This window comes from Borostomias antarcticus, assembly GCF_949987555.1.
Source record: "Borostomias antarcticus genome assembly, chromosome: 2".
NCBI classification, from domain to species: Eukaryota; Metazoa; Chordata; class Actinopteri; order Stomiiformes; family Stomiidae; genus Borostomias; species Borostomias antarcticus.
Window position 1 is genome coordinate 16721518 of NC_140235.1, and position 72089 is coordinate 16793606.

The window sequence follows — 72089 nt, forward strand, 5'->3', positions numbered from 1 at the left end:
ATTTTTACACAGAACAAAATGAACATATCCACGTTCTATGGGAAGCGAACAGGTGGACTTCAAACCAGGGTTCCACCCGGTGAAAGTGATGACAGCTGTCTCAGTGACAGTGGGGGGAGCGATGAAGACTACACTCCTAATATACCAGGTGATGAAAACAGCAGTAATAATGCTATAATGTTGTGTAGTTTAAACTTTTTGTTGTTTACCTATGGCCATATATTTGTAAATGTAACCATGTGTACAAATCAAATCAAGCTTGGAGGGACATAGCTCCTACCCCTATATATATTTTCCTGAGGGAAGCAAAAAACAAGTACAAGTATGTATATAATGTAAATAGTGATTTCTTTCTGGTGATCAAAGCAACAGTAGTGAGAGTACAGACAACAACAGCAGCAGCAGTGATGAAGACTCCGATGGAAATCATCAGGATGCACTTCCTAGCACCAGTGCTACTACTGCAAGAGGGAGATCAGCTGCTAGTACAATAAGAAAAACACAAAAGGTAGCATGGAAACTGAAGCAACAGAACTCTACAAAAGAAATTCCAATATGGGAATCTGCTCTTTCGGATGCTGATGAGATCAGACTGCCCATTCAATACTTCCGGGACTTTTTTGATGTTGATCTTTTGGGTAGGAATGTGGAACAAAGCAATCTGTATTGCACACAGCAAAATCCAAATCCTGCCCTCAAATTGGATCAGAAGGAATTTGAGCAGTTTATTGGCACTGTAGTGTACATGAGTGTCATCCGTTTACTTAGGTCAAGAATGTACTGGTCCAGTGCATGTCGAATAGCTCAAGTGGCTGATGTGATGTCCCGAGACAGATGGGAAGAAATAAAACATTTCATTCATTTCAATGACAACATTGCACCCGTCAACGGTGATAGACTTTTCAAAATCAGGACACTTGTTGATTCACTTCTCCCCAAATTTCAGGCTCTCCCTCAAGATCAAATGTTGTCTCTTGCTGAGCAAATGGTGCCATTCAAAGGCAGATCAAGTCTGAAGCAATATCTCCCCAAGAAGCCATACAAATGGGGATACAGAATCTTTGTGCTTTGCGACACAAAAGGAATGGTGCATGCATTTGACATTTTTGCAGGGAAAATTGATCCTGCACTAGGAGAACCAGATATTGGGGCAAGTGGAAACATTGTGCTCATTGTGGTTGAAGGTGGGAGGCAACGCTGCAAACTCCCAAAATGTAAGGGCCAGACCATATTCAAATGTGCAAAGTGCAATGTTCATCTGTGCCTCAACAAAAACAACAACTGCTTTCGTGAATTCCACGTGTAAGACTCAGCAGTTACTGCATGCTCACTCTCTACATCACAACAAGGACAGTGAAGCAGACAGAGAATGAGTAAAGATGTATCAAGGACAGTCAAACAATATGATTAAACATGTAACAAGAACAGAGTATTAGTACCCGTACCAATACTCTGTAGTACCCCCTTCCCCTCACCCTACCCCGGGTCTGTATCCTCTTCCTACCCCCATCCTACCCCTGACCCCTGCCTCTACCTGGACCCAGGCACAGTCACACTCACTCACACACACACTGACAGACACCAGTCCTGGGCTCAGATCCCCTTCCCCTCACCCTAACCCGGGTCCGTATCCTTTTCCTACCCCCCACCCTACCCCAACCCCTGCCTCTATCTGGGCCCAGGCACGCACACACACACACACACACACACACACACACACACACACACACACACACACACACACACACACACCTCTCCCATGATGCTCTTAGCCTTTCTTGCTCTGAAAATGTAGTTTGACGTAATGTATTGCTCTATATATGGCTCCGTGTGCTACTAACCCTGTTCTGCCTCCCCTCTCCCTAGTGCGTCTCTCTCTCCCTCCTATCTTCTAACCAGGTCCAGTGGATGCCCCACTGTCACCAGTAGACCACCCTGAGTCCGATAGATACCCCTGTGTCTGCTGCAGATGTCGTAGCAAATTAGTTAACACACACACACGCACACACAGACATACAACAGTCCACTTCCGGCCTTAGGCCTGGGTCCAGTACCCCCTTCCCCTCACCCTACCCCGGGTCCGTATCCTCTTCCTACCCCCACCCTACCCCTGACCCCTGCCTCTACCTGGACCCAGGCACACTCACATACACACTGACAGACACCAGTCCTGGGCTCAGATCCCCTTCCCCTCAACCTAACCCGGGTCCGTATCCTTTTCCTACCCCCCACCCTACCCGAACCCCTGCCTCTATCTGGGCCCAGGCACATTTATGCACACACAGGCATACACCAATGTTTGCCATGTCTCTCCTATGATGTTATTAGCCTCTCTTACCTTGAAACTGTAATTGAATGTTATTTATTGCTCTATAAATGTTCTTAGCCGGTAGACAAACATACTCCAGGAGCTTGCTCGATGGCCTCGCTGAGAGGGGTCAGGGAAGAATTTTTACAGCTCACTTATCTGGCCCCCGGGTGATTACTGTTTTTTTGCTTCTCTCTGGAATATGTAGGGGTGGGATGTCTGCCCACCTCCCTTGTTCTCTGTAAAGCGCATTGTGTTGCCTCTGGGTATGAAATGCGTTATATAAATAAAACTTTGATTGATTGATTGATTAGTAAACATGTAGGCCTACAGTAATAAGGACAGTGAAACAGTATGAGTAAACATGTAACATGTCAAGTGTATGAGTAAATAATAAAATAATATTTTTAATCTTTATAAATTATGCCTGTTGTTGCTAATTTGCATCAGACCCAAATGCTTATTTTATGCCTGTTGTCGCTAATTTGAATCATAGCCAAATGTATATCTATTCTATGTGCTATTGTGAAATTAATCATCTCCACTTAATTAAGCATCAGCTTGAAGGCAAAAACACACACAAAATAATGTAATATAATTATTAATAAATTCAGGCATCAAGGGGATATACATAGTAGTATTAGCCTAGTAGTAGTATAATTATTAAGTATATGTGTATTATTAATATTATTATCATTATTATTATTGTAGTGGTGTGAATAAAATGATTGTTCGGCTGTCACTCCTGATTGGTTCATTTGAATTTTGAAAATAGCGCCTCTGAGCGTAGCCTATAAATACCTTCGACTTCCTCTCAACGGGCGTCACTGAGTTTTCGAACTTCTGTGATAACCGAGCGAGATAGCGACTGTATCTGCTTTTGCATTACACAGCTTTCAAGCACAAACCCCCGATCTCCAGCAGCTCTCTTTCTTTCTTTCTTTCTTCTTTTCTTTCTTTACATCGATTTTTGAGGACTACGTGGACTTGATAGAACGCAGTAAGTAATAATGAGTGTCGTTATAGTGTGTAGCTAAGGTAGCTTGTTAGCCTAGCCTAGCTATTGTTGGATAGCTAATGTGTAACTTAGCTAGGCATTTTCCGACATTTTGTCTTTATATTTGTAAACGAGTGAGGGTTACTTTGTGTTAAAAGTGTGTTGTGTAGCTCATTTATTATATTTTTTGCTATTAGCTTTAGAGCTATTGGGCTTCATATAGTTAGCATTGAGATCTTGCTAGCATCATTTGAATTCGCCTGCCAACGGCTTTTAGCCTTGTCTACTATGTAGGAATTACATGACAAAAAGAGGGCCGGTTTAAATACATATTCGGAGACATTACCAATTGCGAGTATATTCGTCCTCATTATGGTTTGGTATCGGCTATAAAAGCAACAGTAGTAGGGCCCTATTAACGCCGACCCTCGAGTACCCTATTAACAGCCAAAAACGGCGACAATTATTAATTTCTGCATTGTACTAGCCGCATTTTAAACTGCAACGGAAAAGTAACCGACTGTCCTACAATTGGATATCATATAAAGTATACGTTCATTATGTTCAGCTTTGTATGAAGGTGGCCATATATATACATTGTGACGGTGAGAGAATTGGCATGCCCGGAGGAACGTTGGCATGGCCCTCTATGAACGAATAGCGGAACGCTCCCTGACATACTGTAATGTCTGTAGCCTACATTTCCACGCACCATCTGCCAAATGTTTACTTCAGCTGTTATCAGCCAACTACAGATATCATTTGGTTGAGTCTGTGAAACATTTGGTGCGCCTCTGTACATTTCCAAATGCCTGCGCTGCTGCGGCAATAGGCCTAACTTGAGGCTCACAATCTCATCTTTTTTGTATACGGAAGCCTAGGCTTAATGATGTGTAGATTTTTACTTCATAAAAAGAGTGTGCAGTGGCATCATAACCGGGAGATAATGTCTGCAAATTCAAGTAAAACGCAGACTTTGCTTATCCAGTGCGAATGTGCCATAACGAAATGCAGACGACAGGGGATCATTTCTAAATCACCGAGGTCCCCAGATAATACTTGTCCCGTGCGAATAGGGCTTTAAGTTTGTATTTTATATATTCTGTCAGTTCTAATTCTGCATAGGCTATATATATAAGCTAACAACTATAACACATTTTTGGACAAAAGTGACTTCTCAGTTTTCCTTTCTTGTAATCATGTGTAGGCTAATAGCCTACTTAGAATTCGGACTTGGAATGTTGTTACTTGAATCTAAAATGTAGCTGAGGAATCTCGGTTGGAGCCATCAAATTTCCCCTTTGCAAAAGGTATTGTTGTTGTTCATAGATTGGATTATATTAGGCTAAGGATAGTCCCTATATTTTATTTGGCTCAATAAAATTGTAAAACACAACATTCCCATGATGCGTTATATAGGCTTCAAATAACATTCATTTTCATAAACTTTATTGTGCACTCGTGATGTAATTCGCTAATGTACGGTAGATAGATGTGCGCAATGTTGCAACTGTCCTTTTTAAAAGTATAATTTTACTGTAATCGGTAAACTACTGGGTGAGCGGAGCGCACGCCAAGAGACGGTTTAGACCGCGCTTCGCCAAGTGTCTCTTTGCTACTACGACCAGGCCAGGTCCAGCCTGGGTTATGGGCGGGCGACTAAGTCAGGTCCAGCCTGGTTTATGTGCTTGGCTGTTTTTTTTTCTGTCTGATAAATTAAGATAGTTGAAGCAGGGCTCAGACAATAGGAAGCCATGCTGCTCAATTCAATATCTTAACTTCAATGGCCCAATTGCGCATTAATATTCACAACCCCACTAATAGTCACTGTTACTGTAGATGTAAATAAAGTAGGCTAATGTGGCTTTTGATGAAGTAGGCTAAAGTAGACTAATGTAACAGTCAGTCAACAGCAAGTGAAGAATGTAGACTATTTCTTTCACCACCATCACTGCATCCATGTATCTATAAATATAAGCACACTTATGCTGTGTTCCGACTGGGCGTGGTGGGCCGCCCAGTTCGCCCGACCGAAGGGCTCACCGCGCAGCGAATTTTCCAAAATGTCATTTTTTTTTTACTTTTTGCGAATTCGCCGCGCGGCCAATCCTGGCCACCATGCGGCAGTTCGCATGATTGACGCCGCCAGGTTTGCCTGATTCGCGCCGCCCAGTTTGCGTGAATTGTATTGACTTTCTATGTAAACTTGCCGTGCGGCCGAAAAAATTTGCGCCCGGTCTGAACACATTATTGTGTCATCTGAAGATCTTTCTGATCAAAAGCTATCAAAAGAATTTAACTTTCACCAAACAATGTTGCCGCCAATGTTTCACCATAAAACAGGAAGTCCTCATAACTCTTACATACGTTATTCGATTTACCCCAAATTGCTCACGCTGGATGAAGGTCGTGTCCTCAACACATCTATGCGTCGGTATTGAGTCACACTTAGAGCGCCACCTACTGGTGACAGGAAGTTTCTCTCAGAAATAGCAGAAATAGTTTCTCAGAAATAGCACACCCTTTAACAGCGCCACACCAAGACATGCGTGGGGTGCAAGGGCCTGCTCAATGCTGCTCGCAGTGCTAGTTGTGTGTTGAAAGCTGTCTGGTGATTTCTTTCTAAACATTTGTTTTGCATTCTTTAAGATGCCTCGTACCAAGTCCTCCCGCCTTTCGGATGCAGCCAGGCAGAGAATGGCGGCCCAACGCATCGTCATGGTTGGACCTCAGAATCTTCCTGGCCCTGTTGAACGTATGTTCCCAATTGTTTATGCATTACATATTGATTAAAGGTGGGGTAGGTAGTTTGATGTCAACAAGGCCTCCCATTGGTCATCTTTTTCAAAAGAACCTGCCCCTCCTTCCTGTCAATCATGATGTAGTCCCTCCCTCCAAACATGACTGGTAGGTGTGGCGAGATAGAGAGCCTGATTGGTCAATACATTCGGGCGCGATGCATTTTTTAAATTGAAAATACAGAGGCAGCGGTAAACACGGAGATCCAAGTTTATTCTCCAAGCACCTCTGTTACTGAAAGGATATTATGCCAATTTTACCAAATAAAGCCAAAAGCAAACTACATATCCCACCTTTAACTGCATAATATTGTTTTTCAATTATTTTAATGTTTGTTGACATGTTTTTCTGTGTGTGTTTTTAACTCTTCTGTGTATGTTTATAAATAGGTCATGGTGCAGGTTACCGTCACCGAGTGAGACAATGGCCAATTTCTAGCTTGACTGGGCGCAGTCACAAATTGGTCATTCCACCTGAGGATCCAGACAACGAGGTAAATACTATTTTCATAATGTATTCACAAATACTTGATTTGAGGAATTATATATGATTTTTATTTATTTACAAATAAATAACCTTTCTGTTACAGTTTGTTCTTGTTGTGGGAGCCTCCCATCTACGTGCCATTGTAGATGGTTTTGTGAAGATGCCAGAGGGACGCATCTCCTTTGGCTTCATGTCAACGCCGGGGGCCTGTGCGTCGGAGTTGAGGACCGAGTTGTTGCATGCCGCAATAACTCCGAGACCCGATGCAGTTTGCGTCATGGCCCCGAGCAACAATCTTACCGCCAGCCGTACTGTTGAGGAGGCAGGAGCTGACTTCCGGAAGCTCCTGCGCAGTGCCCTTAGTCTCTCGACTCAGGTATGCTTTGTAGTAGTTTAAAATAATAACATTGTTTTAATGATTTTGAAATTATGAGGGAATAAAATGCTAACAACAAGTATTGTTTATAAGGTCTTTGTCCAGGACTTCATACCCCGATTGAATGTTGACGCGGGTTTGCAGCAACTTACGCGTCAAGAGTTTCATCGTGTGGCAGCCAGCATGAGTAAGTTGGAAAAAAAAAGTTTTCAGTGTTAGTTCAGTTATGTATATGTCTTTTTAGCCAAACTGATTGAATAAATATGTAAATTCAGGTCTTTGCTATGATTTCGAATTCAGAATTAATATATGTAGATATTTAAATTCTTCATGTGTTCTTTTTTCAAAGACATCAAGTACTTCTCCACTGCTGAGCACTTCCCGTTCAACCACCTTGAGCTGTGGAGCAGGGATGGTGTAAGTACAACATGCCAGTTGAAAAATTTGATGTATACTTACACTTTGTATTGATCTTAGTAGTGTAGTTCATTGCAGATTCATATAGACTTGAAAAGTTCTGTTGTTAAAGTATATTCATTACTTAATTCACAGGTCCATCTCAGTGACGATGGCGGCATGGAGATTCTGGTTCAGTTGCTGTGGCAGTCTGCCTACCTGCAGCTGAACCCACCATCGCCAGCTCCACAGGTTCCTCCCAGGACATCGCCCCCTGTGAGAGGTTTTGTGCCAAAGGAGGTCGTCACGGGAGAGGTCAGTGTGCCACGTCCGTCAAACCCTTTTGAGTGGAAACTCGTTGGCAAGCGCAAGAAGGTGAGTCTCTTTCTCTTTGAAACTTTTTCAAGTAGATGATTTTTTCTGAGCAGTTTAAGATGGTAATGATTAAGTGATACCTATTTGTTCCAATACATGCTGAGTATAATTGACTTTTGAACAAGACAAATCAATTACAGGTTGTTAAAAACTATAGCCTTTATTTTTTTTCACAGGTGGATGCAACATCTGTGGTGTTGGAGGAGATCATCCCTGTGAACCCCGTTTGGTTCAGCAGTGCCACGCTCGATGCAATGGAGAGAGCTTCTCCATCTCATCTGTCTAGCCCTGTGGGCCCACCTGTTCCACAAGGCAAACGGGTAATTTGTAATATGCAAATTGTATGTTTGAGGCATTTCAATGTACGTTATTTGTCCTGACACAGAACAAGTTAACACCATTTAAGACTGTTATATAATATAGAACACTATATAGTTTGTTCCAAATACTTCTTGAAAAAGTGTTCTTTGTTTCCCATTAGATCAAGCCTAAAGTGGACTGTCGGCAGAAAGCAGTTGCCTCGAAAAGGAAACGTCCGCAGCGGCAGGTTTGTAATTTATTTCAATGTAATATTTTAGTATTCTAATTGTTTTTACAGTCTGAGTAAATAGGTAGTTGGTTAAAATGTTTGAAATATTCACTAATTGTGAAACAATGATAAGTGTACAGTTTTTTTTTAATGTATTTTTCTTCCCACTAGGTTGAGGCTGAATCAAGTGTTGTACCAGTGTCTTGTGAGGCCTCACCTGGCTGTCCTCTGACAGACGTTCTGCCGACAGAGGTTGGAGGACCTATTGAGTTTTTTACTTGAGCGTGCAAAGTGTTTTCATTGTTCCTGCAGTATAAAGCTATACCTCATTATTATGTTAGATCATTAAGAGACAGTATTAATTGGTAGCTTCAAGGCCTTCATTATATGCACAGATGTAAATGATAATGTAGTTCCTGTCACAAGAGACTTGTAACACAGTATTTTGTTAAGGCAGTTCAATCAATTGTTTTTGTCTGCTGTTTTATTCCTAGGTTGAGGCAACACCAATGATTGTGGAGGTGTCTTCCCAGGACTCACCTACCAGTGTCGTGCATGTGGTTGCCATGGAGGAGGTTAGTACTTAGGTCCAGTGCCAATATCCCACTTAGTCCTATTCTTTTTATCTTACTCCTAGATTTTGTGCATGTCTGTTGTGTAAAAGGTTGGTGCACCTATTGGGTTTTTTACTTGGCAATGCAAAGTTTTTTCATGGTTCTTGCAGTAAAAAGCTAAACATCATTATTATGTTATATAATTAACAGACTATTAATTGGTAGCTTCAAGACCTTTGTTATATGCACAGATTGAACTAATAATGTAGTTGCTGCCACAAGAGACTTGTAACGCAGTACTTTGTTAATGCAGTTCATTCAGTTTTTTTGTCTGCTGTGTTATTCCTAGGTTGAGGCAACACCAAGGGTTGTGGGGGTGTCTTCCCAGGATTCACCTACCAGTGTACTTGAAGCGGTTGCAAGGGAGGAGGTTGGGTCTTTGCTCCAGTCCCAATGTTCCACTCAGCCCTACCCCTTTTATCTTACGCCTAGATTTTGTGAATGTCTGGTGTAGGTCATATAACTAGGACCTGGGATGTTCAACCAGTCTGCAAAATGAGTGATTTCCAATGTTGCTTTCAAATGTAAAGCTATCACAAGCTTTCATAGTACAATTTGACTTGTGAGCAGAATTATTTTGCCAAACATAGTTGCCGTTAACACAGAAAAAAGGGATATAACACACATTTTAAGTTGAAAGATGTAACCATTCAATTGCTTTAACCATTTAATTGACATATCCTTTAAATTACCAACAGCCAAATGTATACTAAAAGAGTTCTGTCAAAATATTATAGTACAATGAATTATTTTAGGTTGTGGCAACGTCTGTGTCTTCTTGAGGTATCTTCATATGCAGCACCTACAGTACCAGGAGGTTGGTGTAGGTAAACTTGTGGATGTGGTTTCTGGCAGATTGGCAGGTAACATCTTTTTTTGTAGGTGGAGGCAACCCCGTTTGCTGTGGACGTGCCTATCCAGGCAGCACGTACCAGGCCCGTGGAAGTGGTGGGAATGGAGGAGGTCGATGCAGGTAAGGTTGTGGATGTTTCTGCCAGAGGTAAGAGTGTTGTGAAAAATGTCCTTCCAAATAGTGTTATAGGTTCATTTCATCAGGGTGATTCTCGCTTTGAAAATGCAGGAGTTCAGTGTATGGCAATAGGTTTGACAGCTTTAGCAAAACATGCAGTTGAAAGTGTTTTTTCATGGCAGACAGAGGATCTTGACACAGTTTTAGTTTTAGGTGATGAGTTGTACAAGTCTGTGAGAGGCAATATGATTTGTGGAAAATCAGGACCATTTAGTGTTTCAAATGTGCCCAAGCAGTCAGTTATTGATGAATATGGTGATGTTTATGGAGTATCAAGACTATTGAGTGTTCCTGATTTGCCCAAGCAGTCAGTTATTGGTGGACATAATTTCAAGTTTGAGTATGGTGATGTTGTATCTGGTGATGTAAATATTGTTGATGGAGAATTTATCCAGGCTGGTGTATTGAAGTCTGCTAAATGGTTTGGATGACATGTTTGCAAAATATGACACATGTCTTCTAACATTGTGTAGTAACACGTGTGCAATAATTTGTGAAAGTAGACGCTATGCAATTGTTGATTCTCATGCGCGTTGTGCTGCTGGAATGGTAGATCCCCCTGGTAAAAGCCTTATTGTGTATTTTAGTTGTCTTAAAGATGTTTTTAGTTACATACACAAATTGTCTTTGTCACTCAGTAGTGGAGATAGGCCTTTTGAGATTTCTGGGGTTCGAGTCATTTACGCAGACCCAAATACAAGCAGTTTGAAATCACAGTTTGCAGGAGTGAAGTCTATAGAATCTGCTGAGACTTTTGAAATGGTAGAATTGGGTTTAGGTTCATCATCATTGGAACATGGTATTGCATCAGCAGGCAGGATCGGTACTAAGTGTAAGATTACAGGGCAAACTTGTGGATCTAAGAAAAGGAAAATAGATATTAGTGCAGATGTTAGTGCAGATGTCATGTTTATTAGTGATGTGGCTTCTAAAAAGCTACAGTTTGATCCTCTTGGTAATGAAGTTGCACAGCCTTTATGTACACAGTTGAATATAGAGTATGAAAAATCTGATGCACAAGTGTTAAGAGCAGTTGGTTTGTTGGGATCTCCGTGTAAGAATGAGAAAATAGTGGCTGATGGCAATTGTTTCTTTCGAGCAATCTCCCTAGCTGTGAGCGGCACACAGAAGAACCACAGGAAAATCAGACTGGCTGTTGTTAAACAACTGAAAAATAAGGCAGTGGATTATAAACATATTTTGAGAAGTGGATTTTCATCAGTGGCAGAGTACATTCAGATTTCCAAGATGCAATATGTTGGCAGTTGGGCAACCGAAGTGGAAATTGAAGCAGCAGCAGATTGTCTAGGAGTTAATATTTTTACTTATTATGATAACCGGTGGCTAGAATATAGCTGCAAATATAGGTGTTTGTCAAAACAGGGCATCTACTTGCAAAATTGCAATGACAACCATTATGAAACTGTTGTGTGTGTTCATCAGCCTCAGTTGCAAAGCTGTTATGGTTATTGTAAAGTGAATACATCCTTCTCCAAAGTGTACAATACCAGACAAAGTGCAGAGAGTGGTTTATGTAAAGTCACAGAGCATGAGAACATGAAAACAGTTGTGTGTACAGGTGGTTTGAGTCCAGTTGGAATTTCAAGTTCTGGGAGTGAAGACGTAGTGTATATTGAGGATGATGTAAATCAGCAAAGAGATTGTGATGTTGTGGATGAGTCAAGTAAGCTTGCATTCAAATTTAGTCCTATTTGCACTGAATTTGCAAAAACATTATGTAGCAAATTGAATGTGGAGTTTGAAAGACAGGATTTACAAGTGCATACAGAATATGGGTCTGTAGGTGTTGTGTGTAAAACAAAGGGAATTCTAGAGGATGGAAATAGTTTTTTTAGATCAGTATCTCAAGTTATTTGTGGCTCTCAAAAAGGTCATCTGAAAATTAGACATGCTGTTGTAAAGTACATGGAAATACATAGTGCAGAACACATGGAGTATTTGGATAAGGAATATGTTTCAGTGGCAGAGTATATTAACAAGTCGCAAATGAGGTATGTTGGTAGTAGTGCAACCAATATAGAAATTCAAGCAACAGCAAATGCTTTTGGAGTAGACATATTTATATATAGTGGTAAAACATGGTTGAAATACAGTAGCTTTTGTTCAATGGTTACAAATGAAGGCATTTACTTAAAACATTATGAGAATAATCATTTTGAACCAGTATTGTGTGTTTATGGTGATAAGCATATTTGTATAAATTTGTGTGAGGTAGCTAATTCATTAGAGACACCATACACAGGAACAAGGAATCCAAAAGTCCAGACGCAGAGCACTGCAAATATCAATGTTATTTTTTCCAAGTATTTTGAAAAGAAGAAGAAATTCCAAAAGAAAATGAAATATCAGAATAGTGTTCTGTACAGGGAAATGGTAAAGGAAATGTTTAGAAATAAATATCAAGGAGATGATTTTCATAGGGAGAAAATTAGACATATGAGAAGAGTCAAACATCAGGAAGACGAGTTGCATAGGGACAAAATTAGAGTTAGGAGAAGAGTCAAATATCAGGAAGATGAGTTGCATAGAGACAAAATTAGAGGTAGGAAGAGAGTCAAATATCAGGAAGATGAGTTTCATAGGGACAAAATTAGAGGTAGGAAGAGAGTCAAATATCAGGGAGATGAGTTGCATAGGGACATAGTTAAACAAAAGAGTATAAAGAAGTATCAGGAAGATGTGTTCTTTAAAGAAAATGTGAAATCCATGAGTATAAAGAAGTATCAGGACGATGTGTTCTTTAAAGAGAGTGTGAAATCCATGAGTATTAAGAAGTATCAGGACGATGTGTTCTTTAAAGAGAGTGTGAAATCCATGAGTATTAAGAAGTATCAGGACGATGTGTTCTTTAAAGAGAGTGTGAAATCCATGAGTATTAAGAAGTATCAGGAAAATATTCAGCATAAGATTCATGTTGCAGCTTTTAACAAATTGAAGAGGAAAGAATTTAAATGTAAGCAGAAGGAGTTTGATTTTGTTAAGGAAAGGTTTTTAGATAAGGTGAAAGATGGCCCTGATTTTGTGTGTTGTGTTTGTCATAGACTGTTGTTTAAAAATCAGGTTACAATGTGTCAACGGGCTGATTACAGTAAGAATAAAGCAATGGCTTCATTTGCTGATAAATGTTTAACTGAAGACTATTTACACAAATGTAATGAGGACTGCGCAACGCTTTGTCAGTTGGATATAGCTAGAGGTCAGCTGTGGATTTGCCACTCGTGTCATAGTAAGATTAAAAGAGGTGTACTGCCACCTGAATGTGCAATGAACAGTTTGAGACCTGATCCCATTCCACCAGAGTTGGCATGTTTGAATAGCTTAGAACAGCATTTGATAGCTTTACATATACCATTTTTGAAAATGTTAGCCTTACCTAAAGGAGGACAAAATGGAGTACATGGACCAGTGACATGTGTTCCAGCAAATATTCTGCAGACTAGCAATTTGCTGCCTCGTTCTAATATGGAAGGATCTTTGTGTCGTATAAAATTGAAACGTAAGCTAACTTATAAAGGGCATTATGAATATAAGTTTGTTGACACTATGCGTGTGAGGCGAGCATTGCAATATTTAAAACAAACAAATGTGCATTATAGAGATGTAGAGTTTAATGAAGAGTGGCTGAATGAGTTTTGTAGGGAGCAAGATGAGGTTTCAGGGAAGGAGCCTGATAGTACTATAGATGAAGCATCTTCAGATGTTGGTGAAGATGAGCTTTTGCATGATAGACAACAACATTGTATGTTTCAAGACACGTGTCTTATGCCTGTTGACATTGGTCAAGAAGTGCTCGATCAATATTTTGATGGTGTATTGAATCTGGCACCAGCAGAAGGGAATAATCCTGTTAAATTGCTTTCTGATCATACAAATGAAGCCAAATGTTTTCCAGTGTTGTTTCCACAGGGATGTAATACATATCATCAAGACAGAGCAAATCGTTTGACATTATCGCGATATTTTAATAACAGAATTCAACATGCTGATGGTAGGTTTGCACAAAATGTGGAATATATATTTTTTGCTCAGTATATGTCAGAGATAGAACAGGTTATGTCAAGTGTGTCTGTAGCATTACGGAAAGGAAAATGCCATAGTTCTCGAGGAGTACATGCTCAGGAAAAAGTTATGTTAAACCATGAAGAATCTTTGAAAAAGTTGTTGGAGTTTGATGATGGGTATCGTTTTCTTAAACCAATTCGAGGTACACCAGCTTTTTGGCAAGGAGCACCGAAAGACCTTCTTGCTTGTGTCCGTCAGCTCGGCGTGCCAACTTGGTTTTGTTCATTTTCTTCAGCTGATGTACGTTGGAAAAATCTTCTTAATAGTATTTTGAAACAGGAAGGTAGAACACAGACAGTAGAAGATTTAGAGTGGGCAGAGAGGTGTGACCTATTGCGTCGGAATTCTGTGACTGCAGCTAGGATGTTTGATTTTCGCTGGCATTGTTTCTTGAGGGAGGTACTTATGTCGCCATTGCATCCAATTGGTAAAATTGTTGATTACTTTTATCGAGTAGAATTTCAGCAGCGCGGATCACCTCATGTCCATTGCCTGTTTTGGATTGAGAATGCACCATTGATTGATAAAAACACAGATGAAGAGGTAGTTGAATTTATTGATAAATATGTAACATGCGAGTTACCAGCAGAAGATGACATATTACACGAAATTGTCACATCTGTGCAGCAACATTCAAAGCGACATTCAAAAACGTGTAAAAAGAAAAAGACGGTTTGTCGTTTCAATTTTCCAAGGCCTGCATCTAGTCGTACATTTATATGTCGGAAAACAGAAGATGAAGAAAAAGTATGTATTTGTCAGGGAGAGGAGACAGGGAGTTCTGCAGTGTGCGCAGCATGTGGAAAACCACGTCAGAAAGATTCAAGTAAAATGAAAAGAGATCACGCATCAAATGTAATGTCAAAAATAAAGGAGGCTTTGTCGGATGAGAATAATACCTATGATAGTGTTGAAGATTTGTTTCAAAGTGTAGGGATTAATCAAGCAACTTTTGAGGCTGCATATAAAAGTTTAGCAAGAAATACACATATTGTGTTAAAGAGGCAGGTTAATGAAGTTTGGGTAAATCAGTATAGTAAGCCTCTATTAAAATGTTGGTCGGCCAATCTAGACATTCAGTATGTAGTCGATGCATATGCATGTGTTGTTTACATAATTTCGTACATTTCAAAGGCAGAAAGGGAGATGGGACTTTTGTTAGCTAACGCCCAAAGAGAAGCATCAAAGGAGAAAAATGTTGAGGCAAGAGATGCACTGAGAAATCTAGGCAGTGTCTATCTCCATAACAGAGATGTGTGTGCACAAGAAGCTGTGTATAGGTTAACAAATATGCATCTGAAGGAATGTTCAAGGAAAGTATTTTTTGTACCCACAGGCGAGAACAGAGTACGAATGAGTTTGCCATTAAGTGTGTTGAAGCAAAAGGCAGCATCAGAAGACATAAACACAGACGATATTTGGATGACTAGTTTTGTTGATCGTTACAAGAATAGGCCAAACGATAGTGTTTTTAATGACATGTGTATGGCAACATTTGCATCTGAATATCGTGTTTTGAGTAAAAATGAAAAATGTAAGACACAGATTCAATTAAACAAAGGTTTTGGAACTGTTGCTAAAAGAACACGGACAAAACCTGCAGTTATTCGTTATGCGCGCTTTTCTGAAACCAAAAGTCCGGAATTATTTCATCAAAGTATCATGCAGTTGTTCTTGCCATATCGTTTAGATAAGCAGCTTAAACCTCCAAGCGTTGAAACATTTCAACAGTTTTACAAGAATGGGCATGTTAGGTTTAGTGATGGAATAAGACATTCAGTGAAGTCAGTTGTTGATTTAAACAGAAAGAAGTTTGAAATTGAAGCAGATGAATTGGATAATATCCAGAGTAGTATTGATACAGATGGTGTTTTAGAAGATGCCTGGTGTGAACTGTGCCCAGAGCAAGAGTTGGAGCGTTTTCAGTGTGAGCAGGAACAGAAAGACAAAGAACAGATAGTTGAAGAACACGAGGAAAATATTCCAGATTTAGCATTAAATAGACAAAAAGTAGCACATTTGGAAAAGCAAAATAATATTATGTGTAGAAATGATGGTTTGGCTTTAATTAGATCTTTAAATAAGTCTCAGCTGTCTATTTTTTATCAGATTCGACAATGGTGCTTAGCAAAAGTAATGGGGAAAAACCCAGATCCATTCCATTTATTTATTACAGGGGGTGCAGGAACGGGAAAAAGCCATTTAATAAAAGCCATTCAGTATGAAGCCATGAGATTATTGTCAACAGTCTGTCGTCATCCTGACAATATTTGTGTTTTGTTAACGGCTCCTACGGGGATAGCTGCTTACAATTTGCGTGCCGCAACCATTCACCACACATTTAGCATAGGAAAAGATGTTCGTTTACCGTACACACCTTTGGGTGAAGAAAAGGTGAATTCTTTGCGTGTTAAATTTAGTGATCTTCAAATTTTGATAATAGATGAAATATCGATGGTTGATCACAGGCTGTTGTCTTATATTAATGGAAGATTAAGACAGAGTAAACAAAGTCTCTCCCCATTTGGAAACGTTAGTGTAGTTGCTGTTGGAGATTTTTACCAGTTACCTCCAGTAAAAGGGAAACCCCTGTATGAAGACAATCTAGGTATAAACTTGTGGTCTACTCTATTTAAGGTTGTGGAATTAAAAGAAATAGTTAGACAAAAAGATAATGTGTTTGCAGAGTTGTTAAACAGAGTAAGAACCCGTGTAAAGAAGACCCCGATGTTAAAAAGCGACATAGAAATATTAAAACGTTGTGAGACTGGTGAAGAGAGTTCAGCTTTGCACATATTTCCGACAAATAAACAGGTTAATGAGCATAATGTAGAACAACTGTTTAAAACATGTCCTGAATATGTCCAGATAGATGCTCAGGATTATGTCAATAATACAAAAACAGGGAAACTAGAATTGAAAACTGGACATCATAGCAAAACCTATGACACATGTTTGGCTGAACAACTTTTGTTAGGTAAGGATGCTCGTGTAATGTTGTGCAAAAACGTGGATGTTATGGACGGTCTTGTTAATGGGGTATGCGGTACTGTGACACATATAGTTTCTTCTGAAAATAAGAAATTTCCTCAAAAAGTTTATATTAAGTTTGATGATGATCATGTTGGTGCAGAAAGGAGGAAATCTGCAGGTGGTTCAGAGGTTTTTATGGGTTCTACGAGTATTGAGCCAGAGGAAGAGAAAGTAACTAAGAAAGGTGGTTTGCGACGACAGTTTCCTCTTAAACTTGCTTGGGCTTGCACAGTACATAAAGTACAAGGTGTTACTGTGGATAATGCTGTGGTTTGTCTCAAAAGAATATTTACTGCAGGACAGGCATATGTGGCATTAAGTCGTGTTAGAAATTTGTCAGGTTTGGTGATTCAAAATTTTGAAGATAAAGTCTTATATTGTAGGGACAACATTAAAGATGCAATACAGAGTATGCCCCCATTTTTGATAGGAAGTAACAGACCCAATTTTAGTACACATACTTTTAATGTCTTTTTGATTAATATTCAAAGTTTGACTCGACATGTATCAGATTTGGCATTGTGTACACAGCATTTGCAGCTTAACTGTATTGCTGTTACAGAAACATGGTTATCTGCTTCATCCTCATTTGAAACAGTAAACATCGATGGTTTTACTTTTCACAGTTGTCCACGAAGTTTATGTTACAGTAGCAACAACCCAGCACTGATGTCATTACAAGGACAACAACATGGTGGAGTTGGATTGTACAGTGCAGACAATTTGGCATATGACATTATCAAAGGACTACATGTCAATTTGGAATGTTTGATTTACAACTGTGTCAAGTATAACATATTGATAGCAGTCATTTATCGTCCACCATCGTATCCAGTGTCTTTGTTTAAAGAAAATCTAGCCAAGTTACTTGATTGGCTAGAGCCAAAAAGCAACACAATTACAGTCATGGGCGATTTCAATGACGACATTTTGAAATCATCAACTATCTGCAGATTTCTAACCGACAAAGGATATGTTCAACATGTAACCGCACCAACAACAGAAAAAGGGACGTTAATTGATCACGTTTATGTAAAAACAACACATTATGAAATAGAATCAATAGTGTTGCCAATGTATTTCAGCGATCACGAGGCAGTAGTTTGTTCTTTTAAATATAGAGGTTTTGATATTTATTGAATAATATTTATTTATTTAGTAATTTATTATATTTATTGAGTGATATTTATTGAATATGTATGGAATATTTATTTATTGAGTAATTGACTTTATATGTATTGAATATTTATCGAATTATATGTATTTATTTATTGAGTAACTGAGTTCCTATTTATTGAGTGATATTTATTTAATATTTATTGAATATTTATTCATTTTGTACTTTTTATATTTATTGAATTATATTTATTGAATATTTATTGAATGCTATTTATTTATTGAGTAATTGAGTTTATATTTATTGAGTGATTTTATTTATTGAATAATCTGATTTGTAACAGTTGTAGATGTGTCATTTTGAGGTTTCGTTTCCTGCATTACAACAGCATTTAAAAGTTAAATATATATTGTGAAACATTAGGTTCATTGAAGAACATTAAAAACTACAGTAATTACATTTTATTCTACATTAGGCGAACAAATTAACCCATTGATGGACAACATATGCACATCCCTTCTATTGTACAACATGGGTCTAAAGCAATTATGTTTGTTATGTCATTTATGTCAATTATGTCATATGTTGTAGTATTAGTAGTGGTAATAATAGTATAATTATTAATAATATTGTTAATAATATTGTTATTAGTAGTTCTAATAGTAGTAGTCATAATAGTATTAGTTATTAGTATTAGTAGTAGTATAGTTGCAGTAGTAGTACTAAATAGTAATATTAGAATTTAATAATATTATTGTTATTAGTAGTAATGGTAGTAGTAGTAATAGTAGCAGTAGTGGTAGAAGTAGTAGATATATTTTTCAATTATATATCATAGAAACACTCAGCTAGACATGACAACAGAAATGGACATGGGTCATTTTAGAACCATGTTGTGCATCAAAGGGTTAAAAAGCCATTATTTGGCATTTTTTCACAAAATAAAATAGTGCCATATATGCTGTTGCTAATGCAGGTTTTGCTTTCCCTGTCATGAACTGCCAAAAAGCAAAAGGCACTGGTGTTGGACTTCCAGTAGGAATGGGGTTCAATTCCCTGGAGTGCCTGATGGTTTGGTATTTACATGAAAGCTCCGATAATTTTCTCTCATCTTATTGTCTCTCATGATGGTCTCCAATTTCAATAAAACTAAAACAACTTGTAGCAACTCAATACATAGAATATGTGTAGACATTCTTATCCCAATAATGCATATTACTAATTAATCATCTTCTGTCTCCCCTAGATGTGTTTTACCTTCTGTCTCCTCTGTTGTCCTGTCACTTTCTGCAGGTGTTTCTTCCTCTTCTCTCTTGCCTTCTCCAGGTCAAGAACATTGTGTTCAGGATGCGACCTTCATCAACCCTGAGCAATTTGGAGTAAATGGGATAACGTATGTAGGAATTATGAGGACTTCCTTTTCAGCAGCAGGACGGAACCTTGATGAAGCATGAGAAATCAGAGGCAAATTGGATAATATATGGAGGAGTTATGAGGACTTACTTTTTCACCAGTAGGTGGCGCTGTAAGTGTGACAATACCGATGCATGCATGTGTTCAGGATGCAACCTTCATGAAGCGTGAGCAATTTGGAGTAAATCGGATAACGTATGTAGGAGTTATGAGTACTTCCTGTTTCACCAGTAGGTGGCGCTTAAGTGTGAATCAATACCAATGTAAAGATGTGTTCAGGATGCGACCTTCATGAAGCGTGAGCAATTTGGTGTAAATCGGATAATGTATGTAGGAGTTATGAGGACTTCCTGTTTCACCAATAGGTGGCACTGTAAGTATGACCCAATACTGACACAGATGTGTTCAGGACAGAACCGTCATGAAGCGTGAGATACATCGGACAAATTGGATAATGTATGGAGGAGTTATGGGGACTTACTGTTTCACCAGTATGGGGCGCTGTAAGTGTGACTCAATACCGATGTATAGATGTGTTCAGGATGCGACCTTCATGAAGCGTGAGCAATTTGGTGTAAATCGGATAATGTATGTAGGAGTTATGAGGACTTCCTGTTTCACCAATAGGTGGCGCTATAAGTATGATGCAATACTGACACATAGATGTGTTCAGGACAGAAGCGTCATGAAGTGTGAGATATATGGGACAAATTGGATAATGTATGGAGGAGTTATGGGGACTTCCTGTTTCACCAATAGGTGGCGCTATAAGTATGATGCAATACTGACACATAGATGTGTTCAGGACAGAACCGTCGTGAAGTGTGAGATATATCGGACAAATTGGATAATGTATGGAGGAGTTATGAGGACTTCCTGTTTCACCAATAGGTGGCGCTATAAGTATAATGCAATACTGACACATAGATGTGTTCAGGACAGAACCGTCATGAAGCGTGAGATATATCGGACGAATTGGATAATGTATGGAGGAGTTATGAGGACTTCCTGTTTCACCAATAGGTGGCGCTTTAAGTATGATGCAATACTGACACATAGATGGGTTCAGAAGGCCACCTTCATGAAGCATCAGCAATTTGGTGCAAATCGGATGATGTATGCAGGAGTTATGAGGACTTCCTGTTTCACCAATAGGTGGCGCTATACGTATGACGCAATACTGACACATAGATGTGTTCAGGACAGAACCGTCATGAAGCGTGAGCTATATCGGACAAATTGGATAATGTATGGAGGAGTTATGAGGACTTCCTGTTTCACCAATAGGTGGCGCTATAAGTATGACGCAATACTGACACATAGATGTATTCAGGACAGAACCGTCATGAAGCATGAGATATATCGGACAAATTGGATAATGTATGGAGGAGTTATGAGGACTTCCTGTTTCACCAATAGGTGGCGCTATAAGTATGACGCAATACTGAAACATAGATGTGTTCAGGACAGAACCGTCATGAAGTGTGAGATATATCGGACAAATTGGATAATGTATGGAGGAGTTATGAGGACTTCCTGTTTCACCAATAGGTGGCGCTATAAGTATGACGCAATACTGACACATAGATGTGTTCAGGACAGAACCGTCATGAAGCGTGAGATATATCGGACAAATTGGATAATGTATGTAGGAGTTATAAGGACTTCGTGTTTTATGGCGAAATGTCAAACTTTGGCGGGGCGCCACGGCAAGGGTGTTTGGTGAAAACTCAATTTTCTTGATAACTTTTGATCACAAAGGTCTTAAGATGAAGCTGACCCGATATGAAGTTGATCGGATGAAATCTGTAGGAGGAGTTCGTCGAAGTACGAGGCATGGAAATGGTCAAAACAAGGACAAAATGGCACATTAAAAGCAAAATGGCGGCCTTCCTGTTGCATGTTGGGTAAAGCTCCAAGAGACATTTTAGTGCGTCTTGATGAAATACATATGCCCTCCGAATTTCGTTCGCCTACATCAAACTGAAAGGTGGGGCTCGCCATTTTAGATTTTCCAGGGGGCGCTCTTGAGCCGTTTTGCCACGCCCAGTTCCGTCACCCATGAATTATCAAATTTTTCACCGGGACTGACGTATCTGCAAAGTTTCATCCGTTTTCATCGATGTTCAGGCCGCCTAAAAGGCATTTGTTTGGAGTAAAGCAGGAGAAGGAGAAGGAGAAGAAGGAGAAGAATAATAATCCTTCGAGTTTCAATAGGGCCTCGCACAGCCAGTGCTCGGGCCCTAATAATCCTTCGAAATACAATAGGGCCTCGCACCGCCAGTGCTCGGGCCCTAATAATCCTTCGAGTTTCAATAGGGCCTCGCACCGCCAGTGCTCGGGCCCTAATAATAATCCTTCGAGTTTCAATAGGGCCTCGCACCGCCTGTGCTCGGGCCCTAATAACTAGTGCTGCGAGCAGCAGTGAGCGGGCCCTCGCACCCCACGCGGGTCGGGGTGTGGCGCCGTTAAAGGATGTGCTATTTCGGTGTCCAGTACTGACAGAAACGTCCTGTCACCAGTAGGTGGCGCTCTAAGCGTGACTCAATACCGACGCATAGATGTGTTCAGGACAGTACCTTGATGAAGCGTGAGAAATGTTTTGTAAATCGGACAAAGTATGTAGGAGTTATGAGGACTTCCTGTAAGCAGTAGGTGGCGCTGTAGGTATGACGCAATACTGACCTACAGATGTGTTCAAGATGCGACCTTCATCAAGCATGAGCAATTTGGAGTAAATCGGATAATGTATGTAGGAGTTATGAGTACTTCCTGTTTCACCAGTAGGTGGTGCTGTAAGTATGACGCAATACTGACACAAAGATGTGTTCAGGACAGAACCGTCATGAAGCGTGAGATAAATGGGACAAATCGGATAATGTAGAGGAGTTATGAGGACTTCCTGTTTCACCAATAGGTGGCGCTATAAGTATGACGCAATACTGACACATAGATGTGTTCAGGACAGAACCGTCATGAAGCATGAGATATATCGGACAAATCGGATAATGTATGGAGGAGTTATGAGGACTTCCTGTTTTACCAATAGGTGGCGCTATAAGTATGACGCAATACTGACACATAGATGTGTTCAGGACAGAACCTTCATGAAGCGTGAGATATATCGGACGAATTGGATAATGTATGGAGGAGTTATGAGGACTTCCTGTTTCACCAATAGGTGGCGCTATAAGTATGATGCAATACTGACACATAGATGTGTTCAGGACAGAACCGTCATGAAGCGTGAGATATATCGGACAAATTGGATAATGTATGGAGGAGTTATGAGGACTTCGTGTTTTATGGCGAAATGTCAAAATTTGGCGGGGCGCCACGGCAAGGGTGTTTGGTGAAAACTCAATTTTTTTGATAACTTTTAATCACAAAGGTCTTAAGATGAAGCTGACCCGATATGAAGTTGATCGGATGAAATGTGTAGGAGGAGTTCGTCGAAGTACGAGGCATGGAAATGGTCAAAACAAGGACAAAATGGCACATTAAAAGCAAAATGGCGGCCTTCCTGTTGCATGTTGGGTAAAGCTCCAAGAGACATTTTAGTGCGTCTTGATGAAATACATATGCCCTCCGAATTTCGTTCGCCTACATCAAACTGAAAGGTGGGGCTCGCCATTTTAAATTTTCCAGGGGGCGCTCTTGAGCCGTTTTGCCACGCCCATTTCCGTCACCCATGAATTATCAAATTTTTCACAGGGACTGACGTATCTGCAAAGTTTCATCCGTTTTCATCGATGTTTAGGCCGCCAAAAAGGCATTTGTTTGGGGAGGAGAATAATAATAACTAGTGCTGCGAGCAGCAGTGAGCGGGCCCTCGCACCCCACGCGGGTCGGGGTGTGGCGCCGTTAAAGGGTGTGATATTTCGGTGTCCAGTACTGACAGAAACTTCCTGTCACCAGTAGGTGGCGCTCTAAGCGTGACTCAATACCGACGCATAGATGTGTTCAGGACAGTACCTTGATGAAGCGTGAGAAATGTTGTGTAAATCGGACAAAGTATGTAGGAGTTATGAGGACTTCCTGTAAGCAGTAGGTGGCGCTGTAGGTATGACGCAATACTGACCTACAGATGTGTTCAAGATGCGACCTTCATCAAGCATGAGCAATTTGGAGTAAATCGGATAATGTATGTAGGAGTTATGAGTACTTCCTGTTTCACCAGTAGGTGGCGCTGTAAGTGTAACTCAATACCGATGCATAGATGTGTTCAGAAGGTGACCTTCATGAAGCGTCAGCAATTTGGTGCAAATCGGATGATGTATGCAGGAGTTATGAGGACTTCCTGTTTCACCAATAGGTGGCGCTATAAGTATGACGCAATACTGACACATAGATGTGTTCAGGACAGAACCGTCATGAAGCGTGAGATAAATCGGACAAATCGGATAATGTATGGAGGAGTTATGAGGACTTCCTGTTTCACCAATAGGTGGCGCTATAAGTATGACGCAATACTGAAACATAGATGTGTTCAGGACAGAACCGTCATGAAGCGTGAGATATATCGGACAAATTGGATAATGTATGTAGGAGTTATGAGGACTTCCTGTTTCACCAATAGGTGGCGCTATAAGTATGACGCAATACTGACAAATAGATGTGTTCAGGACAGAACCGTCATGAAGCGTGAGATATATCGGACAAATTGGATTATGTATGGAGGAGTTATGAGGACTTCCTGTTTCACCAATAGGTGGCGCTATAAGTATGACGCAATACTGACACAGATGTGTTCAGGACAGAACTGTCATGAAGCGTGAGATATATCGGACAAATTGGATAATGTATGGAGGAGTTATGAGGACTTCGTGTTTTATGGCGAAATATCAAACTTTGGCGGTGTGCAGTACTGAGAGAAACTTCCTGTCACCAGTAGGTGGCGCTCTAGGCGTGACTCAATACCGAAATATAGATGTGTTCAGGACGGTACCTTGATGAAGCGTGAGAAATGTTGAGTAAATCGGATAACGTATGTAGGAGTTATGAGGACTTCCTGTTTCACCAGTAGGTGGCGCTGTGAGTGTGACTCAATACCGACACATAGATGGGTTCAGAAGGCCACCTTCATGAAGCGTCAGCAATTTGGTGCAAATCGGATAATGTATGCAGGAGTTATGAGGACTTCCTGTTTCACCAATAGGTAGCGCTATACGTATGACGCAATACTGAAACATAGATGTGTTCAGGACAGAACCGTCATGAAGCGTGAGCTATATCGGACAAATTGGATAATGTATGGAGGAGTTGTGAGGACTTCCTGTTTCACCAATAGGTGGCGCTATATGTATGATGCAATACTGACACATAGATGTGTTCAGGACAGAACCGTCATGAAGCGTGAGATATATCGGACGAATTGGATAATGTATGTAGGAGTTATGAGGACTTCCTGTTTCACCAATAGGTGGCGCTATAAGTATGACGCAATACTGACACATAGATGTGTTCAGGACAGAACCGTCATGAAGCGTGAGATATATCGGACAAATCCGATAATGTATGGAGGAGTTATGGGGACTTCCTGTTTCACCAATAGGTGGCGCTATAAGTATGATGTAATACTGACACATAGATGTGTTCAGGACAGAACCGTCATGAAGCGTGAGATATATCGGACAAATTGGATAATGTATGGAGGAGTTATGAGGACTTCCTGTTTCACCAATAGGTGGCGCTATAAGTATGACGCAATACTGACACATAGATGTGTTCAGGACAGAACCGTCATGAAGCGTGAGATATATCGGACAAATTGGATAATGTATGGAGGAGTTATGAGGACTTCCTGTTTCACCAATAGGTGGCGCTATAAGTATGATGCAATACTGACACATAGATGTGTTCAGGACAGAACCGTCATGAAGCGTGAGATATATCGGACAAATTGGATAATGTATGGAGGAGTTATGAGGACTTCGTGTTTTATGGCGAAATGTCAAACTTTGGCGGGGCGCCACGGCAAGGGTGTTTGGTGAAAACTCAATTTTTTTGATAACTTTTGATCACAAAGGTCTTAAGATGAAGCTGACCGAATAGGAAGTTGATCGGATGAAATCTGTAGGAGGAGTTCGTTAAAGTACGAGGCATGGAAATGGTAAAAACAAGGGGAAAATGGCACATTAAGAGCAAAATTGCGGACTTCCTGTTGCATGTTGGGTATAGCTCTAAGAGACATTTTAGTGTCTCGATGAACTACATATGCCCACCGAATTTCGTTCGCCTACATCAAATTGGAAGGTGGGGCTCGCCATTTTAAATTTTCCAGGGGGCGCTCTTGAGCCGTTTTGCCACGCCCATTTCCGTCACCCATGAATTATCAAATTTTTCACCGGGACTGACGTATCTGCAAAGTTTCATCCGTTTTCATCGATGTTTAGGCCGCCAAAAAGGCATTTGTTTTGGAAGAAGAAGGAGGAGGAGAATAATCCTTCGAAATACAATAGGGCCTCGCACCGCCAGTGTGCTCGGGCCCTAATAATCCTTACAATTTCAATAGGGCCTCGCACCGCCAGTGCTCGGGCCCTAATAATCCTTCGAAATACAATAGGGCCTCGCACCGCCAGTGCTCGGGCCCTAACTAGGGCTGCGAGCAGCAGTGAGCGGGCCCTCGCACCCCACGCGTGTCGGGGTGCGGCGCCGTTAAAGGGTGTGCTATTTCGGTGTGCAGTAGTGAGAGAAACTTTCTGTCACCAGCAGGTGGCGCTCTAAGCGTGACTCAATACCGAAGCATAGATGTGTTCAGGACGGTACCTTGATGAAGCATGAGAAATGTTGTGTAAATCGGAAAATGTATGTAGGACTTATGATGACTTCCTGCTTGACCTGTAGGCGGCGCTATAAGTATGACTCAATGCTGACGCACAGATGTGTTCAGGATGCGACCTTCATCAAGCATGAGCAATATGGAGTAAATCGGATAACGTTTGTAGGAGTTATGAGTACTTCCTCTTTCACCAGTAGGTGGCGCTGTAAGTGTGACTCAATACTGACGCATAGATGTGTTCAGAATGCGACCTTCATGAATCGTTAGCAATTTGGTGCAAATCTAACAATATATGTAGGAGTCATGAGGACTTCCTGTTTCACCAATAGGTGGCGCTATAAGTATGACGCAATACTGACACAAAGATGTGTTCAGGACAGAACCGTCATGAAGCGTGAGATATATCGGACAAATTGGATAATGTATGTAGGAGTTATGAGGACTTCCTGTTTCACCAATAGGTGGCGCTATAAGTATGATGCAATACTGACACAAAGATGTGTTCAGGACAGAACCGTCATGAAGCGTGAGATATATCGGACAAATTGGAAAATGTATGTAGGAGTTATGAGGACTTCCTGTTTCACCAACAGGTGGCGCAATAAGTATGATGCAATACTGACACAAAGATGTGTTCAGGACAGAACCGTCATGAAGCGTGAGATATATCGGACAAATCGGATAATGTATGGAGGAGTTATGAGGACGTACTGTTTCACCAATAGGTGGCGCTATAAGTATGACGCAATACTGACACATAGATGTGTTCAGGACAGAACTGTCATGAAGCGTGAGACATATCGGACAAATCGGATAACGTATGGAGGAGTTATGAGGACGTACTGTTTCACCAATAGGTGGCGCTATAAGTATGACGCAATACTGACACATAGATGTGTTCAGGACAGAACCGTCATGAAGCGTGAGATATATCGGACAAATCCGATAATGTATGGAGGAGTTATGGGGACTTCGTGTTTTATGGCGAAATGTCAAACTTTGGCGGGGCGCCACGGCAAGGGTGTTTGGTGAAAACTCAATTATTTTGATAACTTTTGATCACAAAGGTCTTAAGATGAAGCTGACCCGATATGAAGTTGATCAGATGAAATCTGTAGGAGGAGTTCGTCGAAGTACGAGGCATGGAAATGGTCAAAACAAGGACAAAATGGCACATTAAGAGCAAAATGGCGGACTTCCTGTTGCATGTTGGGTATAGTTCCAAGAGACATTTTAGTGTGGCTCGATGAAATACATATGCCCACCGAATTTCTTTCGCCTACATCAAACTGAAAGGTGGGGCTCGCCATTTTAAACTTTCCAGGGGGCGCTCTTGAGCCTTTTTGCCACGCCCATTTCCGTCACCAATGAAATATCCGATTTTCACCGGGACTGATGTATCTGTAAAGTTTCATCCGTTTTCATCGATGTTTAGGCCGCCAAAAAGGCATTTGTGACAGCGGCTGGTGATTTGGTCCGCAACTCAGCAAACCCCGAAAATGCGCTAGAGGGCAAAATACATAAAAAAACGTTTTTTTTCGTTTTTTGTTTTATTTTATATTACCAAAGTTGAAGTTGTTAAGAACCCACTTACTATAACAGACAACAGTTTTAGGTTCACGAAATACGTTTAATTAGTCTGCAAACTAAGCTCGTTTTTAGCTGATTTCGAGCCGGGCTTGGGGGCGGGCAGATCGATTAGCATGATTTGGTTTCATTGGCTATTGCTTCCGGGTTCTCCGCCCCCACCCCCCAACACGCCAGCTTTGTTTACATTCAGTTCCAAGTTTACCAAGGATGCTACAGCTTTTGCTAAAGAGAAGACGGGGATGGCATCCAGGACATGGAAAGAGTTTTAAGAGCAGCTAAAACTACAGCAGAGCAGGACTCGTTCGTACACGTTTATTCTTGATGACCTGTGGTACAGAGATGACTGTATCAGCAAAGCAAGTTACTACCAAGCAAACGCGAACGACGGCCCAGATTCACACCACCGCCCAGCATTCTGCTTTGCTTTGGGGTAAGCTGATCTTTATACTATCTGTGCTGTTTACATTACATTAACGTTAGTCGTTTAGCAGTAGCTCCTTTCTAAACAAGTGACTAAGTCTAGCTAGCATAACAAACTAACAAAGGCGAGCTGGCTAACGTTAGCTAACATGCTAGTTAGCTGAGCTAGCCCTTTGTTCCTAAACTAGCCAGCGTGGCAGCTAATATCGAGCTAGGTAGCTATATTATAGAGAGAAACAGAATGAGAGAGCATGAGAGCTATGGTAGTCTGACACCTTTGTTTTTTGTTTTGGTTACAGGATGAGCAAAAAGGTGAGGATTTGCAGCTCTCCCTGGGCCCCTCCATACCAGCCAGCAAGAAGATCACTATGCACTACAGCTTTGATTTTGCACAACAGGTGAGAATACGTTCATCCTATCATGCATTAGCTAGTCTATTTAATCAACACATTCTGGTACTATTTTATCTATATGGAGTGCCAGTACTGTGGGCAATAGTTTAATGTACTTTCTTCCTTCTATTCTATTGCAGTTTTGATGCTGAGAGACCTGGCATGGTTGTGGCCAGAGAACACCGTGATGCACCGACAGTCGAGTTTCAGCTGCTGCGCAAGCCTGATGTCCTGCCCCCCAGAGAAGGTCTTCTTGTGCAAGCCCCACCCGGACTGGACATGGCCAGACAGACGTATCTCTTTGACAAGATCAGAGAGTTCTGTTCTGATGAGGGACGAGACGTCACATGTCCCCTGCCAAACTCCACAGCAGCTCAGAACAAGACTGTCCGCTTGTAGATTCACTGCAGATCATCAGGACGGACAGCACTGCAGGAGAAAGGCCACAGCCTTTCCTGTTTGTATACTGAAGCGTTGCTTGTTCTCTTGCACAGACTTGCCCACACTTGCACAGACTGCATTGTTAGAATATTGAATACTGAGCTGAGTACTGTTGTTATTACCTTGAGTATTGAGCTGGGGACTGTTATTACTTTGTTGTACACTTGATCACAATGAACACTATGCACCTTGTCTATAAAACAGACAACTGACTGTACACTTTAACACTTAGACAGTTGCCTTTTTTAGTACACTTAACTACTTATGCTTGTACTTTATATCATGTATGTGACAATAAAGAACGTTAAATTTGAACTTCATCTTATATTGTTCTTAACTGCATTCACAACACAAGATTAATACTCACTCAGAGTGTGGGGTCATCAGTGAGAGAGCACCTCACTTGGCAGCCACTCTCAGTTAATACCCCAAGTTGACAGCCACTCTGACAGATAATGACAGATCGTCCAGTGGGGGAGTGGCTAGGGGTGCGGTTACCAGGCCATTGTTCACGCCCATTACCTGGCAGTCAGAGGTGTGAAAATGTTGGAGAACTTTGGAGGGAGATTTCTCAGCTAAGTTGATTTGGCAGTACTAGCATTCAAATAAGCATATCTTCTTCAAATATGTTCAATGTATGAGATTTCAATGTATGAGACCTCATTTGAAAGCTTAAAATCTGCACTTTCATAATCTGTAAAAAACTGAAAACTGAAAATGCCTAGTTGAGGACCAAATTACCAGCGGCGGTCACATTTGTTTGGGGAGAAGAAGGAGAAGGAGAATAATAATCCTTCGAGTTTCAATAGGGCCTCGCACCGCCAGTGCTCGGGCCCTAATAATCCTTTGAAATTCAATAGGGCCTCGCACCGCCAGTGCTCGGGCCCTAATAATCCTTCGAGTTTCAATAGGGCCTCGCACCGCCAGTGCTCGGGCCCTAATAATCTTTCGAATTTCAATAGGGCCTCGCACCGCCAGTGCTCGGGCCCTAACTAGAATGTACATTTCCTGGAGAAAATGTGAGATGGGCTAGCTGCTAAAGTAACAGCTACTGCTAGAACTACTACGGAACGGGCAATCTCCATGCACCCACCGGCGAAGACCATGCGTCTCTAGCCCACTCAGGGGCTGAATTGTGGGGTCTGTGGCGTGACTCCACCCCCTCAGGTCAGAGCTGGTCGGGGACAGTGTACCTCTCTTGGCCACCTACCCATCACACAGCTTAGATACTTACATTGTACGAATCAGCACAGTTGTGTGAATGTTTTGATGTACAATATGTGTATGAGCTGTTAAAACTGTAGGCATGGCGACAAGTTAGAAAAGGGGTAAAAATGCAAAATGAGCAGCTCAAACGTTAGAGTGCGGCACCATATGTTTCAATGGGAAGCGCAGTTGCCGAACAAATCGTCATACCTCAAAAACGGTAAGTCACACAGCTTACATTGTACCAATCAGCACAGATGTGTGAATGTTTTGATGTATAATATGTGTGAGCTTTCAAAACTGTAGGAGTGCCAGCAGTTTACAAAATGTGTGAATATTTTCAAAGCAACAGCTGCCACCACTCTAAAAACATAATGATACTGAACATTCCACCAGCAGTTTCAATGGCACAAAAATTACTATTAAAAGTTAAATTAGGGGAGGACCGGGACGAATGAAACACTTTTTGGTTTGATCAGATTTACACAGAAATGAATAAAGATGGAGATTCCATTTTTTGATGACAAACAACTTGTCCTTTACTATTATTAGTTGTAAGTTTCGTTCTGTGGTGTAACAGTTCAATTCAAGACGGCCGAGAACGGAAGATGTGCATTGTTTCTCTCGTCCATGCAGTGCGGGACGAGTGAAATAGATGAGTGGGACGAGTGAAACAGTGAGATTGTTTTGCTTATTGTGTTTCGTAGCGGTCTATTTGGGGTTTGTAATTATCTTAACTTTCAACACATGTATAATTAGACCCAATGTAATGTTCCCATTAATGCAATTGATGCTATATATTTGAAGACCATGGGCAAAATGTCAAGCGCCTCTCGTTCTAAGCGCAGGAGCCATTTAGCTACGCGTCCATCCGCAGCTCACTCTGTTTCACTCGTCCCGCCCGGCACTCCTGTCACATTTGCCTGGCTAGCTCCAAACACTTGCTTGCAAGAAACTTGAAACCTAGGCTATCATGCAGTCACTAGATGTGCTAATAAAATGACATGTGTTTACAAACATTGAGAAGTTAGCACAATTCTACAATCGAAAAATACATGTAGGACCACAATTTTACTTATGTGGCGCAAAATACGTTTTCCGTTGCTAGCTCTGTCAAAAACTGTCCGATGGTGCTCAAATTTCGAATGAAGCTCGTCCACAGTAACTTGCACAAGCATGTATAAGTACGTGATTGGAGGTCTCCCTATTGTGGATGAAACAAGCGTGTTTCATTCGTCCCCCTGTTTCATCCGTCCCGGTCCTCCCCTACTAAAAACTATTAAAAATATAAAAAATCTGAATACATCCGGGAAACAGCTAAAGACGAGGAACATTTTAAAGTTTGAATGAAGTTTCTAGCACAAAGTATGAAGAAGTAGTTAAGGGCAAAAAACTGTGGAGAACAATAATAAGTAAGAAAGAAATAGTGGGAATATTACAAGTTGGGCTAGCTTCTACAAGCTAGCCCACCTAATTAATATTAGGCTAAATAAATTACATTTCCCCTCAGTTTAAACCGTTTTGAACCGACTTCCGGTTTAAGTCCCGCCCAATTCCGAATACGTATCCGAATAATTAGCTGTCAAATACAAATACAAATAGTGGGCTCCCGGCACACCCCTAGTATTCAGCTGATAAATCAGGAACAATGGGTAATTAATCGATGTCGGACCTGTTTTTGAGGGTGCATATCCATATATGGAGTGAAAACGGCCACTTGTTTATATCTGATACGCTGCACCCATCTAGTGGCTGAAAAAAAATGAACTCAGCACCTTTAGAGGTGAAATGTAGGGTGTCTTAGTTGTTTAAAAAAAAAAAAAAAAAAAACTATTGTGGATCAGTGGTAAGTGCCTTGAGTAGATTATACAGGTAATTGTATTGTGTGTTAGTGAACTAAAAGACTCATACTGTTCTGCAATAAGGCTACCGTTATTACAAGCTGTTATTGAATACAAGTATTTTCTTATTACTGTCCTTCTGTGGGGTGTGTGAGTTTATGAGTCAGAGTTTTGAATTTAATTAAAGCTGCTACGCAGCGATGAGGCGGGGCCAGGCAATTTGCGACAAGTTTAGGAGCAATAAGCGAGCGAATAGGAGGACAACAAGAAAGTTGACATTCCAATGTTAATTTTGTACATTCGTATCGTATCGTTAAACATTTGCAAAACATTTTGATGCATTGTAAGCTCGATTTTGATAATTCAACAATCTGGTCAATGAGTTTGTGAATTACAGTCTGAACATCCAGTGGAGCAAGTTGTGTGGTGTTAATTGATTGAAAAATGTGGGATGAGATATGTTTATTAATTTCTACAGGTTTTGTTTGCTTTTCTTCATAATTGAACATTAACTTCAGCAGCTGTGTACTCAGTCAGTTGCCAATCAATCGATTTAGTCATTGTAATCCTCGGCGGGGGCTGGGTAGGGTTGCCAACAGCGATGTCTCCGGAGCTTGCGTTGGATTGTGGGTAACGTAGTTTTCTCTGTATGAAGTGTTGGTTTCAGAGGACAGAATTAAACATATTTTAAAAAATTCAATTTTTGAGATAAAATTCTGAAAACAATCATACTACATCTTGGATATGTGGCCAATGTTGTCACTTTTTGTGAGGATGATCAGACATTGATTTGGCGAGAATTAATAGGAACTGTATACAGAACTGTTAACAGTAAAACGTTTTGAAGTGCTGTGGGCTCTATTTTTCATATTTCAAAAATCTGTGAGGATCGTTTGGTAAGGACAGTCTGAAGATACAGTATATCAATTTTGGTGTCAATTGAACAAAAAATGTGGGAGGAGATAGGTTTGATAGGTTTTACAGTTTAGGAAGAAATCAGAGTGATGGACTTCAAAATTCCTGCAAGGTCAAAGCATATGACAGTTTTGTCTCAATTGGGACTACATTCACCTGGTGGTTTTACAGTGATAGCACCTATGGCTGATTTGTTATGATTTTTTAAAGTTTTAAACTTTAGACTGTTGCTGTAGCGCCACCTTGAGGTTTATTGACCTACAATGCAGGGTGAGGACTTTGGGTATAGTACTGGAGCTATGTGCAAATTTTGGTGATTTTTTGTCCACGGGAAGTTAGACTTCAGTGGAAGATGGAGAATAATAATATAGGCAAATACAATAGGGTTCCGGCAGCTACGCTGCCTGGCCCCTAATTATACACAGACAGAGTAGGGAATTAAGTTACGAACTTGGGGCGCTACCTATAGAATAAATGGTACAGAAAGCGCAACATAAAGATAAGGGTATAAGATAGATACCGGTCTGGATGGATTAGGTACTTGCTGTATATGTATATAAATAAATAAATTATGGATGCACGATATTATCAGCATGGTATCTGTATCGGCCGATCTCGGCATTAAAATGCAAGACCAACACGCTAATACCCGCCGATCTGATCCCCCCCAATAATATCAAATTAATTATTATAAACCAATAAAATAATAGGCTGCTGCTTCCTCAATTTTATAATTGTATTTTCATTAACATTTTATGGTACTTTCTTGTTTATGCCTCCACAGGGATAACGTGATAATGTCACGTGTGGCAGGATGAAGACAACATGTCGCTGGTGTGGTTGTTTTTTAAGGTGTCGGAAACTGATAGCAAAAGTGCAATTTGCAATGACTTCTCAATGTCTGTAATGCGAGGAGGAGCCACGACGGAATGTTTCAACACTACAAACTTGATTAAACATCTAAAGAACCATCATCCCGACCATTATGATGAGTTTAAAGCATGCAAAGAAGGAACAGGGGGAACGACAGGCAGGCCTATCCCGCAGCGTAAAACAAACTTACCAGCAGCCGTCTCTTCTCGAGACCCTTGATAAAATGAAAAAATACAGCCGCGACCATCCGAGGGCAAAAAGCATCACAGCAAAACTGATGGAGCGTATTGCTCTAGACAACCAGCCGTTTTCCATGGTTGGATTCTGCTGATTTTTGAACTACATGATTCCCAGTCGGAGGTATTTTTCTGATGTGGCTTTAAATGAGTTGCATTTACAGCAACATCGAGAAGCTCATTGCAGATGCCACTTGGGTCAGTTTTACTACAGACATTTGGACGTCAAGTGTTAGCCCTGTCAGCATGCTGAGCCTCACAGCACAATGGATCGATGGAAACTTCGAGCTGAAAAAGTCTGTCCTTCATTCGCAAGAGTGCTGAGGATCTCACACTGCAGCTGCAATCGCAACTGCTTTTGAAGGCATGTTTGAAAAGTGGAAAATCGCAAAGGAGAAAGTACATGTAGTGGTGAGAGACAACGCGCGCAACATGGCCCAAGCAGTGGTGGAGTTGGGTGTGCTAAGTTTGCCGTGCGTGGCACATAGCTTGCAGCTTGCCGTTAATGAAGGTGTGCTTTCTCAGCGCAGCATCGCGGATGTTGTTGCCGTGGGAAAGAAAATAGTCGGGCACTTCAAGCATTCCCAGCTTGCATGCAGTCGCCTTCAAAATGTACAGAACGAGCTCGGGATGCCCATTAAAAGGCTACAAGAAGACGTGTGCACCAGATGGAATTCAACTTTTTACATGATGCAGAGCCTGGTGGAGCAGAAAAGGGCTTTGGCTGCATATGCTGCTGATTTTGATCTCCCGGTGACCCTGACAGCAAATCAGTGGGGGATTCTTGAAAATGTGATCACCCTACTCGCCCCCTTCGAGGAGCTGACCAGAGAGATGAGTTCTGCACAGGCCTCTGCAGCAGACGTCATCCCAGCGGTGGTGGCACTGACACGGCTGCTTAGCAAGAGAAGTGAGTCAGACCGCGACGTTCAAACTGCAAAAAGCACCCTACTGGAAGCTGTCAACACTCGCTTTAGTGATGTGCAAAGCGTAGCTCTTTACTCCATTGCGACCCTGCTTGATGCACGCTACAAAGATCGTTATTTCGACACAGATAAAAAGGAGGGGGCACGCAACCTGCTACTGACTGTTGTCAGTGAAATTGGCCAGTGGCATCAGCGATGATGGCGAGCACAGGAGAGCGGAGTATGCCAGCACAGGAGAGCGCCCAGCAAAGAGGGCCCGAACTAGAACACTGCTGGACATGTACGACGAAATCAAAGAGGAAGTGGAAAATGTCCAGACACATGCATCCGCAAGCGAGACGGCATCACAGGTGAGTAAAAATAATGAACTTGTATAGTACCTTTCAAGAACTGTGACTTACATATGTGACTTAATGTGCTTTATAAACGTATATAGTGCTTAACATGAAATATACAACCGAAGTTTACAACTCGAAAACAGCGGCAGCTCTAAACTAGCCTACACCTTGCCGGTGGACACGTACCCTAATTTCAACCATATTTGATGGGTGTTTGTTACTAGAATGCTTTATTAATTGAATCCCTTGAACACTGGAATGTTGTCAAATAATTTTTTTTGTTCACAGTAGTTCACGTCACACAATAGATCACATCACTGTGCTTGTTCTTGACAATAGGCAGTGAGCGCCCAACAACTAGGGCTGCAAGCAGCAGTGAGCGGGCCCTCGCACCCCACGCGTGTCGGGGTGCGGCGCCGTTAAAGGGTGTGCTATTTCAGTGTCCAGTACTGAGAGAAACTTGCTGTCACCAGTAGGTGGCGCTCTAAGCGTGACTCAATACCGACGTATAGATGTGTTCAGGACGGTACCTTGATGAAGCGTGAGAAATGTTGTGTAAATCGGACAATGTATGTAGGAGTTATGATGACTTCCTGCTTGACATGTAGGCAGCACTATGAGTATGACTCAATTCGTCTTATTCATTCCGCCGCCATTTTAAAACCAAAACGAGGCTCAGGGGTGCGAACCCGGAAGTAAAGCCCGGAAGCCTTGCGTCAACAATGGCTGTGTGGACAACAAACTTGTCAGCTCTTCCACGGTTAACCGTGGACACCGTCGCAAATTGGGCAACAAACGCCAACAAGATTCCTCGGGCAGTGTTAATTAAAGAATACAGTAACTGGATCGAGGGATATGTGCACGAAGTTGAAGGTAAACAGAAGCGACCACCACTCCTGTGTTGCTAGCTAGTTAGCTAGCTTGTTAACATTAATGTTAGCTCAAACTCTGTACCGTAGCTATGTTGGTGCATTGTAATTTGTCATTGATTTACTAGTTTAGCTTGTTAGCTAATTGTTAGCAAGTGAATATGGCAATGTTTATTTATTATCCTGACTCACAATGTTATGAGCCCATGGGTCATTGTTAGCAAGTGAATATGGTAATGTTTATTTATTATCCTGACTCACAATGTTATGAGCCCATGGGTCGTCATTGTATGTTGCATTGATTTGCTAGTTTAGCTTGTTAGCTAGCTAATTGTTAGCGAGTGCATTAAGCAATGTTAAAAGCAATGAGGCTATGGTAACAAACCACACTTAAGTGCTAGCTAACTGTAGCTTTGTACCGACAGTCAAGAGAAGCTTGTTAGCTAATTTGTTAGCGAGTGAATTTTGGTAACCCTGTACCAAACCACACTGTTAGTGTCATTGTCAGTGCCAGCTAACTAGCTTTTTGTACTGACAGTGGAGAGAAAGGTGAGCGAGACAGGGGACAGAGAGGCCACTGGGAAGACTGTGCGAGTGAGGGCGAGGTCTTTTCGATCTATGCAGAAGAACGAGAGGCCTTACAACATTGAGGTATCAGATGAAAACATTAGTCAGGGTAAGTAAGGGTCATCACACTGCACAGGACAACTTGACTTGGACTGCGGGTCTAACAACGAGCTGTGTGTAGGTAAACAACGCAACGCTTACAGCACCAGCTGTACGTGTGCATTGTACTAAAAAGCTTGCAAACTTTCTTCTTACAGGTGGAGATGTCCCTTGAGTAGCCATATATTGGCAAGACAAGCTGCAACTGCAAGGCTGGCTTGGGACAGTGCAACCATATAATTGGCCTGCTCTACACCATCGCCCACTATGTAAAAATGGACTACACGTCTGTTCCCCCAACTGCCAGTAGAACCTCTCTGCCTCAAACCTGGCATGTTCCTTCAAGGTCCCTAGGTCTCAGTACAAAAGCAGTTAGAATTATTGTAGTGTCTAAAGGGAAACCACCAGTGGCTAATGCCCTCCCAAATTAGATACAGCAGCAAGAGGGAATAGCATCCAATTTGTATTGTCCTGTGTCACTTCCATTACCGAGTGTGGACTTTGTAGATCAGCTGAGCAAGAACCTGGCTGCAGTCGGCAGTAAGAGCCAGATGTTGAAGTTGCTAGAAGACCATCATAGGCAGCCTGCTGATCTGGTCTCCACAGATTTTGGAAACGTTCCAAAGGGATCTCTTTTAAGTTACCGATCTACCAGTACTCCTACTCCACAGTCTGCTTCCAGCGATGGGCTGCCGATTCCCCTACCACCACAGCCATGTTCCTTCAGCACTGTTCTAGATGATACTGAAGCGTACTACTATGGAGGCCTTGCTGTAACACAGTCTTCTGCTGAACAGCTAGAGATGGAAACAAGAGAACAAAGTGGTAGCAAGATCTGGCACCAAGTACGAGCCAAACGGCTGACAGCATCTTCTTTCAAGAGAATCTGTTCAAGGAAAAGAGACTTTAGAGAGTTTAGTAGCTGATATGGCACACAAAAGGTGCACACAAACGAAAGCCATGAGGAGAGGTCTAGAAATGGAGCCAGTTGCTGCTGCCGAGTACAAGAACATCACTGGAAATGGATTCATCATCAACCCCCATGCGCCACACCTGGGTGCCTCTCCTGACAGGAAAGTGTGTGACCTGAGTGCAAGGCCAAGCTGCGGACTGCTTGAAATTAAGTGTCCAGACAGGGACAGTGTCAAGGACTGTCTGTCCCTACCTCTACTCCAAGGCTGATGGCACATACGATCTCAAGACAACCCATGACTACTACTTCCAGATGGTGGGACAGATGGGCATCACTGGTCTGCAGTGGTGTGACTTCTTTGTCAGGTCTGTTGAACCCTCTGCTCTTATTATCATTAGCTTTGGTTACATGGGCGGCATATGCCTGTTCTAATCCACATATTCTCACATGCCACTAATGATGCCAATTGAGAATATGTGGATTTGAACAGGCATTTGCCTCCCCATGTAACCGAGGCCAATGTTTGTCTGTAATACTACTTTTGTTTATTGTGCATTGCCTGTTCCTTGTTACCGTTATTGTCCTGTTTCTGTGTTGTGTTCATACTGACCTCTATTGTGACTGTGTTCCTGAAAAGCGCTGTATAAGTAAAATAATTTTTTTGCATTTAGGTGCAGACAGGACCATCACCTGGAGCATGTCTTCCTGAACCCCGAAGCCAAACTGGATTTCTTATTTTTTACTTACTTCCTTCCAGCCCTGTGCAATAAGAATGCATAGAAATGTCATGGCACTCTTTTAGAGTTTAGAGTTTAAAAGCCTTTGTTAAGTGGGCAATGCATGGTAGAGATTAAAAAAAAAGAAGCATGCTATGGTTGACACACTAAAAGCCTTTGTTCAGTGTCTAATTGTGGTTTTTCCTTTAGAACCATACACTAAGCACTCAGGCAGCACACATCCCCACTTACCATGACTGTTAAATGTGACCACTCACACTTTGAGATTGTGCAGTTATTAGCTCACCTTTGTTTATTAAAATAACATTTGTTATACCTGCACTCTGACAAATTAAACAGGATTTCAAGTTTAATCTATGAAGTTAAATCTTTGTTCAGTTTTCAGATCAATTGGACCAGAACACCACAACCACAAAAAAAGTAAAATTGCAAAAAAAAGCAAATTAAATAGTGATTTATTATTGTTTTTTCATTGCTATTTTATTTCATAGCAGTCTCAATTTGACAGTTGTTTCATTTCATTGTTCATTCATACAGTAGGACCCCACTCATCCGAACGTCAGAGATCCGAACCTCCCGGTCTACCGGATAGGCTTAAAAAACGCTTTGTTAATTTCTTCATTACAGTACTGTATCCTACTGTGAATAAAAACAGAACTGTATGTAGACCTACATGTTGCCTGTAGGCTGTAGCCTACTGTCACGTTTCATTTCTTCTAATGTCGAGCGCAAAACGCAAACGAGTCTGCTGCGCGAGAGCTGCATTCCTTGGTAGCCAGAAAGCACGTCAGCAACCTGAAGCAGAGGAGCATCGAGTCATTTTTCGTTCCCAGTTAATGGACTTCAGGAACACAGACGTGTTGTGGGCATGTAGATTAGCCTACTAGACCTACTGTATTTGTTAAATAATAGCCTACAGCCTAGGCCACGTTAGCCTACATCGGTTGTTTTAGAGACTTTCTTTTAGGCTACAATAGCCTAAAACACGACAACTTGTCTGTCATTTCATTTATTTATTTCTTGATTATCATTTTCTCTAATTGTTCTAATGTTGGGTTGTTTTTAGGCTATACCATTTTGTTCTGCGAATACAGTAGCCTATCGATGCAGCGTACGCCTCATTTGAGAATAAAGTACTGTATTTGATCAAAGCACGCACTCAAGTGGAAATTCGGTTATTTTATTATAGGCTACTGTAGGTCTATTATAGGCTAGGCTATATGTGTTTAGTTGGCTATTTGATTGCAATTTTGATGCATTTTCACAAGTAATTAAGGGTATTTATTGGTCTATTATGAGTGTATATGAAACAAGTATAACACTTATTGAATTTGGTGCATTTTAACATAAGTTTCAGTCATCCGGACATTTCAGAGATACGAACGACCTTCGGTCCCGTTGGGTTCGGATAAGTGGGGTCCTACTGTACACTGTAAATATTCATTTCATTACACTGTACATCCCTTTCATTGATCGCCAGTGACAAACTTCCCATGTGTACAAAATACACTTTAGAACAGAGGACCTTGGAAGTTGGTTAAGAGGGCACAAACAGCCTACAGCTGGTTAACAGAACCAACTAGTGTCATGGGTAAGACTCTATCAAATATGTGATATTCTTTTATGCGGCATATAGCACGTTCTACGTGAATTCGAAGTCTGGCTATTGTTTGTGTCTGTGTCACCTCTTCAGGACTGAAATGTCCACTTGGGCCTAGAAAGGGTTGGATCACTAGGGAGACATTTCTTTTAGACAGAAGGTCCTTGATGAGAAAGCCTTTATCGGCCATGACCTCATTGCCCTCCTCGAGTAACGATAGGATCCCTGACTGTCTTGTTATGTCCTTGTCAGATATTGAACCTGTATACAGGTCACTGACAAATGTCACATCACCTGATGGAGCGATGCCAACTAAGCCCTTGAAGGTGGTAGTACCTTTGTAGTGAGAGTATATCTCAGAGTTGAGCACTTTAGAGCTGGGTCTCTGAACGTGTGTTTCCGTACAGTCCAAGATAACTCTGGTACGTGGAAATGTGCTTTGGAAACATGTAGGCATATGCTCATTAATACTAAGTCTCGACGGCCAGATTGTTAGTGTTCCTAGCATGAAGTAAAGGAAGTTTGTCCAGGTAACACAGACCCTGCTTACAGTAGACTGTGACACATTGAAGCGCACTGCAAGATCCTGCTCAGGCAAACCCTGCCTCAGACGACAAAGGAAAAGGAAAAACTGGTCAATGATGGCCAGTTTGGGGATATTAAATGCCTGTCTTTGGATTTCCTCTGGCCCTAGTTGCTGTGCCTGACTCCACCCTACCATATTATCTGCAGTAGGCTGTAAAGCCATAAACACAGCTTTTAGTGTGCTGTAATCAGGGAAGCCTGTATAAAACATAATATTTTTGTCATCTCCCTGGAACCGTGAAAGGAGGAACATTGTGCCTTCTAACTGTGCTATTTTCTCTGCTTGATCATTGATTATGTTGTGGGCTTGCTCCAGTCGCTCCTCCAGTGGCAGGGGCCACTCAGCATAGTCATGTTCCTGGCGTTCCTGGCAGAGGGAGAGTGTTCACTGAAAAGTGTAAAGGAAGGAAAAATATCAATCACAAAACTAGTAATAAGGTTATATTGATAAAGCACTTTTAACTTAAGGAACTCCCGTGTAGGGAATATTATATTTAAAAGGGGCAGTACACAGTGTAATGTGTCAGCATTTCAGTCATCAGACCTTTCTCAAGACATGTTTAAACATGGTGCTGGACAATGGGTTCAGGCACACAATTAGGAATGTCATGTTTCTTAGCTGTGCTGAAATATGGTGTCACCACTGCTACATCATCAAAAAGAACACCTCTAATAATCATGTTGGGTAATCGGTGGGATAAATCATGTTATACAAAATGTTACACAAAAGGATTATTAGACATTTGATAGCCTACACTACCAGATTAGGGCATTGAAATGATTAACATAATCCTTTGGCGGGCCAGGTTGACTACTTACAGAGGTTCATTGGAAATAACTGGCACTGGCAGGGCTTCATCTCCACCACCATCCTCATCAACACTGGTTGCAGCATGACTGGAAAGCATCAGCACAGAACATTTAACATGAAAACCATGAGCACCACTAACATGAAAATCTGTCACAAATTATATTGTCCACAAGGGATTTAACTACACAGAAATGTACCTTGTAGTTCCTCTTTTAACAATTCTCCTCTTGGGCCTTACTGTGCCACTCCCATGCAAACACTGTTGGCACCGCACCATCGTTTAACATTCGTAGGCCATTCAGGGTTTTAAAGCATTACTCTTTGAGGAAATGTGCAGAACAGACCGTTGTCTCTTTGCTGATCTGCAATGGTAGGTACATAAAATATAAATCGGTGCCAACATAACGTATAAATAGGTTGCTAACGTAGTTAACGTAAGCTGTAACCTAACTTTAGCTAGCTATGTTTCCGATGTTACGGTGCGATGTAGCTAGCCTTCATACGGTTAATGTTAGCATCCTAGTTTAGCCAAGCTGTACACAGCTGTAGATCGCTTGGCTGTTTGTAATAATAATCATTGCTTGACTACGTGAAGCAAAAGCAATTGGTGCTAACGTAGTTAATGTTAGGCAATGATTATTATCAAACAGCCAAGCCAGTTACAGCTTGGCTAAACTGGCTAGCTAACGTTAGCCTATGCTAGCAAAACAACAGCGAAACAACATAGCTAGCTAGCTAGGACTAGGTTACAGTCCCCTACAGACAACTTACCTTGAAATGGCGACCAGGATCTCTCCTTATATTTACAATCCATTCCCGCCGAAGCTTTAGGTCATTGGGGAACCGATGAAATGAGGCTGTGTTCAATTTATTTTTGGTGGATGCTGTGCACTTCGGTACACAGCAGTGATGCGGCATCGTTGAGGCTAGAGTGATGCTACTTCCAGGACACCGCAGCCTCGTTTTTGTTTCATTTTGTGACGTAGGTGAATACGGCGAATACTGACCTAGAGATGTGTTCAGGATGCGACCTTCATCAAGCAATTTGTGGTAAATTGGATAATGTATGTAGGAGTTATGAGGACTTCCTGTAAGCAGTAGGTGGCGCTGTAAGTATGACTAAATACTGATGCACAGATGTGTTCAGGATGCGACCTTCATCAACCCTGAGCAATTTGGAGTAAATCAGATAACGTATGTAGGAGTTATGAGTACATCCTGTTTCACCAGTAGGTGGTGCTGTAGGCATGATGCAATACTGACTTACAGATGTGTTCAAGATGCGACCTTTATCAAGTATGAGCAATTTGGAGTAAATCGGATAACGTATGTAGGAGTTATGAGTACTTCCTGTTTCACTAGTAGGTGGCGCTGTAAGTGTGACTCAATACCGACGCATAGATTTGTTCAGAATGCGACCTTCATGAAGCGTCAGCAATTTGGTGCAAATCGGATAATGTATGTAGGAGTTTTGAGGACTTCCTGTTTCACCAATAGGTGGCGCTATAAGTATGACGCAATACTAACACAGATGTGTTCAGGACAGAACCTTCATGAAGTGTGAGAAATATCGGACAAATCGGATAATGTATGTAGGAGTTATGAGGACTTCCTGTTTTATGGTGAAATGTGAAATTTGGCGGGGCGCCACGGCAGGGGTGTTTGGTGAAAACTATTTTTTTTGGATAACTTTTGATCACAAAGGTCTTGAGACGAAGCTGACTGAATATGAAGTTGATCGGATGAAATCTGTAGGAGGAGTTTGTTCAAGTACGAGGCATGGAAATGGTAAAAACAAGGAAATGGCACATTAAGAGCAAAATGGCTGACTTCCTGTTGGATGTTGGGTATAGCTCCAAGAGACATTTTAGTGTCTCAATGAGGTACATATGCCCACCGAATTTCGTTCGCCTACATCAAACTGAAAGGTGGGGCTCGCCATTTTAAATTTTCCAGGGGGGGCTCTTGAGCCGTTTTGCCACGCCAGTTTCCGTCACCCATGAAATTTAAGCAATTGACCACTCTAGGCAGTGGGTTACACGGGATTTTACCACAGGGATTTTACCACAGCTACGGGGCCCCCGTAGCTGTGGTAAAATCCCGTGTAACCCACTGCCTCGAGTGGTCAATTGCTTTTTACTACATGTATATTCACAAAAAATACACTCAGTCAATATTAGTAACATTCAATCATTTATTTACCAATCATTCTTATCATTTTAGTATTTACATAATCTTCCGCGATAGGCCATAGTTCTAAATTAAATGGTTGCCAGGCAACATAGGCTATCTCGCCTATTTGGGTAGGCCTTGTTCACATAAGCTATATAGGCATAATTCGGGTGGTTCACGTTTACTTGAACGTTTCCATCTATGGTGCAGTTATTAAAACAGTTCTCCAGAACTCGTTTTTGCTGGTAGGGTTGTGGAAGTGTTGGAGTCGGACTGATGAGTGCGTTTTTGTAATAGGATATGAAAATGCGAGGTTGCTGCGAGTTGTTGCTACGTAAAGCATAGTAGCCTATTGCTTGATCTTATCAATGGCCTCGTCAATGAGATTGACGGCACATTAATACTAATTGTTATGCGGTCGCAGCCGTGGGTTACAGAGTATAGCTAGCCAATTAGAATCAAGTATCGGGACTGACGTATCTGCAAAGTTTTGTGCGTTTTCATCGATTTTTAGGCCGCCAAAAAGGCATTTCTTTGGGGAGAAGAAGAAGGTAGAAGGAGAAGGTAGAAGGAGAATAATAATCCTTACAATTTCAATAGGGCCTCGCATCGCCAGTGATCGGGCCCTAATAATAATCCTTACAATTTCAATAGGGCCTCGCACCGCCAGTGCTCGGGCCCTAATAATCAGTGTTAATTTTGACAGCAAATTATGATTTTGTTTTAGTCATAGTCTTTTGACAAAAATGCCATTTAGTTTTAGTCATATTTTAGTCATCTGACTTGTTTTAGTTGACTAAATATTACGATTTTAATCGACAAAATCTACCATAGATTTAGACAACTCAAATTTAACAGGCTTAGTTCAATCAATCAATCAAGTTGGATTCATATAGCGCCCTTCATGAAACCCAGAGCGCTTTACAGAGTCCAGTATTCATTCAGACACAGTCATACCGGTGGTGGTAAGATACATAGCTACAGCTGCCCTGGGGCAGACTGACAGAAGCGTGGCTGCTTCTGTCAGACAGTTTCATAATGAAGCATTCCTCTCCCCCAGTCTGATGCTAATTGTGTTTTTTGCCTGATATAGCAAGCTATAACATTATCATGTCAGCACTAGTTGGCTAGTCAGGCTAGCTAACATCAGGCACAGGCTAGCTAACGTCACACCGGAGGAGAGGGGCTATGGCGGCGCCAGGTAGCTAACTGTTCGCATCTTAGCCATCTCAGGTTAGCTACCATCCTCTCGAAGATGCTGCGTGCACGCGCACACCCACACACACACATACTGCCCCGCGACTCGAGGATCTTGGGAGAGAGAAACAGAGCGCTATTAGCCTACAAACAAACACGGCTTCACTGTCGCATGAACGCAACTCAATATATACAGCTCTTAATAAAACACTCTTTCTTAAGGGGAGACACCCCAGGTGAATAGGAAAAAAAAATCCTTAATAGGTATCACCATCAAACTCCCCCAGTTTGTTAGGTACATTAAGGAGCATCTTTTTCGTTTTACAAGTTTTCTGAAATCTTATGGATAAATATGCAAATTAGTCCTTCTATGCGCTAAATATGCGCTAATTTGCATAATTTCGGGACATCAATTTTTTTAACTGGTTCAAGCCAGATTCAAAATTCTTGTTTCATTTTGTTCACATATCCCTATTCAAAACTTTGTTCAAGGGGGATTTTTGATATATCTTTTCTTCGCTTCAGAAATCATAAAATACTGTCAACAGTCATAAAAAGACCAATTTTCGCCATGTTTTAGGGATAAACTGTTATATAAATCAGGCTTTGAATGAAATTTAAAAAATCCCCCTTGGCCAAACCCTTCAGAATATGGATTGGAACAAAACTGGAAAGTTAGGTGTATGTAGGTGCTACTCAAGTGGTGGTTTTGATGTCCCTAAGATGAGAAATAACTAATTTTGAGAAAACGGGCTTTGAAATTTTGTATTGTAAAAAAACATACATTTGCATTGTAAACCAATATTTACAAACACAATATCCAATCACATCATTAGTAACAACATTACACAACATCTGAAAACACAGAAACTGAAAACTGAATAACACAGCATGTTGTGGATTCAAAATTGTCCAGGAGTAGACATTTTGTATAGAGAAGCAAGACCTGTTTAGTTGGAAGCCCACTCACCACGTCAAGGTACAGCCCACGAGTGGGGTGTTAGTAAGATGAGACTAGAGACGAGACAATGTTAGTAGGGAAGAGAACATTCCCTTTTAGAAAGCTTGTATTATTTTGTTAAACAGATCATGGACAAAGATAGACACATTTGACGAGGACATGCATGAGAAAACAGATTATCTAGCTTTTTGTGTTTTTTTAAGCGTTTTACATGGAGAAAACATGAATGAATGAATGAATGAATATGAAGAGTAAGCTGATTCATAAATACACAGGACAAGATGTGGTAAACAATGCAGGGTAAACACCAATAGAAGCTAAATATAGATTGCCAAACAAACATCGTATAACCATCGTCAAAAGCAACACCATAGGAGACATCAAGCTACGCCGTCATAGGTCTACAGAGTCACTCCTCAGATGGCACGACACTAGCTATCCATAAAACTCTTCTAGGCAGCTAGTTTGTAGAACCCACTCAGCTGGAGTTCACAAAACTGTTCTAAGCAGCTGGTCCGTAGAACCCACTCAGTTGCAGTCCACAAAACTGTCCTAAAACCACAATATGTTCCTGGTGCGCATGGGGTTGTCATCAGTGAAGCAGACTACCCCATATTGCCGCCTTCATGTTGTCCACTGAACGCTGGTTATTGAGAATTATTGTAATAATTCTCAATAACTGTAATAATTTTGTAACATTTTGCATTTATTGGCAGTCAGCTTACCTACCTCTGGGTCCACATCTGCATATGCCTGCCTAATCTGCTCTCTGCTTCTGTGCAAGGACTCCAGACCTTTTATTTCAGCAACTGAAATTAAAACAGTTTATTTGGTCAGTTTATGGATGCATGTAGAAATGCCACAGGTAGAGAGAGGGAGACTACTGTGCATATGTATAGGCTTCTGATATTGGCTAGAGAGAGAGAGGGAACACGTTTCAATAGCCTACCTGTCACCCTCTTGTCATGTTTCTGATACGTTTTCAGATGAAGCCCTGGGATCCAACACTTTACTAATCTTTTGGAGAGCTGCATACCCCAACCCTAACTCGTGCGCTAAGAGGACCATCCTCACATTGACATCAAATGCAACATCATTCCTAGTTGTATCATGAAGCCCAGTCGATGTGTAGACACTTTTGCGATAGCCATTTCTCACAAAGACTGCACTCTAAGAGCAAAGTACTACAGAACCCACTATTCTGAGGATCTATGTTAATTTCAAGACCAGTCCCTGCACAATTAGGACAAATCAACCCAGTTATCAGCTCATTCAAACGCGCCGCATCTCTCTGCTGCTCACTGGACATGCTAACGCTAGCCTCATCTCCCTGCTGCTCACTGGACATGCTAGCACCGGCTAATGACAACTTGCGCGAATAGGCACTTTATATCTCATAAATGTAAACCTTACCATTACGTTTCTCATGTTTTCTGTTCAACCTTGCGGGCAAACACTGTTGTCGTTGTTGCTTATTACGTTTAGAACGCTTTACAGACGGCATTGTTTGGATTAGATATAAGGAAGTGGAAACGTGTCACATGACGCGCTGAACCAATCACGTTCTCAGAAATCAACAACAGCCAATGAAATTTCACGCTTAGCATCAAACCCGCCTTTGTATTTCCACGATTGGTTGCTGATACAAATGAAACTATCAGGTTTGGTTGCGATAACATCGCGCTCGAGAGCCAGATCTTTCAAATGATATATCACATGACCGGGTCCAAATAACGTCCGCGGTTCGGCTGGTTTCGAAAGAATGCTAACTTTTGGTGATTTTAGGAAGAATCTACAGACGCAAACAGACTAAATGAAGTAAAATAAACATCTTAATAATGCGTATTTTTGATGTTTTATTTCCACTAGTATGAAAGAAGACATGTTATGGAAGCAAACTAGCACAAAATCTCAAATTTGACCAGGGTGTTGAAAAACGATGTTTTCACCTACCGTGTCTCCCCTAAAGAGAGAAATTTGAATATAATTTCTGAGCTCAGTTGACAGCCCTAGTGCTTACAGGGAAATGTTTTTTTCTTCTTCTTTCCTTTTAGATGCACACATACCTGGGTGAAGCCACCATTCCCCGAGCTGCCAGTCCCCAGAGTACTGGAAATCCAACCACGCCCGCTTCCCTGCTGTGGCGCACACATACCTCAGTGCACCTAGCACTAGTGTTGACGGTGAACGACTGTTCAGTGCTGTCGCACATGCCATGGATGAGAAGAGAAACCGCATACATTGCGGACATTTTTGTCCAAAAAAACCTGCCTCTCACACTGGATTTATAGGCTAGGCCTATATCAGTCCTTCAGTCTTGTTCATTGGACTTTTCAGAGAGGCTGTGTTCCTCCTGAGGACTGAAGCTGCTGTTAATATGCTGTGCACTTTTGTTGTTGTTTGCACATCACCTTGCACGTTACTTTGTAGCTCATACTAAGTGTTATGTTCTAACTAGGGACTGAAGCTGCTAATATTTTGGCACTTTTTGTGATTTTGTTTGTCCAGTGCAAATTGAGCTCAGATTTAAGTTGATCATTTTGAAAAATCTGTCACACAAAGGGCTCAGGTTATTTTCAGTTGAAGCAGCGGTCTCTTAACTAAGCACATGTAGCCTACTAAAACAGCCAAGTCTGTTTAAAGTAAAATGTACCTGTTTTGCCAAAGCAGTTGTCATAAATAAATATGGCATGTTTTACACAGCGTTAGTTGAAGTATTTTTCTTATTTTGCGCAAAGAATGAATATAACATAATTTTAAGCTTAATTTACATTTGCTGGTGGGCCAACACGATAAGAGTATGCATAATAATACTCTAGGCCCTATGTTAATTCCACTACAGAAGATATTTTATGATCTCTGCAATTAGGTGTAGGTATCGGTATCCGTTATCGGCCAAATGAGTTGGAACAGATCGGCGGATCGGATATCGGCCGAAAATCCAGTATTGTGCATCCCTAAAATAAATGAATGAATTAATAAATAAATAAACCCGGGAGTGGGGGGGTGACATGGGTGTGTTGTGGCTATGATAAATAATCGTGGGGGGTATATTGACATTTGCATGTGGTGGTTATGTTATATACACTAGATATTCTATATACACTAGATGTTCTAGATAGAGTCATGCAGGTGCCGGATGGCTTGCAGCCCTAAGCCTCTCCGTGCTCGCCATGTGTGTGCGGTATCTTTTCCCTGACCGAAGCAGAAAGAACCATGGGTGTCGGAAGGGAAATGAAAATGGGTGGGACACCAAAAGGGAGGGTCTGGGGGCCTTACCCCAAAACAATTTTGAAGCGAAGAGATGCCAATTCCTGTATTCTAGAGCATTTTTACAGGTGGTTCGATACTTTTATCTGGAGGAGATGATAAATATCAAATAATGTTTATTTATATTTCCTGCACAAATTTAACATACTAAATAACATTTCCCTTATATGTTTCTGTTCTGCTCTCACTGCTCGACTTGAACACAGCTACGCAGACAGATAACTAATTGACGAGTTGATCCAAGTTTAGTCTTCTTTATTAAGATTGTTTTCCATCACTCATCAACAGAGTAAAACTGCAATAAAATAATAGAACACAATATTTGGTCACTTGACTGTGTTACAACTAAATATATATCCATGACAATTTCTACAGTAAATAATAACAGTATCTGCATGCAAAATGAGTATAACAAAATAGATTGCTGCTCCTAGCAATAGGTTATCAAAACATGGTTAATCAAAACATCCTAAAACATCCAAAACACAATAACCTTCAATATATGTTCTAAAGTATATTAGCTTCTGTAAATACTTACAAGCTGTGCTTTCTATAAAACAACAAGGAAGGATGGATGAAGATCACATTTGCATCAGAAAAACGTTTCTTTCTGATAGCCATCAACTAAACATGTGCATTCACTTCCTGTTTCTAGTGGAACTGATCGATCTAATTGGCTAACACAATGAGTAAGATTAAATCAAGAAACAATAGTGCCCCCTAGTGGCCGAACTAAAACTAACATAAATTACTGGCAGAACGTATCTGCCAGCACACTCCCCGTCTGGCATCTTTATGATGTCACACTCAAGTCTTTTTCAGAGTCCTTGTCCTCAGCGCTTGGAAGAAGGAGTACAGTCTCTGTTATTGGTCTCAAGAAAGTCTTACATGTTCCTCCAGAGGCAACTTTTACCTCTACCTTCCTCACTTTGCCATCATGACTGGGGAAGGTTTTGACCACCACGCCCATGGGCCAGTGGTTCCGATGGACCTGACTGTCCTTCAAGAGTACGAGGTCCCCTTCCTTGAGATTGGGTCTTTCTGAGTGCCATTTCCTGCGCACTTGTAGTGTAGAGAGGTACTGATTTTTCCAGCGATGCCAGAAGACATTGGAGAGATGCTGAACTTGCCTCCACTGGCGTTTATACATGTCAGCTTCGTCGAAGTTGCCAGGAGGCAAGGAAGGAGCTCCAACCTTTTGGGTTAGGAGGGTGGCAGGTGGCAGGATGAGAGGGAAGCTTGGGTCTGTGGATACTGGGATGAGAGGTTGTGAGTTGACGATGGCTGTTACCTCTGCTAAGAAGGTGGTTATACTTCATGAGTCAGCTGCCGTGGTGTAACACCCATGAGCATCGAGTCGAGTATCCGTCTTGTCACGCCGATCATGCGTTCCCAGCTTCCCCCCATGTGTGAGGCATGGGGTGGGTTGAACACCCAGGTGCATGCGTTGTCACTTAAGAAGTCCTGTATTACTTTGTTGTTGCAGTGTCTTGAGTCGATGCCAAGCTCCTTGCAGGCGCCCACGAAGTTTGTTCCGCAGTCGGACCTCAGTTGTTTTACGGGGCCGCGGATGGAGAGGAAGCGCCCCAGAGCATTGATGAAACTCGAAGACTCCATCGTTTCCAACACCTCAATGTGTATGGCCCTCGTTCCCATACAGCTGAAGATGACTGCCCAGCGTTTACTGTTGGCACAGCCACCCCGAGTTCGACGAGAACTGATGGTCCAGGGGCCGAACACGTCCACTCCGACGTAGGAGAATGGTGGGTTGGTGCTTAGACGGTCTGTCGGCAGGTCGGCCATTTTCTGTGTTTCTGTTCTCCATCGGAGCTTGCGACAGGTCACGCAGCGGTGAATGATGGAACTGATGCAGCCCTTACCGCCGATGACCCATAGGCCAGCTGATCTTACCGCACCCTCCGTGAAGTGGCGCCCCTGATGCTGGACTTTCTGGTGGTAGTGTCGTATTAGCAGGGTCGTCACGTGGTGCTGGCGAGGGATGATGAGTGGGTTCCTTTCGTCGCTTTCTAGATCGGCTTGTGACGGACGACCACCGACTCTAAGGCAACCTACTTTGTCGATGTATGGAGACAGCTTCCTGAGTTGGCTCTGTTTAGGGATCTCTTTCCCTGCCTGGATGCATGCAAAGACTTCGGGGAAGGCCTTGCGTTGAAGACTGCGTATGATGACAGTATTGGCTTTGTTGAGGTTTTCTGGGCTGAGAGCTTTGCATATGTGCCAGCCTTGACAGTCACTCTTGTCGTTTCCTCTCTTGAAGGAGCTGGCGATGTGTATGAGCCTTGCCATGGCCCTGAGAAGTGATCTCCAGGATGAGAACGATTTGAAACGTCTCGGATCCAGGGGAGACTCTGCAACCTGAGTGGTGCAGGATGTCAGCAAAGGACAGATTTCAGGGTCAGATTCGGGGTTGAGAAGATCAAAGGATGCGTCCTTATCGGCTTCGATCTTAGCTGGTTTCAACAGGAAGTCTGGCCCCTTGAGACACACGCTGGACTTTAAGGCGATTGCAGGGATCGACCTTGAGGCTAGGTCGGCTGGGTTTTTGTCTGTGGGAACGTAGTTCCATTGTTCTGGCAAGGAAGACTTTCTGATCCTCTGCACCCGGTTACTTACGTAGACATAGAACCTTCTGGATTCGTTCTGTATGTAACCGAGGACGACTCTACTGTCAGTGAAGAACCGCACAGCGTGGAACTGGACAGCCATCTCCTCTGTGAGCATGTCTGTGATTTCCACAGCGAGAACGGCTGCGCAGAGCTCGAGCCTGGGGATTGTCACCTCTGGCTGCGGTGCCAGCTTGGCTTTGCCGAACACGAATCCAAGTTCACTCTTGCCTTCTGCATCTGTGAGTTTGATGTAGGCTACGCCTCCGATCGTTTGTGTAGAGGCGTCACTGAAAACACAAAGTTCTCTGGTCGTTGCGTTGTTGAGGGAGATGGAAGTGTACATCCGTTTGACCCGGACCTGTTCCAGGTGTTTGAGGGAGTTCTTCCACTCACGCCATTCTTTGAGCTTCTTTTCTGGGAGGGGATCATCCCACTCGCAAGCTTCTGTGTTGAGCTCTCTCAGTAGGGCTCTGCCTTGAAGGCTAACTGGAGCTGCGAAACACAGAGGGTCGTAGAGACTGTTTATGGTTGATAGTACGCCTCTGCGAGTGTAAGGCTTCTCGGTGGCTGATACTTGAAAGGTGAACTCGTCGGTGGCAATGTCCCAACTTATTCCCAGACTTCGTTGCATAGGGGGAAAGTCTGTTCCGAGGTCAAGGTCCTTCAGGCCCTTTGCTAGATCCTCCTTGGGAAATGCCTCCATTGTGTTGATGCTATTTGACGTGATCTTGTGCAACTTTAGATTTGAGGTTGCCAGTGTTTCTTGGGCCCTCTTGACCACAGCCACAGCCTCACCGTCGGATGGAAACGAGACAAGACCGTCGTCTACGTAGAAATGACGTTCCACTAGTTTCCTTGTTGTGTGGTCGCCATCCCCTTGATCTTGGGACGCCTTCCTGAGCCCGTAAGTTGCCACGGCGGGCGATGGGCTGTTCCCAAACACGTGGACGGTCATTCGGTACTCCACTATGGGCTCCTCCAGGTTATTGTTCTGGTGCCAGAGGAAGCGAAGAAGTTTCTGTGATCTTCACGTACTACGAAACAATGGAACATCTGCTTCACTTCGGCAATGACAGCCACACGTTCATTACGGAACCGCACAAGCACGCCCAGGAGGCTGTTGTTGAGATTGGGGCCTGTAAGAAGGACGTCGTTTAGGGACACTCCATGGGGCTGTGCGGAAAAGTCGAAGACCACCCTTATTTGATCTTGTTTGTGGGGATGATATACACCAAAGAACGGAAGATACCAACATTCCTCTTGTTCCTCGAGTGGAGGTGCGAGTTCAGCGTGTCCGTTGTCAAATATGTTTTGCATGAACTCCACGAAGTGCTGTCTTGTTTGGGGTCGCTTGTTGAGTGTGCAATGGACTGATGCAAGGCGTTGGGTGGCTTGTTGTTTGTTGTTCGGGAGACGTGGTCTCGGGGAGCGGAAAGGCAGAGGAGCCACCCAGCTGTTTGTGTTGTCCTGGTAGACTTCCTTATCCATTATTTGTAGGAATGTTCGTTCTTCTATTGAGTAGGCAGGTTTTTCATCTGCACTTGTGCGTTGAAAGACGGTTTCTCCCATGGTGTCGGTCTCAGCTGTTCTGTTTGTTTTGCCAGAAATGGGAGAGTGGTAATGACCTTGGCGGGAGAAGCTTTCCTTCACCTGGATGCTATTTTGACATGGAGAGAAGTTGCTTGAACGTCCATTATCCAAGATGTTTGCCTTGAAGGCCTTTACATGGTCGGGTTTGTGGGCCCCGCCGAGACACGTTTCCCCGACGATGACCCATCCCAAAGCCAGCTTCTGTGCAAACGGAGAATTCACAGGAGCGTTCATTTGGTCGAGTGCCTTGTGGGCCTGAATGACATCTCTCCCGAGTAGCAGTAAGATATCGGCGTGGGGGTCGAGAGCTGGGATCTCTGCAGCGATGTCTTGGAGATGACGATGGAAGTAGGCGGCTTCAGGAGTCGGGATTTCGTTTCGATTGTCAGGGAGCATGTCACATTCTATAAGTGTGGGCAAGGGCAGTCTGGATTTGTGGTCAGCTGACTCAACGATGAAATCGCTTGCTCTTCTCCCAGTCACCTGTGACACCCCTGCACAAGTCTTGAGGGTGTAAGGGGTTGAGTTTTTGTCGACGCTGAAGGTATCAAAGAAGGAGGATCTGGCCAAAGATGTATTACTTTGATCGTCCATAATAGCATAAGCTCTGAGTCTCTTGTCGTAGTGACCTTTGGGGTAGACGTAGATGAGGCATATCTTAGCACATGAATGTCCTCCTATCTCGTTTCTGCACACCTGCGTGCACTTGGCACCTACAATGGGTGGAGATGACGCTCGCTCCCCACCGTGATCGTTAGCGGGCTCCTCGTCATGATCAGAGGCTTGTGCCACCTTCGGAGGAGGACCTGCATGGAGAGCAGCGATGTGCGAGCTGCTGCCACATTCTGCACAGTGGGCTTCTAGTTTACAGTTCTTTGCTATGTGGCTGGAAGAAGCACAGCATCGGAAGCATATCCTATTCTCCCTCAGGTACATCCTGCGCTCTTCCAGAGTTTTCTCTCGGAATGCTCTGCACTTTCTGAGTGCATGGGTTTTTTTGTGGATGGGACATTCCTTGTTAGGATCCTCATTCGGTTTTTCTGTGCTTTGTTTTTGTTGAGCGTGACCCACTTCCGTTTTGTTGACTGAGATAGGCGTTCTACCTTTAATGAATTTTCCCTGATGTTTGTCTGCTTTAGGGCTTGAGACGGGGCACGAAGCTGAAGACAGAAAGCTTGGGTCGTTTCTCATTCTGGCTTGATCCTTGATAAAGGCAGCAAAGACGGAAAATGGAGGAAATGACATTGAGTGTTCCTGCTTGTACCTTGTTCCAAGGGTCATCCATTTTTCCTGCAGGCCATAAGGTAGTTTGTCTACTAAGGGATGGACTCCGCGTGCGGTGTCGAGGTACAGTAGTCCTGGGATGTAGCCTTCGCTCTTAGCGGATTCTACTTCCATAAGAAGGTCACCGAAGTCGCGTAGTAGATGAGGGTCCTTGTTTGTTATTTTGGGGAAACCCTCTGGCCTGTCGAACAGAGCCTTTTCCAAGGCTTCGGGAGAGCCATAACACTCTTGGAGCCTCTCCCACACTTTAGCCAGTCCAACAGAGGGGTTGTTGATGTGTACTGCACGGATGCGTTTTGCATGTTCGGATGATCCATTACCTAACCACTTGGCTAACAAGTCCAGCTCTTCACTTGCTGTTAGGTTTAGCCCTTGAATAGCATTTTCAAATGAAGCTGTCCATGCCCAGTATTCGCTTGGTTTGTCACTGAACCGTGTGAGTCCTCCAGTGAGCAACTCACGTCTGGCTAGAAATCTGGTGATGTCAGATACATTGGTGTGCTCTTGTGAGGGAATTTGAGCTCTGGGTGATGCACGGATTGGGACGAACGGAGATGGGTGAGAGACAGCATAGTCTTCATTGTCGTGAGGCACTAAGTTGAAAGGGCCAGCTGGACTAGTGTCAATCACATTGTCCTCCTGCTTTATTGGACTGAATGTAGGACGCGCTGGCGCCTTAGGGGTCTGAGTGTCATCAGTTATAGTTAATTTCTCTTTCCGTAGCCATTGATCCTTAACATATAATTTGGTGCGCTCCGTAGAGTGAAATGTCTGAGAAATGGGTTGACTTATACTCTTGACATCTATTTCGTTTGCTGCGGCCTCGTATACAGTAGCTTCAGCTAGGGCCGCCTCTGCATCACACTGTTGGTGAAACGCATTCAATGTGGCTGCTAGACGTGTTTCTTCTACTTTGAGTTCAGCTTGTCTAACTTTCATGTCAATTTCCTTTAGAGCGAATGCGGCTCTTGCTCGTGCCGTCTCTGCTTTGGCCCGTGCGTTGATCGCGCTCATGCTGGCCGATGAGCTTTTTGAGCTGCTTGATGATTTAGATTTGTGGGTGTGGACCGACTGGCAATCATCATTTTCATCTCCTCGCTGAGACATGTTTACCTTGTGGGGAAAGGATGATCTGTGTATCCACCGTAGATCTTGTTGCCGTAGATGAAGTAGCTTTTTTACTGTTCTGCTCTCACTGCTCGACTTGAACACACCTACGCAGACAGAAAACTAATTGACGAGTTGATCCAAGTTTAGTCTTCTTTATTAAGACTGTTTTCCATCACTCATCAACAGAGTAAAACTGCAATAAAATAATAGAACACAATATTTGGTCACTTGACTGTGTTACAACTAAATATATATCCATGACAATTTCTACAGTAAATAATAACAGTATCTGCATGCAAAATGAGTATAACAAAATAGATTGCTGCTCCTAGCAATAGGTTATCAAAACATGGTTAATCAAAACATCCTAAAACATCCAAAACACAATAACCTTCAATATATGTTCTAAAGTATATTAGCTTCTGTAAATACTTACAAGCTGTGCTTTCTATAAAACAACAAGGAAGGATGGATGAAGATCACATTTGCATCAGAAAAACGTTTCTTTCTGATAGCCATCAACTAAACATGTGCATTCACTTCCTGTTTCTAGTGGAACTGATCGATCTAATTGGCTAACACAATGAGTAAGATTAAATCAAGAAACAATAGTGCCCTAGTGGCCGAACTAAAACTAACATAAATTACTGGCAGAACGTATCTGCCAGCACAGTTTCTGTTCTTCAACAAGAGAAAGAGAGCTGGCAAGCTTTCATAATGTTGCCAACAAAAGTCTAATTTACCTGTGACTCTGTCTCTCCCTGTCTGTTCCTGAACTGCCGGTGTCACTTGTTGTCTGCTCTGCTGCCTAATGACATACAGTAGTGTCGTGTAAAATAATTTACTAGGTCTTAGGTCAAATTCCAAGAAATAAATCTAAGTCCAGATTGGTTTCAAAGTTCCAAAATAACTTCAGAGTCCGAGAAGAAAAAACAACTCGAGGCACAAAGAGTCCAAATGCGATTTGACTTTAATGCTTTTCAGAAACAAACAGCATATAAGTCGGAGCTTCCCCGGGAAAGAACAACTTTTCCCTTTGTCTAATTGACCTTTATAGTCTTATCACCCCTTCCCCCCACCCTTGACCACATCCCATTTTCCATACATCACTACCTTTGCCACCAATCAAATGATGTCTAGTTTTGCTGGCTCAGCAAATAACTCATGTCCTACATTCATGCCCCCCCCCCTCCCAGCTTCCTGGGTGAAGGACTCTGTCTGCTTTTTGAGAGGAAATAGGGCCCGACCGGAATCTCAACTGCCCCCCCCCCTCCCAGCTTCCTGGGTGAAGGACTCTGTCTGCTTTTTGAGAGGAAATAGGGCCCGACCGGAATCTCAACTGCCCCCCCACAGGAGGAGGAGAAAATACTTTTTACTTGCTGTAATATCTCTGCATAATCAGCACTATTCTCTGGCTGCTTTGGGAGGAGAAGAGGGGAAGAGAAGGAATTCAACAGGAAGAGGAAAAGAGACCTTACTGCTGTACTCTGTGCTCTGCAGAGTCAGCATTATATCTCTGGCTGCTTTGGGCCTGGCTACTTGGCAGGAGGTGAGGAAGGAGAAAAGAGCATCTTGAATGCTCAGGCTGGGTGCGCATTTATTCTTCCTGCCTACAGCTGCTTTCTTAACCTGCTGAGTTAGTGGGGACATTCCATTTTCTACAGATCCGTTCCCAGTGGCTACATCTGGTGGTGACTTTTTATACTACTATTGGGCAGTTTTATTGTTGGTTTCATCTACTATCCCTCATGAGCAGATTAGCCTTTAAAGTTCTGGTTACGTAGAACAAGATTACAATATCATGACATGATTAAAATGCAGGGGAGCTAAATCAAATTAAATCACGACAGTAGGACCCCACTTATCCGAACCCAACGGGACCGAAGGTCGTTCGTATCTCTGAAATGTCCGGATGACTGAAACATATGTTAAAATGCACCAAATTCAATAAGTGTTATACTTTTTTCATATAGACTCATAATACACCGATAAATACCCTTAATTACTTGTGAAAATGCATCAAAATTGCAATCAAATAGCCAACTAAAGTCATACAGCCTAGCCTATAATAGGCCTACAGTAGCCTCGAACAAAATAAACTAATTTCCACTTTAGTGCATGCTTTGATCAAATACAGTACTTTATTCTCAAATGAGGCCTACGCTGCATCAATAGTCTACTGTATTCGCAGAACGAAATGGTATAGCCTAAAAACAACCCAACATTAGAACAATTAGAGCAAATGATAATCAATAAATAAATGAAATGACGGACAGGTTGTTGTGTCTTAGGTTATTGCAGCCTAAAGGAAAGTCTCTAAAACAACCGATGTAGGCTAACGGCTATAGGCTGTAGGCTATTATGTAACAAATAGGCCTAGTAGGCTAATCTACATGCTTACAACACGTCTGTGTTCCTGAAGTCCATTAACTGGGAACGAAAAATGACTCGATGCTCCTCTGCTTCAGGATGCTGACGCGCTTTCTGGCTACCAAGGAATGCAGCTCTCGCGCAGCACTCGTTTGCGTTTTGCGCTTGTAGTTGAGATTTCGAAAAATGAAGTATTTGCCAAAGCCCAGGTTCGCTCAAAAATAGGTTCAGTCAGATTTATTAAGAAAACAATACGATTGCAAACGGACCTCAAGATAAAACACAGAGTGGTTCACCAACAGAAGTCAAATGAGCTCGCCAGATATCCTCCTTATATCTGCTCAAAACAAGGATGTGGTGCAGCCGACATTTGATTGGCTGAGTTGTCTATACGTCATCGTAAGGTGACGGATATCAAACAGTGGTCGAGGGATGAAACGCACTTTTGAATATAAACAAAGAAAACAAAAGGTCTGAGCCAGGACGGGAAGGACGAAGGTGTGGCCCTTCTGACTTAAACAAAGAGATGAGGAAGAGCGAGGTAGAGGAGGTGTTTACAATTACAAAAGAGAGAGAGAAACAAAAGGTTGAGGTGTTTACAATAGCAAAAGGCAGGGGACTGGATGAATAGGTATTGAAAGAAAAGATATGAATCTGAATAGTCTTGAGACTAGGTGTAAAATTCCATGACAACTCCCTCATCTGTGGCTGAACAGCCACATAAAATATATACATCAATTATAAAATAAGCATAATCAAAAAAAAAAAAAAATCAATTACAAACACAAAATTGTAAAAACTAAAAAACTCTATGCTATACATGTGGAAAGGAAGTAATCTCTCCACTAGGTGGAGCAAGAATAAAAAGAATTTCATTGTGAAATATTTAACAAAAATAGATTATTTTCTTTCCATGTGCAAATCATGCACAAAAACCCCTTGTTTCAGAAATTTGACAGGAAACAAGGTAAAAAAGATGACATGATTATATACTATTAATAGTCTAAAAGTGGACAACCATTCACCAAAAACCCTTGATTTTAAAGTTTGAACAAGGCAAAAAGATGAAATGGTTACCAGTGTAAGAAGGGCAAAAAACCTCTTGGTCAATTTAGAGGAAAAACCCAAACTTATTTATCAACTCATGTTTCAACCATTGTAACTCTTGTAAACAAATATGATATTTTTTCAAGATAATTTCAAAGTTCATTCACTCTTGTTGTGAATAATCGTATGTAATGTCCTATGGATCATAGCTTCCATGTTTGCGTCTCTGAATGTTTAATGTAGATTCCAGTGTGTGCGGTTAGAGGTGCAGTCATTGTTGTTGAGATTGTCCAAGTTGTCATACCACAACCACGAGAAGGAGGTGACCGGCAAGGTCAGTCTCCGATTGCTCATCAGAGGAGAGGAGAGTGTGGCGGTGACTGTCAAGGTCACTCTCCGATTGCTCATCAGAGGAGAGGACAGTGTGGCGGTGACTGTCAAGGTCACTCTCCGATTGCTCATCAGAGGAGAGGACAGTGTGGCAGTGACCGCTTTGCCCTTGAGATCTCTGGTTCGGCTGCATGGACCGTCCTCTCAGCTACTTTTGACAGCTATTCCACACAGGCCAGAATGTCCTGGTGCTGATTGTTCCATCTTTGACGGGTAGGTTCACCCCGCAACATCTACTTCTCTTCCATGTTTTCTGGCCTGTTCTCAGGCTGCTCATCTGCTCCTGGTAGTCTCTTGTCTCCCCATTGGGCAGGTCTACATAGAGCGGTCAGCCAGCGAGCTCTCGGAAGGTGAGGAGGGAGTCCCTGTCCTGGTTCAGCAGGGTGAAGGTGCGGTGGGACACGGTGTCCGTGTGGACCGCACACAGCCAGGGCGCCAGCAGCACGTACAGGCTCTTGAACTGAACCCGGTCCACACGGTACTGCTCCACGTAGGGCCGGCCCGGGTCGTGCTGCTGGAGGGCCACCTCGGCGCTCCCGCTCCCCCAGTACAGGCTGATGAAGTGCTCCGTCTGTGGATCCACAGATGAGAGAGACAACAGAGACAAAACAGAAGAGCAAAAGGAGAGTCCTCTGGTCTGGTTTCCCTGTTCCTCTCTTTGAGTCCTCTGGTCTGGTCTCCCTGTTCCCCTCTTTGAGTCCTCTGGTCTGGTCTCCCCTCTTTGGTCAGGAACGGTTATCAGCAGTCTGTTGGAGATACTCAGAAACATGGTTAACACTAGCAGCGCCAAGCATTTGAAACTTACCAGCTTAGCTGGGGGGTGGGTCAAATGCCCCCGCAGTCTTTAGAATGGGAGGCTGTTATTGACACACAATGGCCGCTAGATGGCGCTCGTGTGTGTGTTTGTGACACCAAATGCGGCTGTATCGGCTTGGGCTACAAATAGATACACCTGTCTAGAAATAAGATGGTCGTGCTGGGACTACGTTTTCCCAAGCCCTATTATCAAATAGAGAGCATATCACTGATAACACTTGAAAAATAAGAACACATTGGCGCAGTATGATGTAGGACTATTCACCTATTGAGCAATTTATGGATAGATTTATGGATGAATTCTATGTTTACTCAGGCCCGGTCGGATTTCTGGCTAAGCCGCTGGGGTAGGCTTGTGTTGCAGTTTTATTTTCGGAATTTGAGCTGAAAGGCATTTTTCTTAACATGTATTATGATATATAGATATATATTATACTAAATAAATATATAATATTTGGGCGGGTTTTTATCGGGATTTGGAGCACTCGTTGGGGCTGCAGCACCAATCTGGCAATCCGGCTTGTTTACATCCGGACGTGAAGTATGTAGCAACATTCTGTGGAGGGCAGTAATAGTTGCATCGACACTTGCCGTAAGAAGAAGTGATTGAATACATTTTCCGCATGTTTGTTGTATTCTATTTGACATGTTCCTTTGCCTCATTTAGCACTTGCTGCAACAATCTCCTCAAAATCCGTTCTCTCCGTTAGCAGGGCTAACGTTGCACTCAGTAGCTTGTGCTTATTAGCTAGGTTTGGTAAAACGCTTGTGCAGTGGAGGGGTTATTTTGGGGGAATTATTGGATTATGCAGCTAACTTAGTTCCCAAGCTTGTTTGATAACTATTCGATGCAGTCTGCCAGGCTAGTGCCTGTCGCCGTTATGAATGAGACAGCCCTACTTTAGAGACGGCCCCAGCTTTTGTTAGCTTTTAACTTCAAACTAGAAAGTACATTTCCTGGAGAAAATGTGAGGTGGGCTAGCTGCTGCAGCTGTATGTAACAGCTACTGCTAGAACTACTATGGACCAGGCAATCTCCATGCACCCACCAGCGAAGACCGTGCGTCTCTACCCCACTCAGGGGCTGAGTTGTGGGGTCTGTGGCGTGGATAGTGGCATGGTGGTGAGACTCTGCCCCCTCAGGTCAGAGCTGGTTGAGGACAGTGTACCCCTCTCCGGGCCACCTACCCGCCCTGAAGACCATGTGTCTCTAGCCCAATCAGGGGCTGAGTTGTGGGGCCCGTGGCGTAGAGAGTGGCGTGGTGACGAGACTCCGCCCCCTCGGGTCAGAGCCGGTCTAGGACAGCGTACTGCTCCCCGGACCATTCACATGCACCCAACCGTGAAAACTGCGTCTTTAGCCAACTCAGGGTCTGAGATGTGGGGACGGTGGCGTGGATAGTGGCGTGGTGGCGAGACTCCGCCCCCTCAGGTCAGAGGTTGTGGGGGGCAGGTCAGTGATTGCCAGGCCATCCCCATGCACCCCTCGTTGGAGACCATGTGTCTATAGCCCACCCCGGGCGGAGCAGTAGCTGTGGAGGTGTTGCAGTAGGTGTTTGTTATAAGTACTGCTAGTACTACACTCAAAAATAGATAAGACCACTCATCATAACTCATAGTTTTATTGAGTTCAATAGCTGAAAGAGGAGAAAATATATTAATATGAGTTTGCAGCCTGAAAAAGAGTGTCATTCTGAATATTTCTTTGAATATAAGGAAGGAAGAAAGAAAGAAAGAAAGAAAGAAAAAGAAAGGATGGATGGAAGGAAGGAAGGAAGGAAGGAAGGAAGGAAGGAAGGAAGGAAGAAAGAAAGGATGGAAGGATGGAAGGAAGGATGGATGGATGGAAGGATGGAAGGAAAAGAAGGAAGGAAAGGAAGGATGGAAGGAAGAATGGAAGGATGGAAGGAAGGAAGGAAGGAAGGATGGAAGGAAAGGAAGGAATGGAAGGAAGGAAAGAAAGAAGGAAGGGAAGGAAGGATGGAAGGAAGGAAATGAAGGAAAGGAAGGAAAGGAATGAAGGAAGGAAGGAAGGAAGGGAAGGGAAGGGAAGGGAAGGGAAGGGAAGGAAAGGAAAGGAAGGAAGGAAGGAAGGAAGGAAAGAAGGAAGGAAGGGAAGGAAGGATGGAAGGAAGGAAAGGAAGGAAAGGAAGGAAAGGAAGGAAGGATGAAAGGAAGGAAGGATGGAAGGAAGGAAAGGAAGGAAGGATGAAAGGAAGGAAAGAAAGAAGGAAGGAAGGGAAGGATGGAAGGAAGGAAAAGGAAGGAAAGGAAGGAAATGAAGGAAAGGAAGGAAAGGAAGGAAGGATGAAAGGAAGGATGGAAGGAGGGAAAGGAAGGAAGGAAGGATGAAAGGAAGGAAAGAAGGAAGGAAGGAAGGAAGGAAGGATGGAAGGAAGGAAAGGAAGGAAAGGAAGGAAAGGAAGGAAGGATGAAAGGAAGGAAGGATGGAAGGAAGGAAAGGAAGGAAAGGAAGGAAGGAAGGATGAAAGGAAGGAAAGAAAGAAGGAAGGAAGGATGGAAGGAAGGAAGGATGGAAGGATGGAAGGAAAGGAAAGGAAGGAAGGATGGAAGGAAGGATGGATGAAAGGAAGGAAGGAAAGAAAGAAGGAAGGAAGGATGGAAGGAAGGATGGAAGGAAAGGAAGGATGGAAGGAAGGATGGAAGGATGGAAGGAAGGAAGGAAGGAAGGAAGGAAGGAAGGAAGGAAGGAAGGAAAGGAAGGATGGAAGGAAGGATGGAAGGAAGGAAGGAATGGAAGGAAGGAAGGATGGAAGGAAGGAAGGAAAGGAAAGGAAGAAATGGAAGGAAGGAAAGAAAGAAAGAAGGAAGGAAGGGAAGGAAGGATGGAAGGAAGGAAAGGAAGGGAGGAAGGATGAAAGGAAGGAAGGATGGAAGGAAAGAAAGGAAGGAAAGGAAGGAAGGAAGAATGAAAGGAAAGAAAGAAGGAAGGAAGGATGGAAGGAAGGAAAGAAAGGAGGAAGGATGGAAGGAAGGAAGGAAGGAAGGAAAGAAAGAAGGATGGATGGAAGGCAGGGAAGGAAGGATGGATGGAAGGAAGGAAGGAAGGATGGAAGGAAGGAAGGAAGAAAGGAAAGGAAGGAAAGGAAGGATGGAAGGAAGGAAGGAAAGAAAGAAGGATGGGAGGAAGGAAATAAAGGAGGAAGGAAGGATGGAAGGAAGGAAGGAAAGAAAGAAGGATGGAAGGAAGGGAAGGATGGATGGAAGGAAGGAAGGATGGAAGGAAGGAAGGAAAGAAAGAAGGAAGGAAGGATGGAAGGACGGAAGGATGGAAGGAAGGATGGAAGGAAAGAAGGATGGAAAGAAGGGATGGGAGGAAGGAACGATGGAAGGAAGGAAGGAAGGAAAGAAAGAAAGAAAGAAAGAAAGAAAGAAAGAAAGAAAGAAAGAAAGAAAGAAGGGAAGGATGGAAGGAAGGAAGGAAAGCAAGGAAAGAAAGAAAGCAAGAAGGAAGGAATGGAAGGATGGAAGGAAGGATGGAAGGAAGGAAGGAAAGAAGGAAGGAAGGAAAGGAAGGAAGGATGGAAGGAAGGAAAGGAAGGAAAGATGGAAGGAAGGAAGGAAGGAAGGAAGGATGGAAGGAAGGAAGGAAGGAAGGAAGGAAGGAAAGAAGGGAAGGGAAGGGAAGGGAAGGGAAGGGAAGGAAGGAAGGAAGGAAAGGAAGGAAAGGAAGGAAGGAAGGAAGGAAGGAAGGAAGGAAAGAAAGAAAGAAAGAAAGAAGGAAGGATGGAAGTAAGGGAAGGATGGAAGTAAGGGAAGGAAGGAAGGATGGAAGGAAGGAAGGAAAGGAAAGGAATGAAGGATCGAAGGAAGGGAAGGAAGGAAGGAAAGAAAGGAGGAAGGAAGGATGGAAGGAAGGAAGGAAAGAAGGAAGGATGGAAGTAAGGGAAGGATGGAAGTAAGGGAAGGAAGGAAGGATGGAAGGAAGGAAGGAAGGAAAGGAAAGGAATGAAGGATCGAAGGAAGGGAAGGAAGGAAAGAAAGGAGGAAGGAAGGAAGGAAAGAAAGAAGGATGGAAGGAAGGTAAGGAAGGATGGATGGATGGAAGGAAGGATGGAAGGAAGGAAGGAAAGAAAGAAAGAAGGAAGGAAGGAAGGAAAGAAGGAAGGATGGAAGGAAGGGAAGGAAGGAAGGAAGGAAGGAAGGAAGGAAGGAAGGAAGGAAGGAAGGAAGGAAGGAAGGAAGGAAAGAAAGCAAGAAGGAAGGAAGGAATGGAAGGATGGAAGGAAGGAAGGATGGAAGGAAGGAAGGAAAGAAGGAAGGAAGGAAGGAAGTAAGGAAGGAAAGGAAGGAAGGAAGGAAGGAAGGAAGGATGGATGGATGGATGGATGGATGGAAGGAAGGAAGGAAGGAAGGAAGGAATGAATATGAATGCTACCACAGTAGTCAATAAAGGGTGCCTGTACAGAGAGCATGCACGTGTCCCCAAATTCAAATCCCAACTGACACTGAGCATCCTCTCATTCACTTCAATGGAAAGGCATGTTGGCTTCAGACAGCTCTCTCTCAAAAAGTATAAAGGTCACAGCCTAGATTTTGACACCATATGAATCCTGAGAAAATGCTGAACATTTTAGGCTATGATATGTCCGTGTAGCTTAAAAACTGTAGGCATGGCGACGAGTTAGAAAAAGGGTAAAAATGCAAAATTAGCAGCTCAAAAGGTAGAGTGTGGGCCCATACGCTTCAATGGAGAGCGCAGTTGCCAAACAAATCGTCATACAGCGAAAATTATAAGTCACACGGCTTAGATACTTACATTGTACGAATCAGCACAGTTGTGTGAAAGTTTTTATGTATAATACGTGTGTGAGCTTTCAAAACTGTAGGAGTGCCAGCAGTTTACAAAATGTGTAAATATTTTCAAAGCAACAGCTGCCACCACTCTAAAAGCATAATGATACTGAACATTCCACCAGCAGTTTCAATGGCACAAAAATTACTATTAAAAGTTAAATTACTAAAAAACTATAAAAAATATCAAAAATCTGAATACATCCGTTAAAGAGCTAAACATCGTGAACATTTTAAAATTTGAATGAAGTTTCTAGCACAGAGTATGAAGAAGTTATAAAGGTGACAAAAAACGGGGAGAATAATAATAATAAAGAAATAGTGGGAATATCACAAGTTGGGCTAGCTTTTGCAAGCTAGCCCACCTAATTAACGTTTTTGTGTTTTGGGGCAAACTCTTAAAATAATATAATACGGCATGCATAGCTAGCGAGAGATATGCCCCCGCATCATTTTACAACCTGTATTGTTCGACTTTGCAACTGCTTGCTTGCTAGCTAGCTTAGCTAGCCTAATGTTGGGTGTATGAAGCTGGATAGTGGCCATGATTGCACCACCCTCATCCCACGATGGAGGCTATCAACTGGGCTTGGGACTTTGCCTCTCATCGCTAACTGGCAACTGTCCCGGTTGAGCTAATGGTAGGTAACGTTAGCTAGCTCAAACGTAGTTTTTTATTAGGCTATTATTAGCCTATCCAACCAATGTTATGTAGTTGTAGGTGCTGCTGTATGGGTGGGGTTGGTATTTGCAGAGGGCTACAAACACAGCGTGACACATGAGCACAGTTTTCTATGCAATATAAAGGCTACTGAAAAATAAATCGACTCCAACAATAATCTGATTCAGTTAACACTTTATTTTTGAACAAGTGGCTCTTGTGGCTTAGAATAAGGGTCTTCAAGTGCAATGGGAAAATATCGACTATTCTAGTAGGCTAGAGATTGTCCATGTTGCACATTAAAATTCAGGTATTGCTTAGCCTATATTCATATTTAGCTTCCTCAATGGGTCAAGACAATATACAATGTAAACATTTACTCGGTACAATAAATATCACAGCCAAGAATAGATGTGAAAGTTGTGATCAAGATGCATTGGACTTGGCCGGCTTGTGGATTTATAGATCTCTCAAACCTTTATTTATGCTTGAGAGGCACTGAGGTTGCCCTCATTTACAGTGACGACGAGCGATCTTGCACCCAGCCACTGCAAAACTGTCAGCTAGCAGTCTAAAACTGGCAGCTAGCAGCCTAGCCTATTTGCAAAACTGCTGCAAAAGTGTCACCTACCATCCTAGGCTATTTGCATGTCAATGTAGGCTCATTGAGAATTCTGTGAATGGTGGGGGTTGTAGTGAGCCTGCCCACTGACTGTGCAAAACGTTGGGTTAGTGGACGAGTGTGCTTGACAAATGTGAAATTAGCAGAATCGTATTGTCTAACTCAGTAGTGGCGACCGCCCATGACTGTTGCTCTCGATGTAATTTTGTGTGGAAAAACGAGACAGTGCCAGTTTCCAGTGCAATGTTGTTGTTTTTTTGTTGTTGTTGTTTTAGGCTTAGCCTAGCCTAGCCTAATGTGTGGCTGAACAGCCAGTCAGCCCCGTTGTTAATTCAGATTATTCTCAATCTCACGCACCGTTCCTTCATGGATCACGAGGGTAGCCTACCTACACCGAAACCAATTCAATTGGGTGATAAGTGATATATATTATAGTGATATAAAAACATACATGTTCCAATAAAATGCCACATCAGATGCCACAAAGTAAACATCATCTCATCACTTAGGAGAGTTGGCTGAAATAAAAGGTTGCTCCCTGTCCTTTGACATTCGCTACCAGCAAACAGACAGCTAGGCCTATTTGCATGTCAATGTAAACCAGTGGGGGTTGGGGAGGGCTACAAGATATGGCTTGGTTAGGGCATGCTGTGGCTGAGGAGATAGATGAGATCATGGAGGACTTCAGCATCCAAGAGAAGGTTGTGGCAGCCACAGTTAACAATGCCTCCAACATGGATGTTGCTATAAAGAAGCTCCACCTTGTCAAATTTGGGTGTATATATATATAAATGAAATAGCATAGAAAAGTTAGTTAAAATAGCCAAATTCATCTATAATCAAAGCCTAAAATACAATTATGTAAAATACATTTTTTAGTAAATTGTTGTTTTTCACTTTACTTTCCCCAAATGTAATACTGGGATGTAATAATACTGAATAATGACTACACACCACATCAACCTTCATGGAATGTCTGGAAATAAAAAGACCAAGGAAACAGGTTCTCTTTCTCCAAACGTATCATTTACTTGTAATTTTTCACTGGAATGAACAAACAAACAATGGACTTGTTACTCCATAAATTAATAAATAAACCATCTCATGAGTGTATCAAGCTATGAACAAGATATCTGATAGCAAAGCCGGTGGTCTTGAACGCATCTCAGCAGAACCAACTAGGATGGAAACTGGCGTGGATAACGTGGCTGGTGTGTGCTTCTCTTTTCTGAAAAATACAAAACAGAGAAACAACATTAATGATAAATTAGATTTATAAAGCGCTTTTCAATACACCCAAGGACGCTTTACAAGAACAGAGAAGACCAATGAGACAAAACAACAGGCAGGACTAACAACACAGGGTAAGCTAACCGAGTAGGTAAACTGGCCAACTAAGGCCTGGGCCTGGGCACACGCGCACACACACACACACACACACACACACACACACACACACACACACACACATACTCTAGTAGAGCACTGGCAAAACAGACATTCACTGGCAAATTAAACATGCATTGTTGGATAGAAAGATGTATATTTTGCAGGACGTAAATCATTAGGCCTACTTTAGATTTGGTTTTGACTGAAACAAGAAGTTGGCGCACTTTGGAGAAGCACAGCCGCGCCTAGGCCGGATTCATAGTCGACGCAAACTACATAAGCAAGGCCACGCAAGATGTAGTGCGCACCAATGATGTTTCCATGACGACGGCTGTAAACAGGAGTAGACCGGCTTGAGATGTAAACAAGACGTAAACATGGAGATGTTACAACGCCTGTTGCTCATAGCACTAGTGCTTATTCATGTATATTGTCCTCTTATTTCGGTTATTAAAGTTATAATATTTCAGTTATTCAGTCCCTCATCACCTTTGCGCTAGCTCGATAGCTAGCTCGATAGCTAGCTCGCACTCCACTGGAGAGTCAAGTAAACAAACAGTGCGCCCCACAATGCACAGCGCATCTGACTACGGGGTCTTTTTAGGTCAAACATCCGAGAACGGGCAGTTTCACACAACTGGAGCGCCCTAGAAATCGGTTGCGACCCATGGATGTAGGTTGTGACCGCTCCGAAAACACCTCTTCAGGAGGGTCTCGGAGTGGCTGTTTTAGTGCACACTTGTCTGCGATTGTTGTGTTCACACAGGCCCATACAGAGCGCTCTCGGGCCCAAAGCTCGTTTGGTGCGCACAAAACTATATGTGTGAAACCACCCTAAGTTACTCCCTTTACGCACAAATATAATGAGCGGATATTTATTCTTGATAAGTTCATGAGGTAACTTACAGTAGGATTGATCATTTTGTGTGCATAAACAGTGGCTAAGCATAAAACATAAACAAACAGAGCTAGCTAACATACAGTGCTAACATAAACAGTGCTAGCTAACATAAGCAGTCGGCAACATTACAGTAACGTCAACATTACGGGTAAGAATGGGCTAACGTTAGCGAAGCTAGCCAAACTTACATCATCGACGAGATCCAAATTGTTGTCACATCTCCAAATCCCCCAAGCTCCTCTTCTGATGAGCTGGACTCAAAGACAGCCTCTAAAACCTCAGCACATCTCCTGTTTTTTGTTTGTTTGCTCATTTTATCTTCTCCGGTAGCCTAAGTTCATTCAGGTAACGTTAGCCCAGCCGGATTCAAAACATCCTCCCTAGTTGTTTGCAAACCACATGGCCCAGGTTTATCCAATGGGGGGCTCTGTTGATAGAAAGTGGTGAATAATGTGGATGGTCATTGGTTTATTATGTTTGAGACTGATAGACAGCTGAATCCATGGGGAAAGCTCCAACCAATGGAGATTCAGAGAAGGCGGCGTAGGATGCCTTCAGGAACCAATCATAAACGCTGTAAATCTCAAGACACGAAACAGACGTCTTATACACAAAACAACGGTGTAAAATTATGTATATGATTTCTGTGCGTGTTGATATGGCTGAAAAATCTATAAGAACGTACGACGCCTGCGCCACCGCGGGCGCAGACTCCAGAGGGATAAAGCACAGTTCTTTTTACTCACACCAATGCTCCTATATAATTATAATTATATTATACTCCCAGTTATATTATATATTTGCTTTGTCCAGATTGCCAGTTGAACAAAAACGACCCAAGTGCCAAGTGCAAAATTGTAACATATTATTCCCTGAACCAATGCAAACGATCTAGAGGGTTGAATAGCCTGCACCCCTAGTAATTTTGCATTCATTCAATAGCCTACATAAGCATTCACATCCATAAACATAAGGCTGTGTTTTCAAGACATTTACAGCATTTCAAAATTCAACATTTGCATCATAGACTATTGAGTGCTAGACATTTGACCTGTGTTGAGCTGATAGCATACGTTTTGAGATTAAACATACTTTTATCTAAATGAGCCATTGTGTGAGTGTAACCTTTTTCATTCATTGTTGAAGTCACATATAGTCTACCACAAAAATATTATTGCTGTGCACATTCTTATATCCATATGTAAGGATGGATTATTCATTCAACCTTGATTCCTATAAAAAAAAAAAATATATTGATGAACCTAGGCGACATCTGCTGGGAGAAAGTAGCATTGCAGCCTTAAAGTCAGGTAAAAAAAGATGGCTGACCGGCTTTTAGCCAGAATACACAAAAAAAATGACCACTACCTTTTCCTGGTGGGATTTCGAAGTTTCAAAAACACTGACACGTAAAACGCACATATCTAGGAAAAGTCATGAAAGCGGGGTGCTGTAACTTGAACGGTTGCAAAGAATTATTTTTTTATGTAGTTGCATGGGTCACCTTGACCCACCCTCAGCTATTCTAGTGTTAAAGCCCATGTAAAGACTGTGCCCCCAGTTCATTTAAATTAACCGTCCAATTTTCCCCTCAAGAACACAACATGGAGCCTTGGCCCAGCCCACACGGGACCATGTCGGGTTACCAAAAGGTAAGGTACATTGTATATTTGAAATACAATGTAAGCATGGTCAGTCAACTTTATCTGGTTTTGTACAGTCATGGACCTAGACCCAGTCTCTATTGAGACCAGACAACTCTTTAATGCCAGGCCACTATAAAGGTTCTCAGGATCTTGTCATTTCTCAATATCCATACTCAATTCCTATAGCTGAGCTTAAGAGGGAGAACCTCAAGCTCAGGATTTACTTACATACCATGAGCAATGAGCAAAGAAATGATTGGATTAGCTTCAGTGACTTTTTTTCATTAAAACAGAAAACTCCACCTCAGATGATCTCTACAACAATTGAGGATGAGGTCAACGACCTAGCGCTGCAGCTGGAGGCCAAGCTGAGCCCCCCTCGCCCAAGGGAGAGTGGGAAGATGGAATTTTGGCCTTGTGTTGCCACTGCACCAACTCCACCTACTGGCCTGGCACTAGAGGCCGAGGGCAGGCCTCTGAGGAAGGACAGAGAGACAGGGCACTCCTGCTCTTACATCCGTGCTCCTGTGAGTGCCCTTAAGCCCACTCCACCTGTGATGGCCTCTCCAACACTAGAGGCTGAAGTCAACTTGACACCTCAGCTGGAGGCCAAGCTTGTGTTGAGCCGCCCTCTTGTCAGGGAGCAGGCTGGGGCTAACCCTCTGGTTAGGGAGCAGGCTGGGGCTAACCCTCCTCCTGCCAGTGGACCTGGAAGCACAACGCCTCACACCGTTGGTGCCAATAAACCCACTCCACTGTTATGCTGTTCTCCTGGCATCGTTCACGTCCGTCCTACTCTCTGGTCGGGTCGTACATCAGCACCACTAATCTCTCCAGCAGTAACATTGACCCTGCACTGTCCACTGGGCATGTAGAAGAGTCCACTGAAAGCAGTGTTCACCTCTGGGGAACACGTCCACGTTGTCCAGGCGTCCTGTCAGACATTGTAGATGTGTCCCAGCCTGTGAAAGGACTGGGTGGCTCAGACACTGGGTGGCATTCATAGTGGTAAAACATTTGGTGAACAGCTATGTACCGCGGGTGTATGTCTTTTTATTATGGCTTCATTCAGCATACGGCTCCTGATGTAGGTGTCGGCCTCTGGTGTCGGCTCAAACTTTTGGTACAGAGCTGTTCAACAAAAGTTTTCTGAGTCTCCCAGTCCTTTCACAGGCTGGGACACGTCTGCACTGTCTGACAGAGGAAACAGGACACCTGGGGAATGTGGACGTGTTTCTCAGAGGTCAACGCTGCTTTAATTGATCTCCTCAGCATGTCCAGTGAGGTCAGTAGAGGGTCAATGTTACTGCTGGAGAGATTAGAGGTGTTGATGTACTATGACATCATATTTCAACACAATGATAGTATGACAGCCACATTCTAGTTCATAGTTAAATTTGACTCAGTCAGTGGTCAGTGACATTTCGAAGTGGTTGGTGTACTCCAGTGCTCCTAATTTGTCCATGGCCTCCCTGTACGTTGGAAATCTGCACCCCGACGTGACAGAGGCCATGCTGTATGATTT